This window comes from Helianthus annuus, chromosome 10 (genome assembly GCF_002127325.2).
Source record: "Helianthus annuus cultivar XRQ/B chromosome 10, HanXRQr2.0-SUNRISE, whole genome shotgun sequence".
Lineage (NCBI taxonomy): Eukaryota > Viridiplantae > Streptophyta > Magnoliopsida > Asterales > Asteraceae > Helianthus > Helianthus annuus.
In genome coordinates this window covers 95692051-95764139 of record NC_035442.2, presented here as the reverse complement: position 1 = coordinate 95764139, position 72089 = coordinate 95692051, and the positions used below count along the sequence as shown (strand labels likewise).

At 36.0% G+C, this 72089-nt stretch overlaps 1 protein-coding gene and 1 pseudogene across 3 annotated transcripts; one reads left to right on the top strand and one right to left on the bottom strand.

Annotated features, from left to right (window-relative positions):
- Positions 1-52105: 52105 nt before the first annotated feature.
- On the top strand, positions 52106-52829 carry LOC110882389 (annotated as a pseudogene).
- A 2717-nt stretch (positions 52830-55546) lies between these two features.
- LOC110885573 (pre-mRNA-splicing factor syf2) lies at positions 55547-60746 on the bottom strand. Of its 3 annotated transcripts, none has more exons than XM_022133271.2 (6): positions 60646-60746; positions 60106-60250; positions 59083-59285; positions 58747-58987; positions 56005-56141; positions 55547-55925 (listed from the first exon to the last, which is right to left on the bottom strand). In XM_022133271.2, exons 2-6 carry the CDS (start codon positions 60227-60229, stop codon positions 55698-55700), a joined length of 933 nt encoding a protein of 310 aa, XP_021988963.1. In that variant the 5' UTR covers positions 60230-60250; positions 60646-60746; the 3' UTR covers positions 55547-55697. The 3 variants fall into 3 exon arrangements, with proteins under 3 accessions (XP_021988963.1, XP_021988965.1, XP_021988964.1); XM_022133273.2 differs by having other exon boundaries at positions 60558-60647; XM_022133272.2 differs by lacking the exon at positions 60646-60746 and adding an exon at positions 60352-60574.
- Between the last annotated feature and the right edge of the window lie 11343 nt (positions 60747-72089).

Genomic DNA, 72089 nt, shown 5'->3' with positions numbered 1-72089 from the left:
TCGGGTGTTTGAATCATTGATTGATGATGAAAATTGCACTATAATGTAGTGATTATTGAGATAGAAAGTGAAGAAATGGTTGAAGATGGTGGGTTTTGAAAATGGTGGGTTTTGAAGTTACTGGGGTTTGAAAAGGAAGAAGAAAGGGTTGGATTGACTAAACCATTTTTCTTTATTTTAAATGTTGCCACATGTCCTAATCCAATTGCTTCCTACACTTCCTAGCCAAAATAAACTTCCTATTTGATCTTTTCCCTACGAGTGAATTACAAGTTTTGTCCTTTATCTATATACGAAATTGCAGACAGTGTCCTTTATCTTAAAAATTGACAAGTTTTGTACTTATTGTTTCAAAAATTTTCAGGGTGTCCTTTGGCCCTAACCCAGTTACATTTTTATGTTAAACCAGATCATGTGCAAGACACATAAGGTTATAATTGTCTTTTTACCCTATTATTTAAAAACACATCTTAAAAAATAAGAGTAAATTACAAGTTTTGTCCTTTATGTTTACATCAAATTGCAGGCGCTGTCCTTTAGCGCAAAAGTTGATGAGTTTTGTACTTTATGTTTTAAAATCTTGCACGGTTTGTCCTTTGAGCCTAACTCAGTCAGATTTTTTGGTTAAGTATGGTCATGTGCATTGCACATGAGGGTATACTTGTCATTTCACATTTCTAGGGGTTATTTTGTAAACATTTATTATTGAGGGACTCTATCTACAAAACTAAATTCTAAACTCTCTCTCTCTCTCTCTCTTTCATTCTCTGTAAATCTCAACTCACCACCACAACCTAATCCCTCTGATTCCTTTACTCTCTAACTTATCTTCTCCAACAAAGAACAACAGCACTAACTATCTCTGTCTCTCTCTCTTACAAAACCAATTTCCCTTTTTAATTTCAGTTTCTGCAATCCATCATCTCTTGATCCAAGCCCTAAAAATTCAAATCCACAAATTCAACTTCAGACCAAACCAAACAAACACGTATCACGGGTCATCTCAGCACTTTGATTTGGAACAAGACAATACTAAATCCAATAACAACAACAATCAATCGCATCTCGATCAGCATTTGTAGATCTAAATTCTTTTCATATATCATCGTTTCAAGCTTCGTTAATGGCGACTGAAGAGCCTATTGTGCCGACGGAGGTTACTTAGCCGGTTGTCGCTCCTGCTGATGTCACGCCGGAGGAAAAACCTGAAGTTAAAGCTGAAGAGAAACCGAAGAAGGTGATAGATATGGATAGGTAGCCGGAAACCCGACCCGAATCGCCGGTAGGTTACGGCGGAGATGTGAAAAAGTGTGTGCCGGTGGGTCTGATGAGTATAGTAACGGTGGAGTGGGATTGGGACGAGTATCGTAACTGGTTGAATGGTAGAGGTGGGTCGATTGGGATTAAAGATGCGGTGGTTAACGATTGGATGTTTTTGTTTTTGTTGTTGTGGTGAGGTATTTGACCTTCACACGGTTCTACTTCTTTTGTTTGATCTTCGTGTCCTTCATACGCATTTGGCATATGCTTGGGTGTTCTATAAATTCTTCTTTATTCACTGATGCGGGGTGGGTGGCGATGAAGGCTGAGGTGGGGTTGGTGGCGGCGGTGAAGGTTGTGGGGTGGTGGTGGGTTGACAGAGATTGGTTTGTTGTGGTGGGTTAAGATTACAGAAGAGAGAGAGAGAGAGAGTTTAACTTTCTTTTTTTATTTTTCAGTTTTTTTTATATACAGTCCCTTAATAAAAACTGTTTACAAAATAACCCTAGGAAGGTGAAATGACAAATATGCCATCATGTGCAATGCACATGACCATACTTAACCAAAAAACTTGACTGAGTTAGGCTTAAAGGACAAACCGTGTAAGATTTTGAAACATAAAGTACAAAACTCGTCAACTTTTGTGCTAAAGGAAAGCGCCTGTAATTTGATGTAAACATAAACGACAAAACTTGTAATTTACTCAAAAAATAAAATACTATCAACCAAATCTCTTTCTCTCTCTAAACAAGGAAACTCTCTCTCTACCATCATCACCACCACACTGAGAACAACCGCCGATGTTCCATAAATTGAAATCTAACATATACCAATCACCAAGATCCACAAAATGAACATACACCAATCCATTACTTTCTAGAAAATGAACAAAAAATTAAAAGCATCCATATCTTGGGTAAAACAGTTCAAATAATGAAAGCAGATTCTAATTCCTCCATTAACGTACGCAGGTATCAAAACAAATCACCGGAAACGCCTCTTTAATATCGCGAATCAGGAGCACCAACATCGATATTTTATAATAGAGATCTAGGGTTTGAGTCCGACAAAGATTATTTAAGGAGGAGGAAACCGGTGGTTGAGTCGGTTTCTTAAAGCGAAAAAAACGTGCCGTCTGATCGATATGTTTAGGAGTTCGGTCATTCAGATCTGTTTAGGAGTCCAGTCGCTTAGATATGTTTAGGAGTCTGGTCAGTCAGAGGGTGAACGACCGTGGTTGCTTATGGTGGCGATGGTGTTGACAGTGGTGGAGATTTGTGGTAGATGGGGTCGTTGGTTGTGGCAGTGGTGGTTGGTGGAAGCGGTGCTGGCTGGTGGGAGTGGTGGTGGGGGTGGAGAAAAGGTAGATAGAGAGAGAAGTAGAGGTGGATGACAGCGGTGGATGGTGGTGCGAGGTGTTAGGGGTGGTGGGGTGGATTGTGGTGGTGTAGGTAGGTGTGGATGGAGGTAGTGGTAAGTGAAAGAGTGCAGAGAGAAATGAGAGAGAAAGAGGGTTTCTTAGAGCATTTACATCCTAATCATCAAATTATGTGAGGAGGGGTTTTTATATTATAAAGGGTATAAAAAGTGGTTGTGAGTAGAGGAGAGAGAAAATGTTACTGTTCATCTGTATATTTGGGGGGACACTGTTCACCCGTTATATTTTGAAAGTGGTTGTGAGTGGAAGTGAGAGAAAAAGGTAATGATAATATTATTTAATTGAAAGGAGAGAGAAAAAGTATTTGTTTTTAGTGGAAATATACTGATATAGGAGTTGTTTTTTAGTGGAATGTATGTATAATTTGATGGATTGGATGTGAATGCTCTTAGAGTGAAATACATGTGTATTTTATGTATAGTATAGATTTTTTAAAGTATTTTTTTAAATACTTGTGTATATAAGTTATGTGCACAATTTTGTCTTTGTAAATGTGAAATGACGAAAACACCCTCATGTATCATGCACATGATCTGATTTAACTGAAAAATGTAACTAGGTTAGGCCTAAAGGACAAAAGGTACAGGATTTTAGAACATAAAGTATAAAACTCGTCAATTTTAGACATAAAGGACACCGCTTGAAAAGGGGTATAAAGATAAAGGATAAAATTTGCAATTCACTCAATATATTATTAAGGTGAAGATATAATATAAAGTTTGTTTTACGTTGAAAGGTTAAGGAAAAAATAATCTTATCATCCATCAGGTAATTAAAGCTTAAATTAAATGAGTTAAACTAATTTGAATTAGAGAACTGTGAGTTTTTATTAAGAGTATTCTAGTACATCCAAGAAAATAGTTTCTCACTCATTCAGTTCCTTCTGTTTTTTAAATGTTAATAACTTTTTCATATGATATTATTTTTTTATAAGAATTGCACCATAAAAATGAACGTTTTTTTTATCTTTGAGTAAATTGCCAAAATCGTCCCCTGAGGTTTAGGCATGTTTGTCATTTTCATCCAAAACAACTTCTTTGTACATTATAATCCTTTACTTTTGGGATTTTTTTTTTCATTTTTATCCAGACATCTAATTTGCTTTATTTATTCTATCAAACATCTGGATTAAAATGGCAAAAAATCACAAATCTCATGGACGACTTTGGCAAAAAAAGTCAGAAATTTAGATGAAAATGACAAAAAATCCCAAAAGTGAAGGACTATATGGTACAAAAAATTTGTTTTGGATAAAAATGACAAACATACCCAAACCTCAAGGACGATTTTGGCGATTTACTCTTTATCTTTAAAACGAGTACAGTATTGCTATACTTTTGAAAAAAAAATTGAAAACTCATATGCGGAAAACGCAATTGACTAACAACAAAAAAAATGTGTTTTTTTTCTAAAACGCAATACACTAAAACCACAAAAAATGTATTTTTTTTCTAAAACGCAATAGACTAAAAACACACAATTTTTTTTTCTAAAATACAATGGATTAAAAAAATGTGTTTTTCTAAAACGCAATTGACAAAACAAAATGTTTTTTTAAAGACAATGGATTAAAAACACAAAATTAAATGTGTTTTTCTAAAACACAATGGACTAAAAACATAAAAATGTGTTTCTAAAACGTAATGGACTAAAAACATAAAAAAATTCTAAATCTAAAACCTAATGGACTAAAAATATAAAAAATGTGTTTTTTTTAACGTAATAGTCTAAAAACACAAAAAAAAAAAGTTTATTTTTCTAATACGCAATGGACTAAAATTAAAAAAAATGTGTTTTTTTTTAATAAAACGCGAGGGACAAAAAACACAAAACTGTGTTTTTTAAACGCAATTTAAAAACCCAATTCTTAGAACGCAATGATTGACAAAAGATTTCTTACACAGAACAAAGTTGATTTCTTTAACGATTGACGAAATTTAAATGTTAGAAACACTTATCAACGAACGATTCGAGTGATTCTGTTCAAAGTCACAAGAAAAAAATTGAGAAATTGTATAAAATTAAACTGGGTTTCTTAAAAAAAAGTTGAAGAACACGTTGATTAAGTGTGTTGAATCATTGATTGAAGAGGAAAATCGCAATATGATGTAGTGATTATAGAGAGAGAAACTGAAGAAAAGGTTGAAGACGATGGATTTTGAAAATGGTAGATTTTGAAGATGCATGGAAGAGCAAGGGAGAAGATGAGATAAGATTGACTAAAATGTCCATACCTATGTTTTATTATTTGCCACATGTCCTTTATTTATTGATTCCTACACTTTCTACCTAAACCAAACTCGCTATTTGATCATCTCCCTATATTATTATCATTTTCTATATTCGTCGTTAATTAAGCTAATTGTATGTCGATCAATCCCTTGTAGTAGCACATTTTCAATAATTGTATTGCGTTGCGAGTTTTACATGAATTTCTTAACCCGAAGGCGACCCATATATATTTTTTTATTCGTGTTAGAAACACTAACTCTAACCAACACAAACTTAAAATTGTGTAACCCAAGCAAAACTTATTTAACTCATTTATCTAAATGTGTCAAAACAGGTATGCAATAATGAAGTTGTAAACATGTTAATCAAGCTGGTGGCTTGTAAATATGGGTTGAACGGCTCATAAAATGTTAATGGGTCGATATGTCTAATCAAACACATTGAACACATTAACTTAAGGTTTCACGTTGTTATATTTAGCCCGTTTAATAAACGAGTTTTGTTCTAGTTGACCTGATGAATCAAATGTGTCTCCTAATTAACTAAACGGGTAAACTAGAACACAACTCATTTGTAAACAAGTTAGATATAACTAGGGGTGCTCACAGTTTTGTCCAAAACTGTGAACACCGTTCAGTTAGGCATTGGTTTGGTTGCATGGTTGTTTTATTATTTTTTTTTGTTAAATTTTGGTCGGTAGGTTACAAAAATTTCAGACCCAAATGAACGGTTTGGTTTACAGCTTCAAAAGTTTCAAACTGTATAAACTCATATCGGGCCATAGGATTTGATGTAAGGCCCCAATTAGGCACCTTACAGCTACACATCATTGCACTGTTTTCACATGTATATATTTCAATAGAAAATAAATATGTTTGAGTTGATTGTAAAAATGTATATTTTCAAGTTATTGTAAAAATATATATATTTCCAAGTCGTTGCAAGAATATATATTTTCGAGTCGATTATAAAACCCACTTGAGTTGAGAAAACTCAAAAAACCTTTGTAAAAAACCATGTAACATTTTTATTTTTTTCTAAAAAAAGTAAATGTAACATACATATGTTTGAACATTTTTACAAAAGAAAAACAAAAAAGCTCCGAGTAGTTTATTTTTTAAAAAAATGTTAAAAAATTCATGTTACATAATATATATGTCCAAAAAAATGTAACATACAATTATTGAACATTTTTTTTAAAGAAAACAAGTAGGCGCTTTTTACATTTTTTATAAAAATGTTCAAGAACATTTATATTACATTCCCTGTTTTTTTTAGAAAAAAATAAAAATGTTACATACGGTTTTCTTGAGTTTTCTCAACTCAAGTGAGTTTTCGTTTTATATATATATATATATATATATATATATATATATAGAGAGAGAGAGAGAGAGAGAGAGAGAGACCGTTTATAGTACAAAATGACTTAACGTACGAAGCGTACGAAATTCAGTATCAACATGCGAAAAAAAAGTTTATAACATGCGTGTTTGGTTTTTTGAACCAACATGCGATTTTTTATTAACATGTGAAATTGTTTTTTTTATAAACATGCGATTTGTTTTTTTTTTTTTTTTTTGAACATGCGATCTTCAAATTGTTACAACATGCGACCTTTGTTATAACATGCGAATTTGTCATTGCAACACATCGTACGTTAAGACAAAATGTATGATACACTTTTCTATATACAAATATACATACATTTTCTAGTTGTTGTAAAAGTATATATATTTTCAAGAGGATGTAATATATATTTATATATATATATATCAATTCTTTGAAAAAATATATTTTCAGAATATATTTTCTGGAAAAATCCGTAATTTGTTAAGTATAAAACGTTAAGGAATATATATGGGTGATTATATATCTTAACATGCTTAGCGGATATGGACGAGTATGTAGTATATATATATATATATGTATATATATATATAGGACAAAGATCCGTTATGAACCACCCTTTATTGCGAGAACCGCGAGAGCCAGTGTGAATACAAACAGTAATTCCTAAATAAAATCTAAAAAACACTCAAAGATTTTTTTTTAATTTTTTTACTATTTTTTTGGAAACATCGCTATATTTTATTAATAAAAAAATAAAAAAAAATCGAGTAACAGTTATCCATGCACATGTGCATATGTATCATTTCTTTTGCAAATTCCGTAATTCATTACAGATATTTACACTACCACGTGTAATACACTACTTTTTACGTTAGCAATATTAGAAATGAACATGTGCATCTACATGTATTAGCATGAAATAAGGTGTTTTGGTACACTACTTTGAATACACTTTCTCTTTCATCTATCATTCCATCCATAATAGACAACCATGCACATGTGCATATGTATCATTTCTTTGACAAATTTCGTAACTCATTACAAATATTAGACAATTGCACTTTCATTTACACTACCATATGTAATACACTACTTTCTACATTTCCAACATTAGAAATGCACATGTGCATCTATATGTATCAACATGAAATAAGATGTTTTGGTACACTACTTTGAATACATTTTCCCTTTCATATATCATACCATCCATAATACACTACCATTACCTCCTACCATCCATAATACAATGTCATTACCTCCTACCATCCATAATACAATGTCATTGCCTCCTACCATCTATAATACAATACTATTGCAATATTTTCGCTTTATTACATGTATATCAACATCATTTATACCATCCAATCATCATATTAAATCATAAGGTAACAACTATAGCCAAACCATCAACCACTAGATATAACTAACCAAAAAACATGTATACGGGCCTACTTCTCTATTCAAAATCACAAACTTTTTGTAACAAAAAATGTTATATCATGGTTATACCTAATGATGCACATGTGCATTTTGAATATTGGTAATGTAAAAAGTAGTGTATTACAGATGGTATTATAAATTAAAGTGCAATTGTCTATTACTGATAACGTATTACGGAATTTGTCGAAGTAATGATACATATGCACATATGCATGGATAACTGTTACTCAAAAAAAAAGGTTTTTTTTTTTTTTGGTGACTAAATATAGCGATTTTTGTTAAAAAACTATTTAAAAAAAATAATTTTTTTGAGTGCTTTTTTTATTTTTTTTTTAGATTTTATTTTGTGTTCACATTGGTTCTCGCGGTTCTCGCAATAAGGGTGGTTCTCGCATGAACCTTACCCTATATATATGTGTGTGTGTGTGTGTGTGTGCACGCGCGCGTGTGTGTGTATAGGGGATGGTTCAAATGAAAACCACTTTTAATGCGAAAACTCGAAAACTAACTAAAAAAACCTAAAAAACACACCAAAATTTTTTTTTTTTACAATTTTTTATTAAAAATCTCTAGTTTTTTTATATACATAAAATAGCGAAAATCGGTAGAAAAAAATTGTTAAGTTTTTTAGGTTTTTTAGTTAGTTTTTGAGTTTTCGTGTTAACTAATGGTTTTCATTTAAACCTTTCCCTATATATTATGTGATACATGCTCATTAATTGAAAAGGTGTATACATATGTATACGTACACGCGAAAGATAATAAACGTTCGTGACAATGAAAGGGTTTTCACCAAATAAACGTGAATAATATTAAACATATTATTTTTGGCAACCTATCGAACATGTAAAATATATTTATGATGATTAAAAGATAAATATATTTTTGGTCGTGATCGACTTACCGATTTTGTGGAACGATGCTTCACGAGATAAAAATAATATATTTTTACATAAAAATATATTATTCTTAACCGGATCAATCATGCGCCAACACGGGTTTTATACAAGGGACTAGATCCCGGGAACATTTCAAGTGTTATGTACATGTGTGGTAATATACATGTATGGTCGTTCGGATAATCACCCACCAACATGTCGTACATACAAACGTTTTCGAAATGAAAAATACATTAAGTCTTAACAAAATGGTGAAAGACTTGTAGAGGAAAAATATATTTAGACCTTAGTGTCTTATATGAAATTAGGACACTTGTAGGTTGAAAGTTATCTATATCATTGAGTATTTATAGCATTGCACTGAACACAAATTGTGAGTTTCACGACCACTCTTTTAAAAGTTTTTACTTTAAATACTAGGGGGAGATACATATTTTCTCACTTGGTATGATAGTTAGTGAATGAAATTATTAGATCTATTATGTACACATAAGGATTATCCCAGTTCATTGAGCTCGAGAAGCCTTTGTGGTACCCCATTGAGCTCGGATAGCCCTTGTGGTAATCCAGTTTAAGTCCAGTTTAGAAACCATTAATCTTTATTGACCGCGGAACAAGTGGATAGATCTATCGGTAGATTTGGTGACGAGCTTATGTGAGCGCATACGTTAGTGTTCAAGCTAAACATTAATATGATCAGATTTCATTAAAACTATGCATACCAGTGTTATCAAATGTTTTAAAGATTCATTTGTGTTACTAAAACCTGTGAACTCAGCAACAATATGTTGACATTTCTAAACATGTATATCAGGGAAGTAAGCAGCGTCTCATGGTGTGAAGGTCAAGAATATGATGCATATGATGATACCACTTTTGAGGGTTTGCCTTTATTTCCCGCCTTCGTGCGGGATATAGTGGTCAAAGCCTTGTTTTATAAATTATAATTTGGTCTATTTTTTTGTGATGTCTTTTGAGCAGTGCATGCTAACTCAAATGTATGGTTATGTAAACTTTTTAAATAATATATTTGGTATCGTTGGTTTATTTTTAATCATGTAGACGTTTGCTAATCAGATGCTTGAAAACCTTCTGTGGTCGCACCTCGCATTTCTGCCTTGGGCGGGGTGTGACATAATCCGAAGTTTTTAATTGAAGTAGACACACACATGACGAACAAGAAGGGTGGGAAAATTAGTACCGTGAAGCGATGGGAATTCGTTAGCGGTGCCAATGTGGCACCGTCTAGAGATTCAAACCGATCACACAAACCACAACACGCATTAGAGCTCCATCATCCCAGTGAAATGGTTCGTGGGTGTAACGCTTTGCTTTTTGGAACTTTCCTTATTTAGAAATATTACTGAGTTTCTATTTTTGGAAGCTTGTATTAGTATCATATTCATACTCCACTTTCAGTTTCGTAATTTGAGACCTTAATCATAACAAAATTCACATTTTATACATACTAGTTATTCGTTCAATCGATTGTTTAAATACATGTTTATACGTAAAAACCGACACTTGAAATACTTGAAATTATCAAGTATACGTGCATTATACTCATACATTACTTTAATACACCCGGAATACCTAAAAACATGCTTAATTATGAGTTTCTAGCATAAAATAATGGGAGTATCAAACTCTGGAAGTCAAACTGCAAATTTGAGAAAATTCCACTGGGAAGCATGACCATGCTCACGACTCACACAGTCATGCTCATGACCCACACGACCATGCTCATAACTAGCACGATAGTGCTCATGACCACTCAGTGAAGATTCATGACGCACATGACCATGCTCATGACTCGCACGATAGTGCTCACGACCACTCAGTGAGTATACATGACCCCTTTTTACTTTTATACTTTTGGTTGCAATACATGTATTAATAATAAACACATGCAATCACATACTTTATGCAAACACAAACAATCCAATCGTACATGCTTAAATACGTGATACTTGATTTGTATTCTTGGAACATTCTTATGTTATTTACTTTTCATTAACTTCGTACGAGCCTCCCCTATAGAGCTATAGGAGTAACGTACCGCCCGTGTTATTGAGGTCATGTTAAATCTTTTATTCTTGCGGTAATCAGAGGGTTGACTTGTTAAATTGCATGCCATGTTTACATTAATCTAGTTAATTATTTTTGTCATGTGGATTGTTCAAACTCTTATACTTATATGCTAGTACTCTAAAACTTGTATACTAACAAGGCAAGAACTTTACCTAAACCACTCTTCTAACCCCCTTCCAGGCAGTTAATGTGCTTTATATAGACCGTAAAGAGAGTGAATCAACAAAACATAAAGAAATGATAGAGTAAAGTTCACTTTCAATATAAAAAACTAGATATTAAAGTCAATAATACAAACCCAAATAAAAAGTAGCCAAAGCTTGGAAATTAAAAGTAATACAATAAAGATTTATCTTCACCAAGTGATGTAAGAGATTAGCCAAACATGGCCTTTGATTGATGAGAACTCTTACGATCAATCTTGGATCACAAGACTACCACACACACACTCTAAAGTTAGATAATGGAGGAATGTGGTGGATGGTTGTGTTGGAGGAATGGTGGTAAGCGAGACAATAGTGGCTTGCCAAGGGATGTGAACCAAGCCCCTCTATTTATACCTAAAATCAGTCTCTTCACACGGCCCCGTGCCCATGGGGCACGACCCCGTGTCCTTCTTTCTCTGTCTTCATTTAATGATTGGTGTTAGATCATATGCACACATGGTCCCGTGTGAGAGTAGGCACGGTGATGTGTGCAAAATGCAACATATAAATTACATCAAATGAGGCATAAAACTAACCCTTTTTTAATACTAATGTTGGAAAAAGCACGTTTCTTTCTTCTTTTTGAATTTACAGGACCAAACGAGCTTAAAAGAACAAAAGGAGCAAATGAGCAGCCAAAACCAACATAAATAGAAGAAGAAGGAATAACGTGACATGTCTGACCCCTCGACAACATCTCCCAAAGCAAAAACAAGAAGACAGAAGCTGACCACGGGGCATGCCCAGCTCACCACGGGGCGTGCCCAGCTCACCATAGGGTGTGGCCAGCTCAGCACGGGGCGTGGTCAGACTTGACACAAGACGACAAAGCCTGTAGAAGCTTCTACGCCCACCACGGGGCCGTGCCCAGCTCACCACGGGGCGTGGTCAACGTTAAGATACGCAGAATCTTGATAGTACAGCGAAGAGTTGACCACGGAGCCGTGTCCAGAGGCCACGGGGGCGTGTGGGGCCCTCTACTGACAACTGCAATTAATGAAGGAAGAGAAAGGAGTGACCACGGGGCCGTGCCCAGCAAGTTTTTGCGCCGTTGCCGGGGACACAAGGATTTTAAGAAAGCTTAAAATCGACGGCTTAATCATTTTTCAAAACCTTTTCAAAACTGCGCATACATTTTTTTCATTTTTAGGAATTTTGCATAACAGTAGTCTGAACACGGGGTCGTGCTGTGCTGCACATAACCAATAACATTTTTTTAAACGCCCTGATACAGGATCTGACCACGAGGCCATGGTGAGCCTTTGTTTCAGCTTTTTAATTTTGTTTTCTGGTCCTGAGACTTTATGATCTGCTGAGTGATTCTCATGGATCAATACTCAGGAGGTACACTTACTACTAAGAAGAGGATGATTACGAAGAAGAATATTGTACCATTTGCGGTAATCCTCACTCGGTACAATATTGTGACCTTTTCGAGCCATCCACCTCAGATACATACTATGAGGAAGCAAGGTACGAGCCATCCACCTCATATACATACTATAAGGAACCAAGGTATGAATCGTCTCCCTCGAATACATACTATAAGGAACAATGGTATGAACCTTCCACCTCATATGAGTATTATGAGGAACCAAGGTTTGAACTTCCGTACTCAATCTTTTGGGACACTTATCCCGTTCAATTTCACGAACCACCAACTATCCTCCCCGAAGCCGAGAGAATAGTACAACACCTGAAAGATATCGAACGCTATATAAAAGAATCCCGCAAGAGGTAAGAGGCAATTTGTACTAAAGAGGTAATAATAGACGAGGTAAAAATAGAAAAACAAGTGAAAAACCGACGCATGAACCAAACGATGAAAAAGGTAAGTTTGAAAATGATAATTTTCAAAAAGAGTTAATTGTTCAAGAAATTAATCTCTAAACACCTTCTTTCGAAAACCATTGTTTGGTACCTACCCATGCTAAGTTTTTAAAAGAGTTAAAAACTAACACTAAAATTGACAAAATGGTAAGCGTTAAATTAACAAACGATCAAACTACGCTAATAAAAGATGATCCATTTGAAATTAACATTACACCGGTTCCATGTTTCTTTCAAAACACCTTTATTAGTAATATTAAAATTGATAAAGATCTTTGTGTTAATATAATGCCAAACTACGTTTTCGAAAAAATAAGTATTAGTGATTTTTCTCCCCCATTTTTCTTTCTAATAAAAAAATATTAAAATCAATGGGAGTAGTTGAGGATGTGTTAGTGCAAACAAATCAAACGGTAGTCCCAACCGACTTCGTCATTCTTGATGACGCTCCACTTGTGTTGGGACACCCTTTTGTAAGAACCCATCAAGCATTGATCAATCGGAAGCAAAACAACCTACCCATTCAATTAGGGGCCGACAAAAGGTACGTCAATCCCGATACGAAATATCCAATAAGCAATGGCGACCCCCTAATTGAAGATGAGCCAAAACCACCTGATAAAATGGGTCTAGCCAAGGACCATTATAAACGTGGCGCACCATGGAGGCATTCCATGGACTATCCATTAGTTAAGTAGTTTTAATCTTAGTATGACTTTTAAGCTTTTATTTTTGATTTTTTCTTTTAGTAGGGATAAAATGCACTCAAAGAAGGATTGGAGATGGCAAAGGGACATTGAAAAAAGGGACCCCATGCACGTAAACAGGAGCCTCCCGACAAATTTCCAGCGTTACAGCATGTGCAGCACGGAGCCGTGGCCACCCAACACGCCCCCATGCCCAGGGTTCTACAGAAAAATTTTCTAACAGGTAACTGACCACGGGCCGTATCCACTGGGCACACCCCGTGGTCAACCTTCTATAACTTTCTGTTGCTAGTAGTCTGACCACGGGGTCGTGCTCAGCCCATCACACCACGTGTTTAGCTGCCCAGTAACATAAAATCTTGTTTTTAACCCACTTTTACACATTTTAATCAACCGAAAAACTTATTTTTTTGACACATTGAGGACAATGTGTAATTTAAGTGTGGGAGGATGCTAAAACCTTTAATCTTGCAAGTCCTAATAACTTGCCTTACACAAAACTCTATTGGAACCGCTAATCACCCCAAATTTTTTCAAAATTTTTCATTTTTTCTTACTTGTCTTGGCTTAATTCGGAAATAATAAGTTCTAAAAAGGTTATATTTTTACAAATTTACAACCGATAGCGTCATGATAAAAAGAACCAAATAAGAAAGTTATGAAAAGGCATGACAAAGCTATTTAAAATTTGATTATATATACTTGATCACATTATAAATCCATTCCCACAACAAGTGAGTTTTGAGCCTTTATTGACATACATGCATATATCTTTAAACTAAATGCTCATTTTTCGTTTCTTGTGTGAATAGCCGCTTTGTTCTTACGACTCTAGAACTTGCCAAGACGATACATTCCCGATCCTTACCAACTTGAACCCAAGTAAGTAAATGATGGAGGCATTAGGACTAACCCATTTTTCCTTTCAAAACCATTATTTTTCATCTTTTTATCATCTGCCCAAAATCCCCCTAGTTAACCCCTTTGAGCCTAAACCTTTTCATTTCAAAACCCACAAAATAAACACCCATTACCCACCAAAACCTTTTTCTTTTCAAACCCCTTTGTTTTAGTAAAAAGCTCAGTTATCTTGTGACATGAAAAAAAATGATGAAAGTCTTGCAATAAACAAACAAGTTCCTCAAAGAAATCTTGTTTGAATATGCTTAGTTTGAATAAAAGCTACAAAAACAAAAAGTTTTACGACGACCAACGCTTTTTACGCTTTTCGATATTTTTACTAACCACTAACCAAAAACCACCTACCTTTAGCCCAAGCCTAACCCTTCCCCAAGTCCTCTTGATATTTACGAAGGTTTATAGTTAAAAAGGAGGAGGTTTGATCGCTTGGCAAGCATATGGTAGAAGTAAGTTACACGCCGGTCTCGAGTGTTTCACGAAAATACATCTTCGGACGAGTGTTGTGTGATCTCCCGTGAGGTATGTGAACTAGTATTTAAATGGAATTTTAAAGAGGCATGTTATGCCCAAATATATAATTTTTCTTATAAAATGTTCTAAATAAATCATGACGAATAGTATTGTAAATAAAATATAAATAAAACTCAATAAAGATCTTAGATTCCCGAAACTCAAGATAAGCCCAAAACTTCTTCTCTACCTCTTCCATTTGGGTGTGTAAGCCACATATTAAAGAGTTTTGCTTGAGGACAAGCATAGATTCAAGTGTGGGGGTATTTGATGTGTGCAAAATGCAACATATAAATTACATCAAATGAGGCATAAAACTAACCCCTTTTTAGTACTAATGTTGGAAAAAGCATGTTGCTTTCTTCCTTTTGAATTTATAGGAGCAAACGAGCTTAAAAGAACAAAAGGAGCAAATGAGCAGCCAAAACCAACATAAATACAAGAAGAAGGAATAACGTGACATGACTGACCCCTCGACAACATCTCCCAAAGCAAAAACAAGAAGACAGAAGCTGACCACGGGGCGTGCCCAGCTCACCACGGGGCATGGTCAGCTCATCACGGGGTGTGGCCAGCTCACTACGGGGCATGGTAAGCTCACCACGGGGCGTGGTCAACGCTAAGATACGCAGAATCTTGATAGTACAGCGAAGAGTTGACCACGGGGCCGTGTCCAGAGGCCACGGGGGCGTGTGGGGCCCTCTACTGATAGCTGCAATTAATGAAGGAAGAGAAAGGAGTGACCATGGGGCCGTGCCCAGCGGGCACATGGCGTGGTCAGGGCTCTGATCTTACTATAAATAGGGGTGCTTGGTTCCTTTCAAAGGCATCCCTTGGCAAACCACTACTCTCCCACTTTGCCACCACTCTACCACCACTACAACACCAACACCCACCACCATCATCCATCATCCATCTTTTAGTAGTCTCGGGATCCAAGATTGATTGTAAGGGTTCTTACCAATCAAAGGCCATGTTTGGTTAAGCCTCTTACATCACTTGGTGAAGAAAAATCTTTTATGTACTACTTTTGATTTTTAATCTTTCAGCACTTTTTATTTGGGTTTGTATTAATGACTTTAATAACTAGTTTCTTATGCTGAAGGTGAATTTTCTTTATCATTTTTCCGTGGTGTCTTGAGGTTACTTTACTATCTATATAAAGTAAAAGATTGCATCATTTGTGTCTTTACGGTCTATATAAAGGCACGTTGACTACCTGGTAGGGGGTTAGGGGAATGGTTTGGTAAAGTTCTTGTCTCGTTCAGTGTATAGATCTTGCGAGGACCTGGTTCAAGCTTACTAGGGCCTCCTTCAATACCCACTGGTATTGGATGGCGGGGGTGTGAATAGCTTGAACCCCTCATATGTAAACTACTATTAATACTTTAAACAGGCTTCCTGGGATTGTATCCTTGCTGACTCAAACCACTTAGCCGAGGGTAACGTCACCTTCAAAAGAGAGGCCTACCACTTTTCGCATTAATAACTTACTTAATTATCTTTTAATATTCCGACCCTTTGCGATTGTATCCCTGCTGACTCAAACCACTGGGTTGAGGGTAACGTCAAATTCAAAAGAGGGGCCTACTACTATAACTAAGATAATCTCTTAAAAAGTCCGAAAGTGCAAAAATCATCAAAGGATACATTAAAGACGAGTTGGATCCAAGTGATTCTATCTTGTCTATCTGTTTTATTTTATTTATCTTTTCATTTTTAGTTTTATTTTCATGTTTCAAAACTTTTCTCAAAAATTTAGATTGATTAGACGTTGAGGATAAACCGGTACTAAAAGCTCTTGTGTCCTTGGACGACCTCGGTATCTTACCAACGCTATACTACGCTCACGATGGGTGCACTTGCCCAACTGTGTGTTTAGTATTAGTAGAATATCGTTTTTTATAAATTTAAAACTTGACTAATGCTTAAAATGGGCTCAACATATCAATAAAAATATATCACACCGAACGCACACCACATGGCCCCGTGGTCAACTTTGTGGGGTCCATTGTGAGATTATGCAAATCTAGGAGTTGACTACAGCCTCGCGTCCTGGAGACACGACCCTGTGTCCCTTGTCTACTTTGTTTGTCTTGATCTGCATGGACTCTGATCACATTTAGTGGTGGGGCATGACCCCATGTCTGGATGGTATGGCCCTGTGCTTGTCTTCTAGATTGTTGTTTTGGTCTTGGGGTGTAGCTTGGAGTGTAGGCATGGTGTGTTAGTTCCTCTTTCTTGTATTTGTGTTGGTTTTTGCCGTTAATTTGTTCCTTTTGAACATCTAAGCTCGTTTTTTCCTGAAAATCAAAAGTATACAAAGAAACATATTTTTTCCAACATTAGTACATAAAATGGTTGATTTTATACCTTTTTGATATAATTTATATGTTGTATTTTTCGCATATCAAATACCCCCACACTTAAATCTTTGTTTGTCCTCCAGCAAAACTCTTTAATATTGCTTACACACCCAAATAGAAGAGGTTGAGAAAAAGTTTTTGGGTATTGCTTAGGGTGTCGGGTATCAAAGTTCTTTTTATTTTGTTTTTATTTTATTTACAATCCTATTCGACACGATTTATTTAGAACATTATTTTCAGAAAAACATTTTTAGGCATAACATGTCTCTTAAAATTCCATTAAGCTATATACAATTTCACACACCTCACAAGTGGTCAAGCAACACTCAGCCGAAGATGTATAAGTGAAACGCTCGGTCCTGGTATGGAACTTACTCCTGTCATAGGCTTGACAAGCAATCAAACCTCCTCCTTTTTGACAAAATCTTTGTAAATATCAAGACGACTTTAAAAGGGTAGGTTTCGGCAAGGGTTAGTGATTTTTGTTGGGAAAGTTGCGAAAGGCATAAAAATGTGGTTTTCTTTTGAAAAACTTATTTATTTGTAACTTTGATACAAACAATACAATCTATAAACTTTAAGCAATATTTTTGGGACTTACTTAATTATTTCAAGCAACTAAGGGTTTTTATTTATTAAATTATTTATTTATATATTTTTTTGACAGAGCAACCTTTCACAAAACAACTGAGTGACATTTTACAATTTTCAAAATAACCGAGTTTTTACTAAAATAAGGGTTGTATAAGTAAAAACGGTATATGGGTGATGGGTGGTTTGTTACAAAATGTATTTTTGCGGGTTTTGAAATCAAAAGTTTAGGATCAAAGGGGTTAGGTAGGGGTTTTTTTGGTGGGGAGATAAAAAGAAAAATAAGGTTTAAATGAAAAGGGTTATAGTCATAATGTCTCAATCATTTACTTACTTGGATTAGTCGGTAAGGATCGGGAATGCATTGTTTTGGCAAGTTCTAGATTCGTAAGAACCATACGGGCTATCACACAAGAAATGAAAAGTGAGCACTTAGTAAAGATATGGTATTGTATGCTCGGTAAAGGCTCAAAACTCACTATTTGTGGGAAATTGGTTAAAAGTGTGAAAATGTATATACAATCAAATTTTAAAAGGAGCGTCATGCCTTCTATAAATTTTTCTTATATGGTTCTTTTTATCACGACGCTATGGGTTGTAAATTCGTAAAAACAATATTTTTAGAACTTTGGTTTTCCAACTTAAACTAAGACAAGATAAAGAAAATAAAGAAAATTTTTGAAAAAGATTTAGGGTGTTTAGCAGTTCCAAGTTGAGTTTTGTGTAAGGCTTGTTTAGGACAAAAGATTCAAGGTCCCCCCTAACACTTATATTACACATTGTCCCAATGTGTCCAAAATGGATTGAAAAGGGCTTGTGCCTAATAGGCACGACCCCGTGTGAGAGGTCTAGTGGTGAAAATTTTTGTAGCTGGTTGGAGACACGGGGGCGTGCTAACCACACACGACCCTGTGCTGCACTTACTGAAATGAAAATTTCGAGGTGAGAGACTTCATGTTATATGCACGGGGCTTCCATTCTCCGTTATTTCACCTTGCCAAACTATTCCATAAGTTTAAACACCAAATTTCCAACTACATTTCATTAAAATTCCTCCACCGACCAATTACAAACTAAGAAAATGAAAATTACAAACTAAAGTTAGATTCCAATAGATAGATCCAAGTAGATTCCTACAAGACAAAAGATTTAAACCATGATAGCTCTCCCTAGATATCACAATGAAAGAAAAACAAAAACCTGAAACTAATTTTCGTTTAGCATTTCTCCAATCTCCCTTGGGAGAAAGATGAAGGGCTCATCATCGATGTTCTATTGCGGAGGAGGGGTGACGACCACCGAAACCTCATGGAAGGTATCAATGGGAGGTTCCATTAGGACTTCGTCCCACCCGGTTGGGTTTACGACCTCTTGGGCTAAGTTCCAATCTTTTTGAGGGAAAATCGAATCCTTGGGGGAACTACTAGGATATTCAACCTTTGGTGCAAAAGGTGATCTCCCGGAAGCTACTCTCGAGGGCCAATGTGAGGAAGTTCACACGGTCAATAAGGACTTCCTCCACCGAGGTCATCTCATCAATTGATTCCCATAATGCGCAAACATATCAAACAAGAGTCGCTTCGAGTGAAAATCTCCTCCCTCTCCTGCTGTTTCGGGAGTTGGTTGATGAAGTTTCACTTTGTTGGCTTGACATGCTAAGTAAAACAAGATAAACTATTAAAGTTAGAACATGCAGATAGGTCACACAGCCCCGTGCTTCTTCAACTGATGTGATTTTCAACCCATGAGCTCCTATTTTAAGTTAAAATCTTTAGTTTTTGATAATTCTAAACGTAAATAACATGAAATAGTGTTGTAAAATTTTAGTTTTGCAAGAGTTTGGGTTGAAAGTCATGTGTTTGTTCCATTAAATGAAGCTTTGAAGCTTGAAGCTTCAAGTTTTAATGGAGTTTTGTTGGAGGCTGAAGAAGAAGACCATGACCCAAAGTGGAAAAGACAAGAAGGTTTAAGGAAACATTTTAAAGAACATACCTTTTTGAGTATGTGTGAAAAATCTTAGATAATCCTTGTCTTTGGGGTGAGTCAAAACATTCTACCCATTGCTGACTTTATAGAAAGTGACAATACGTAAGCACGTCCTAGTATTTGGGAGGCACAACCCCATGCCTACTGCAATGAGCCAGAGAATGTTGTCTGTTAGTGAGCACGGGCCATTCCTAAGGAGGCATGACCCCGTGTTTGACTGGAACGTTAAGCATGGCCTGTCTCTAGTCTAACACATCTCATGGGACGGAAGGTAGAAGTGACATGGCCCCGTGCGTAGGAAAAACGACCTCGTGTTCATCCAGGATTATGAAGTATTGTCCGGATTTAAGGAACCTTATTTTATTAGTTTATATCGGGAGGTTCCTTACTAGTTGGGACAATACCGGATTGTCGAATGTACCTTAGGTTCCTGTGAGAAATACGAAAACGCAAGAGGTTTTCGGAAAGGAAGAAACCTAAACTATAATTAGGTGGGTAGAACCAACCTTTATTTGTACTTTTTGGGCTCTTGTTAAAGAAGGTGTGAGTCGACTCGCTCTGGTCTATAGGGCCGTCTGTGTGATATTCACAAGCCGACGGTGTCACACCCCAACCGATGGTGGAATCATCGGGGCGCGGCACTAAGCAAACCAGATTGCTCAAGAGAATCCATAACAACTATTAAATGACAATATTTAAAAGGTTCATTGTCCCATACCAATCAATAAATATTTCAACAAATAGTCATAACGGAGTTCACATCTTTTAAACAAAAACAAGTCCGACAACCTAGATTTTATTTGCGGGTTTTTAGACTTCCTAATCCATTGCAGCAAATAGACCATCAACCTGTCACATACGTTAAAATAAAGTCAATACAAAAGTAAAGACGAGTACACATGTTTGCATAGATATAGTATAAAAGTGTTTACGCATAACCAGCATGTAACACGTAACGGGTGAAAACAAGTAACTATCACAATGATACTAGCTATCCACGTGACTGCGTTGTAGAGTATGCGCGACACAGGTTCACCGAAGCGAACCAGTGAAGTAAAGTAATGTGATCCTTAGCAACCCCTAACAGATCAGGTGCTGAGTCCAAACTACAGTACTATGGTTGCTAAAGGCGGAAGGCAAGTCATCACTGTCTAACATAGCAACAAGTATTCAACTAATCATGTATAGCATGCAGGAATGATTAGCGTTTATAAAGTGTTTGCGTTGTGTGTTGTGGTTTGATAGAGAACGTATGTAACACCCAAAAGTGCGTTAAATGAAAATGGGTTCGAGTATACTCACAGAGTGTGTCCTAATCAAGAAACAAGATCCTCAGTGGATTGAAGGGAGCGCCGGATCAGCCTACGTACAGGAACAGAAGCGTAAGTCCTCCAAAGTGCTGAAACGGTCGAAAATCAGAGTGTCGGTGGGAAACAGAAGCTTCGTACGAAGTTGGTGCCTTCGTACGAAGGTGGGTCTTCACACACATGGGGCTTCCATTGTCCAAAATCGAGTGTCTTCACGTCTGTCTTTGGAAAATCGAGTGTTCATCCCTCCAACCTTAAGATATTGATTAACTTAGAGTCGGAGAGGTCTTTGATTGAGTCACGGGTGAGAATCGGGCTGTGATGTGTAAAACCAGTGCCTTCGTACGAGGCCATGTACCTTCGTACGAAGGCAGTGCCTTCATATGAAGCTGGCTTCGCACAGAACAGTCCAGTTCACAAACGTGGCTGTTTTTTGCATTCGGTGTTCTGTTTTCGCCTGAATCGGATGTGTTTCCGAGTCCTATTCAAGTTGGTTTCGACACTACCTCGTTCCACTATTTAGTAAATGAAATACATGTCGTTTAAGGTCCGTTTTAGGGTGAAAATAAAGTTTAAACAGGTTTTAAAGAGTTTCAACTTAGATTCTAAGATTTGGTGTCACACCCCGACCACGTAGGACAACAAACCGTGGCGGAAACATCGGGGAGTGTTGTGACAGAAGCAATCGTTTCACAACCATGGATACAAAAAGTGTTTCGTTTTATTGATAATATTAAACATTGCATTGTCTTAACATAGAATAAACAAGTTTTATATTGTCTATCATAGTTATTATGTCACTAAGGCCTCGTCCGGATCCTATGTGACGCATGCATCCTAGTAGTCATTCAAGCATCAACACCTGAAACATATGTAAAAACTTAGTCAGCAAAGAAATGCTGGCGAGTACATAGGTTTTATAGGAGTGTCGAATTTCATGGCTAGTTTAAGTGTTGCAATACTTTATTAAGAACTTTGTTTTGAAAAGAGTATAATATTGCAACTTAAATGACCAACTCGAATCAAGTGGGTTATAGTTTATAAAACCTCGTAGCCATGATTCTTAACCCAAAAACCTTTGCTTTAGAACACCAACTTGTAAAACATCTTATAAAAACTCGTTAAAAACTCGCATAGTTTATATCTCTTAGAAAAACATCGTTGTGTGCTATCGTTTCAAAATCGTTTACCCAAGTGAACTAAATAACGCCACGATATGTAATATGATGAAAACACTTATATATAAGAAGTACCATCGGCGTATCTACCATGTTTTCACCACTTTACACCCGTCTCGTTATCCAAACACTTAACCAAAAACCAATCGCTTATCGAAATCGTTTAACATCGTTTCCAAGTCGTTCCCAAATCGTTTACTCGTTTCACCTCGTGTATCTCGTTTCAAATTGTTTAACTCGTCCCAAAATCGTATTCGTTTTAATAGTGAAACTACTTTTGGTCGTCTCGCTAATAACATTCAAACCTGTGTGACTCGATTATTGTTCAACTCGTTTTCGCATTAACAAACCTCCAAAGGGTAAGTTAACAATTATCAGATTCGGTCGTTACCCACAACCCCCACACATAACCATGGGTGCAGTGCAATAACGGGATTTGTCAGATCCTATGGTACCATAACCTAATACTGGTCGGCTTGATCAATGCTAATGAATGTCATTCGTTATGTAATTACAACCAACAAGTCGTGTACACCTTATCGAAATCGTTATTAGTTTAATATAACCCATCTTACTCGTTGTGAAACCATCGTTAAAACATCGAAATCGTCTTGATACATATGAATCACCCCAAAACAATTGAAAACGGTAAAATAGGGGAACTATGTACTCACCTTGGGAGCGTTTTTAAATGTTAACACAATCCCTCAAATTGTTTATGCGTCCTAAATAAAGTAAGGATGATTTTAATAATCAAAATTCACATAAATACCGAAGTTTCTCCGATACTTAGAATTTTCACATAACTTTGAGTTTTATCGAAAAGTTATTATTTTTGATTATTTTGGTGTATTTGTATATATACATATACTCAAGCGTAATATGCATAATCTTTTCAACACTAACACATCATCATACACATATTGTAAAACACATAGCACATTGTGACACATTAAATTTACTTATGAACAACCCATTCTATTTATGTTGAAAAACACTTATTTTAGCGTTTCGGTAACATTTTTGGACGTCGAAAGCCACGTATGACTAAACGAACACCAAGTAAACTTAATATAAGTTAAAATACTTATTTTTTTTACTAAAATATCAGTTCGGTTACTGATCAAAAACAGTTTAATAAAAATCCTCCGAAATGGCGATTTTTAACCGTTTTACCGCATAGTTTTGCATCAAACGTTACCCGAACCATCCCAAATCGAAACGACTTGAAATTTTGACACAACCCATGTTATTTGCTGAATAAAATAATGGTTATACTCACAATAGTGCAGGTCTTAAATAGAGCATATAAATCATGCAAATTTCACATATTTTATCACTTTTTAAGCTATATGTACAACATGCAATGCTACCAAACCTATGTCAAAGTTTTATGCCATTATATTTCACCAAAAATTGTTATTTTTAGTGTTTATAACCTGTTCAAAAATATTTTTGTCATATAACCATTTTTCATCATCTCTTGAGCTTTAAATCAACATATCTTCACATGTACAAGTGTCTAAAGCATATCAACATTTTATATGAGTTTAGATGCATCAAATATGTGCTATATTCATGCTTATTTGCTGATATACTTGAACACTTAACATATCATATATAGATCATCAATCACTTGCATTTTACTATTATTCAAGAACAAGCAACAACATAAACAAGTACTTAACAAGAAATCAAACATCAAGACTCATATACATACATATATATGTACGGTTATACATACATATATATCACCACCATTTTCATTTGTTTCAAGACCCATTTCTTTTAGATTTCAAGTTTAGTGAAAAAATTCCAAGATTTCAAGAGAAACTTCCAACCATCAAGAACAAAGTATATGATTTAAACATAAACTTTATACCTTCTAGGTTCAAGTGAGTTTTTGATGAGATGGAGCTTGAAATCACTTGAAATCACCTTGGAAAGTCCTTTAGATCTTCACGCCAACTTGAAGGTTGCTAGAAATGAGCTTGAATATGAAGAACAAGACTTGAAGGTGGTGAAGATAGAGAGAGAGAGAGAGGACGGTCATGGGAGGAGAGAGAGGAAGAAAGATGTGTTTTGATTTTTGTGAAGTGGAATGATGGAGTATAAATAGAACAAGATCTCATAATATCTAAGGAAAATCAAGATATAGTCCAAGAAAGATCAACATAGATATGGAGAATCTTGGCAAATTTTGGTGGGGCCACCCAATATTTGCAACCGTAAAATGGAAGGGGGTTACGGTTTTGGGAGAGAGGAGAGGAGGAGAGTGTAGTGTTGAGTGAGGTGGAGTGTGAAGTATGGTGTATTTATAGGACAAGATCACAAAAGAAAATCTATAGAGATCTTGTAGAATCCAAGTGCCATACTTATAATCTTCCACCAATATTTTGGCAACCAAATCAAGCAAAGATCTAAATAATATAAGAAATAAAATCTAGGGAAGATATGGTGTATCTTGGTATGATTTTGTTGTGATATTAAAAGATTTTGGAAGATATCCATAAGAGATTACATGAATCTCTACTTGTCCATAAAATCAAGCAAAATCCTAATATAATAAAAATCAAATCTCCAAGATCACCAAAATCTCCAAGTGTATCCAAGAAAGATCTAATAAGATATTGCAAGATCTAATAAAAATAGAAATCAAATCTTATAATATCTAAAAGGATCAAAGGTAGATCAAGTTAGATCATGTAGGATATTGGAAAAGTTTGGTGGGGGCCACATCAATGTGATCGTGAATTTGAATGGGGGGGGGGGGGGGGGTAAAGTGTAAGTTTTGATGGTATATTAGTTAAAAACAGGTGTTTAACTGGATACCGGGTATTTTATCTAGCGTTTAAATCTCGGTTTATGGCGCTCTAAATTATTTTTATTATTCTATAAAAATAAACTCGCCAAAATATTATTGAAATAAATTTCAGTTGCCAAGACTGGCTGCGTTGTCCGCGTTTCGCAGTAAAAGCACTGTGTCGCGCAGAAACACGCAGTACGTGCTTAAACTTGGAAAATAACGTTTTTAAGCGTTTTAATTTATTTTTCAACACGAGCCTGATTAAAATAAGATTTTAATCATAACAAAATATTTGTGGGATTTAAATATTATCCGGGCGGTCACCAACGTTCGTTTCGCAGTTTTGTCGTAATTAGTTCTTTAGTTCAAATAAACATGTTTTCGCCATACCGAATCCTTCGAAACTTATTTCTAAGTAATGTAAGGGATATTTAGGGTATGTTTGGCTTACGTCACAGTTCCGGAATGTAGGTCGCGTTAAACTGATTGCGTTTAAGCACCAGTTTGCGTATAACCTTCCAGAAAGTGATTTAAAGTTTGAAGTCGAAATTGAATCAAATTGTAAAATTGTCAAACACAAATACACATATATTAACACTAAAGCACATTGTTTTATTGATAATCACCATTGTTTTACATCGTACAGAGATTACAGAACACAGTTGTCACAGTCTCCCCTACTTTAGGAAATTTCGTCCCGAAATTTTATTGAGAGGAAACTTGTGAAAGCTTGAAACATGAAGTCGAAAAGATAAAACAACACCGGTTAGGGTTCCGAACTTCTAGTAACTTTAAATAACATTATGCTTGCAAGGCAAGAGGGACACTTATATACAAGTATATGAAGCGTCATTGGTGCGTCCACCGTACCTTCATTACATTGTTCACATTTCGTTATTGTTGTCACTATTGGTTCTTACACATGATAAATCTTACTGTGGTTTCCATGCACTGAATTTTTATAATTATGTACGCGTCCATAATTACATAATTCCTTGCATAGTCCACACAGTGCATTTAATAATGTGTAGGGGAAAAACCAAATGAATGAACCTGTGATGAGTGTGACTGGGCCACCATAGGGTCCTTTCAGCTGTATCATCACATGCCACTCTTAACCAGATTCTGAATCAATCTTTAACTAGACCACTCAAGGGTCTATTTTCGGATCATGGAATTGTACTATATAATCCAAGGGTCTTAACTACCACCTAGAAACCCATTAAGGATTTAAGATAGTACCTTTTTGATATCCTATTATGAATCCCTCATATGAGGATATGGAAGATTCTATGAGGATTTGGATAACAAAAATCGGATCTCATAATAAAAGAGAACACCTAAACACATAATCGCATTAATCGTTTAACTTGACCTTTAATTTGTTATCTTTGGACACGGGTATTTAAAGCATTCCAGGGATCTAATCAGGGCTCCGATTTGAAATTCCATGGGCTTGCGTCCCAAATCTGCATAACTCTTTTGACGGCTTCTAGCGGTCACAAGATTATCGCGGATTTTCTTGATTTTGTCTGTTGTTACCAGAATAAGCTCAGGTTCAGTAAGTTGAGCTTCACCGTTCTCATTCCAACAGATAGGTGAACGACGTTTTCGACCGTAGAGAGCTTCTAATGGTGCCATCTTAATGCTAGTATGATAACTATTGTTGTAAGAGAACTCGATCATTGGCAGATGAGAATCCCAATTACCACCAAAGTCTATCACGCATGCTCTAAGCATATCCTCCAAAGTTTGAATTGTCCTCTCGGATTGACCATCTGTTTGGGGATGATAAGCAGTGTTTAGATTTAGTTGGGTTCCCATAGCAGATTGCATGGTTTTCCAGAAATGAGATGAAAGTCGAGCATCACGATCAGAAATGATATCCAAAGGAACACCATGTCGTGAAACAATCTCATCAACATAAATCTTTGAAAGTTTATCAGCAGATAGGTCCTCGCGAATCGGGAGAAAATGAGCTGACTTCGTTAATCGATCGATAACAACCCAGATAGCATCATGACCTTTAGAAGTACGCGGTAGCTTAGTGATGAGATCCATCGCAATGCTCTCCCACTTCCAAACCGGTATCTCTGGTTGTACAAGCAAACCAGAAGGTCGTTGATGTTCAGCCTTGACTTTAAGACAAGTTAGGCATTTCGATACGTACAATGCAACATCTTTCTTCATACCAGGCCACCAGAACTTAGTACGAAGATCCTTGTACATTTTATCAGCACTAGGATGGATAGAATATCGAGACTTGTGAGATTCGTCCATCACTAGGGTGCGGAGATCGTCTTGTTTCGGGACCCACAAACGATCCTTGAAATAAAGCAAACCATCGCTTTTTGCCTCGAGTTTAAGCTCAAGCTGATGTGGTAATTCCATAACCATCAACTTTTGTGAAACACAAAATTGCTGAGCTTGAAGAACACGAGATTGAAGATCAGATAGTGTTTGAACGGAATGAAGCTTGACTCGCTCTTTTCGACTAAGCGCATCGGCCACGACATTCGCCTTACCAGGATGGTAGCGAATTTCGCAATCGTAATCGTTCAAGAGTTCAACCCAACGTCGTTGCCTCATGTTCAGCTCTTTCTGATTAAGAATATGCTAAAGACTTTTGTAGTCTGTGAAAACCACACACTTCGTTCCATAGAGGTAGTGTCTCCAGATCTTAAGCACGAAAACCACAGCTCCTAACTCGAGATCATGAGTCGTATAGTTCTTCTCGTGGATTTTCAGCTGTCGAGATGCATATGCAATAACTTTACCTCGTTGCATGAGGACGCAACCAAGGCCTAAGTTGGATGCATCGCAATAGACAACGAAATCATCGTTTCCCTCGGGCAGAGATAGAACAGGAGTATTACATAATTTCTGCTTCAGTGTTTGGAACGCTTCTTCTTGCTTGGGTCCCCACTCAAAAGGTTTATTCTTTTGAGTCAAAGCTGTGAGTGGAACCGCAATCTTCGAGAAATTAGAAATGAATCGACGATAATAACCAGCAAGACCAAGAAAAGATCGAATCTCTGTAGGTGTCGTTGGCGTACTCCAATCCTTAATAGCAGCAATCTTGGATGGATCCACATGAATACCCTGCTCGTTGACTATATGACCTAGAAACTGAACTTCTTTAAGCCAGAATTCACACTTGGAGAATTTAGCGAAAAGTTGTTCCTTCTTAAGGAGTTCAAACGTTAAGCGAAGGTGTTGTTCGTGATCGGCTCGAGTCTTCGAATAAATGAGGATATCGTCGATGAACACAATAATGAACTTATCTAAATAAGGTTTACAGACCCTATTCATTAAGTCCATAAAGATAGCTGGAGCATTCGTCAAGCCAAAAGGCATGACTGTGAACTCGTAATGCCCACATCTTGTGCGGAAAGCAGTTTTGGGAATATCTTCTTCGAGAACACGAAGTTGATGATACCCAGAACACAGATCGATCTTAGAAAAACATGAAGCACCTTGCAGCTGGTCAAAGAGATCATCAATTCGAGGTAGGGGATATCGATTCTTGATGGTAAGTTTATTAAGCTTACGATAATCGATACACATTCGAAAAGATCCATCTTTCTTTTTGACAAAGAGGACAGGAGCTCCCCAAGGCGAAAAGCTCGGACGGATGAATCCTTTATCAGACAAATCTTGAAGCTGTTTCGATAACTCTTGCATTTCCGACGGTGCAAGACGATAAGGCGTCTTCACAACCGGGTTGGCATTGGGTACAAGGTCAATATGAAACTCGACTTGACGAACTAGAGGTAAACCAGGCAGTTCATCGGGAAACACCTCTGGATAATCCCGAACAATCGGAATATCCTGAATACTCTTGCTCTCGCCTTTCTCCTCGGTGATATGTGCCAAGAAAGCGACATATCCTTTTCGCAAATAACTTTGAGCCTTCGTACACGACATAAGCTTCAAACCACCTGATGGCTTCTCTCCACGAACTTCCAGAATATCACTAGACGGAAGAGGAATACGAACAATCTTATCGAAACAAACCACCTCAGTGTGATGTTTGGTTAGCCAATCCATCCCCACGATAATATCGAAACTCCCAATTTGCATCGGTGTGAGGTCGATGGGAAAAAGATGGTTATCAAGGTTTAATTGACAATCACGAATAACATAATCGAGCACAAGGGGTTTACCAGTAGTAACTTCGACAGATAAGGGTTTCCTCAATTTAGTTCTAGGTATCGCAAGCAAAGGTTCAAAAGATAACGAAACAAAACTACGATCGGCACCAGAATCAAAAAGAATAGATGCGGGTTGATTATTAACAAGAAACGTACCATTGACAACGAAGGTACCATTAACAACGAGGTTGTCAACTCTAGCCTCGTTTGTATTCAGATTGAATGCTCGTCCATGAGCGGGATCGATCATTGGAAAAACAAAAGAGGCATCGACAAAACGCAAGAGAGGCGATCATTTTGTTCGTTACCTCGAACAAACAAACGACACGCAAAGATTAATCAAAGTAAATGAATCAAAGTAATGCATCGCGAAGACATGCTCGCCTATAAGTGAACACTCACCCCAAGAGTTCCCAGGTAAGAGTGACTGGTCCGATTATGTGGATTTGTACGAACACTCTAGCCTTAGACAGAAAACTCAGGGTACAGGCATTCACTCTTCCAGTTTGCACGTGTTCACATTATTTTAACCCAAACTTTGACGAGATTTTGAAAATTCAAAAGGCACTAAGCCAAAAATGAATCAAACTGGAAGGGTTCAAAACCATATAACAGAGGGTTCAAAACCTAGTAATCAATCATCCTCGAATGGATGATTAATTTTCGAAGCAGATTCGGATTTGTGTTCTCGTTGTGGTTATCACCTAAGGATAGGTGACGGTTTTGTTTTAAAATCTAAACACAAGTAAACTTATGTTAGGGTCCTAAAGTTATAGTCTAGGTCAAAGCATTACTAATAACCTAATTCCCTATAACCATTGGCTCTGATACCAACTTTTCTGTCACACCCCGACCACGTAGGACAACAAACCGTGGCGGAAACATCGGGGAGTGTTGTGACAGAAGCAATCGTTTCACAACCATGGATACAAAAAGTGTTTCGTTTTATTGATAATATTAAACATTGCATTGTCTTAACATAGAATAAACAAGTTTTATATTGTCTATCATAGTTATTATGTCACTAAGGCCTCGTCCGGATCCTATGTGACGCATGCATCCTAGTAGTCATTCAAGCATCAACACCTGAAACATATGTAAAAACTTAGTCAGCAAAGAAATGCTGGCGAGTACATAGGTTTTATAGGAGTGTCGAATTTCATGGCTAGTTTAAGTGTTGCAATACTTTATTAAAAACTTTGTTTTGAAAAGAGTATAATATTGCAACTTAAATGACCAACTCGAATCAAGTGGGTTATAGTTTATAAAACCTCGTAGCCATGATTCTTAACCCAAAAACCTTTGCTTTAGAACACCAACTTGTAAAACATCTTATAAAAACTCGTTAAAAACTCGCATAGTTTATATCTCTTAGAAAAACATCGTTGTGTGCTATCGTTTCAAAATCGTTTACCCAAGTGAACTAAATAACGCCACGATATGTAATATGATGAAAACACTTATATATAAGAAGTACCATCGGCGTATCTACCATGTTTTCACCACTTTACACCCGTCTCGTTATCCAAACACTTAACCAAAAACCAATCGCTTATCGAAATCGTTTAACATCGTTTCCAAGTCGTTCCCAAATCGTTTACTCGTTTCACCTCGTGTATCTCGTTTCAAATTGTTTAACTCGTCCCAAAATCGTATTCGTTTTAATAGTGAAACTACTTTTGGTCGTCTCGCTAATAACATTCAACCTGTGTGACTCGATTATTGTTCAACTCGTTTTCGCATTAACAAACCTCCAAAGGGTAAGTTAACAATTATCAGATTCGGTCGTTACCCACAACCCCACACATAACCATGGGTGCAGTGCAATAACGGGATTTGTCAGATCCTATGGTACCATAACCTAATACTGGTCGGCTTGATCAATGCTAATGAATGTCATTCGTTATGTAATTACAACCAACAAGTCGTGTACACCTTATCGAAATCGTTATTAGTTTAATATAACCCATCTTACTCGTTGTGAAACCATCGTTAAAACATCGAAATCGTCTTGATACATATGAATCACCCCAAAACAATTGAAAACGGTAAAATAGGGGAACTATGTACTCACCTTGGGAGCGTTTTTAAATGTTAACACAATCCCTCAAATTGTTTATGCGTCCTAAATAAAGTAAGGATGATTTTAATAATCAAAATTCACATAAATACCGAAGTTTCTCCGATACTTAGAATTTTCACATAACTTTGAGTTTTATCGAAAAGTTATTATTTTTGATTATTTTGGTGTATTTGTATATATACATATACTCAAGCGTAATATGCATAATCTTTTCAACACTAACACATCATCATACACATATTGTAAAACACATAGCACATTGTGACACATTAAATTTACTTATGAACAACCCATTCTATTTATGTTGAAAAACACTTATTTTAGCGTTTCGGTAACATTTTTGGACGTCGAAAGCCACGTATGACTAAACGAACACCAAGTAAACTTAATATAAGTTAAAATACTTATTTTTTTACTAAAATATCAGTTCGGTTACTGATCAAAAACAGTTTAATAAAAATCCTCCGAAATGGCGATTTTTAACCGTTTTACCGCATAGTTTTGCATCAAACGTTACCCGAACCATCCCAAATCGAAACGACTTGAAATTTTGACACAACCCATGTTATTTGCTGAATAAAATAATGGTTATACTCACAATAGTGCAGGTCTTAAATAGAGCATATAAATCATGCAAATTTCACATATTTTATCACTTTTTAAGCTATATGTACAACATGCAATGCTACCAAACCTATGTCAAAGTTTTATGCCATTATATTTCACCAAAAATTGTTATTTTTAGTGTTTATAACCTGTTCAAAAATATTTTTGTCATATAACCATTTTTCATCATCTCTTGAGCTTTAAATCAACATATCTTCACATGTACAAGTGTCTAAAGCATATCAACATTTTATATGAGTTTAGATGCATCAAATATGTGCTATATTCATGCTTATTTGCTGATATACTTGAACACTTAACATATCATATATAGATCATCAATCACTTGCATTTTACTATTATTCAAGAACAAGCAACAACATAAACAAGTACTTAACAAGAAATCAAACATCAAGACTCATATACATACATATATATGTACGGTTATACATACATATATATCACCACCATTTTCATTTGTTTCAAGACCCATTTCTTTTAGATTTCAAGTTTAGTGAAAAATTCCAAGATTTCAAGAGAAACTTCCAACCATCAAGAACAAAGTATATGATTTAAACATAAACTTTATACCTTCTAGGTTCAAGTGAGTTTTTGATGAGATGGAGCTTGAAATCACTTGAAATCACCTTGGAAAGTCCTTTAGATCTTCACGCCAACTTGAAGGTTGCTAGAAATGAGCTTGAATATGAAGAACAAGACTTGAAGGTGGTGAAGATAGAGAGAGAGAGAGAGGACGGTCATGGGAGGAGAGAGAGGAAGAAAGATGTGTTTTGATTTTTGTGAAGTGGAATGATGGAGTATAAATAGAACAAGATCTCATAATATCTAAGGAAAATCAAGATATAGTCCAAGAAAGATCAACATAGATATGGAGAATCTTGGCAAATTTTGGTGGGGCCACCCAATATTTGCAACCGTAAAATGGAAGGGGGTTACGGTTTTGGGAGAGAGGAGAGGAGGAGAGTGTAGTGTTGAGTGAGGTGGAGTGTGAAGTATGGTGTATTTATAGGACAAGATCACAAAAGAAAATCTATAGAGATCTTGTAGAATCCAAGTGCCATACTTATAATCTTCCACCAATATTTTGGCAACCAAATCAAGCAAAGATCTAAATAATATAAGAAATAAAATCTAGGGAAGATATGGTGTATCTTGGTATGATTTTGTTGTGATATTAAAAGATTTTGGAAGATATCCATAAGAGATTACATGAATCTCTACTTGTCCATAAAATCAAGCAAAATCCTAATATAATAAAAATCAAATCTCCAAGATCACCAAAATCTCCAAGTGTATCCAAGAAAGATCTAATAAGATATTGCAAGATCTAATAAAAATAGAAATCAAATCTTATAATATCTAAAAGGATCAAAGGTAGATCAAGTTAGATCATGTAGGATATTGGAAAAGTTTGGTGGGGGCCACATCAATGTGATCGTGAATTTGAATGGGGGGGGGGGGTAAAGTGTAAGTTTTGATGGTATATTAGTTAAAAACAGGTGTTTAACTGGATACCGGGTATTTTATCTAGCGTTTAAATCTCGGTTTATGGCGCTCTAAATTATTTTTATTATTCTATAAAAATAAACTCGCCAAAATATTATTGAAATAAATTTCAGTTGCCAAGACTGGCTGCGTTGTCCGCGTTTCGCAGTAAAAGCACTGTGTCGCGCAGAAACACGCAGTACGTGCTTAAACTTGGAAAATAACGTTTTTAAGCGTTTTAATTTATTTTTCAACACGAGCCTGATTAAAATAAGATTTTAATCATAACAAAATATTTGTGGGATTTAAATATTATCCGGGCGGTCACCAACGTTCGTTTCGCAGTTTTGTCGTAATTAGTTCTTTAGTTCAAATAAACATGTTTTCGCCATACCGAATCCTTCGAAACTTATTTCTAAGTAATGTAAGGGATATTTAGGGTATGTTTGGCTTACGTCACAGTTCCGGAATGTAGGTCGCGTTAAACTGATTGCGTTTAAGCACCAGTTTGCGTATAACCTTCCAGAAAGTGATTTAAAGTTTGAAGTCGAAATTGAATCAAATTGTAAAATTGTCAAACACAAATACACATATATTAACACTAAAGCACATTGTTTTATTGATAATCACCATTGTTTTACATCGTACAGAGATTACAGAACACAGTTGTCACATTTGGTGAGTGTGAAATCAACTGATTTCTAACTTAGGAAGCCGTGGCTAGTCCCAATATACTTGGTTAAGTGTAAATCCGTGGTAAAGAAGAAGATTTGATGAAAAAGATGAAGAGTTTTTTGTAAAAACAGGAAGTTATGAAGAAAAGATGAAGTTTAAGTGAAGAAGATGAAGTTTTTGGTGAAAACTCTAAAGTTTGGATGAAATCAAAGTGATTCTTGTGGAAAATTGTAGTGGAAAACATTGTGTGATAGCATAAAACTGTTAAATCTTACTTGAAAATGGTCGGATAGCAATTCGGCAGGGTTTCGGTATGAAATCAGCAAGTGAGAATGAATGAGGAGGGGTTGGGTGTTTATAAAGGAGCTGGGTTCAAACAAGAAGCCTTCGTTCGAAGCAGCTGCCTTCGTACGAGGCCGGTTAGCTTCGTTCGAAGGTGCTATTCCATGCCACCTTTTCCTCGTTTGCGTGTAAGGTGCTCGTTTAATGCGTTTTTTTTGCGTTAGTTAGTATTGGTATTTTAAGTATTTTAGTGTAACATCTTGTTTCGGGTCGCGTTGCATTTTAGAGTGATAAATCGAGTTGTGCGAGTAGCGTTGACTTTGCGTTGCGATAGCGTTTGTGAGTAAACACTACACATAATAAGAACACACGCACAAGTAAAACATATAAAACACACAGCATAACATTACTACTACTAATAACAGCGTTTGCACTTTAGCGTGTTAGTCATGATAAGCGAATGCGAAGGCGTGAGTGGTTACCGAACAAACAAACACACTCGGTAATTTAAATAGCATAATTATCAATAATTCATGTTGCGTAAGCGTTTGCGAATATAAAGCGTCTAAACGTGTAGCGGTGCGGTGTGATGAAAATGTATTTAGCATAACGTAACCCTTTATTTATATCGAATCTCAGAATACAAGATGGTTATAAATCGAAGCAAAAGAAAATGGATAACAATTCGAAAAGTCGAGTTGTTACAGACGAGATGTCCTACACTACATAGTTGATACAGGGACGGGTATCACCTTCATCTTCACAAGAGGTTGAGGTACTCGTGATGACCTCGGTATTGTCTTTTCCTGAATGTGGTTCCATCGAATCGTTCTTTGATTCTTCTCCACCTTGACTATCCTTTGATGAATATCTTACATTCATCATGGATTTTATTTCTTTTGTTTTTGGAAATTTATCTTTTCTATCTCACACAACTCATCCGTAGTTATGTCTTTCTAGGAAAGAGGGTTGATGGCATTCAGGTAGATGATAGTTGGCATTCAGGCGGATGATAGTTATAATTTTTACTCCCGCCCATCTTAAGGTGATCGTCACAGGAAAACGATGGGTCTATTAAGTAGTGAGGGTCAAAATTTAGGATGTGACATTCTAAATCTTGATGGGTCCCACCACATAATTGGCACCATTTACCGTAAGAGTGACGGGGGTAAAAATAATCATTAATATCCATATTTGTTAGATGAGGTTTTAACCATCAGGATTAGATGGTTCTGTTTTCAAGATACTGGTGAGAGGCACGACCCTTGTGGGTGAAAACCGTCCCCATGCTGCAGCTTCTGTCTGGCAGAAAACAGAGTTTTATGTTACTGGAGTGAGGCACAGCTCCGAGTTTGATCAGGCACGACCCATGCTAAACCTACAAAAAGTGAACGAAATGCAGAAAAAAGAAGAAAGCCCTAAAAAGAATAAATAAAGAAGATTAAAAATGATTAGGCCGCTGATTCTAAACTTTCTTAAAATGCTTGTGTCCCCGGTAATAGCGCCAAAAACTTGACGTGAGTCGAGTGTGGTAGAATTTTCAGCACTTTTACTCGTTATCAAGCTTTAAATTTATAGAACACGATACAATACAATCACTCTCTACAACACGTTTGGGCAAGTGCACCCATCGTTTGCGTAGTATAGTGATGGTAAGATACCGAGGTCGTCCAAGGACACAAGAGCTTTTAATACCGGAATATCATCAACGTCTAATCTAACAAAAAAATTGAGAAAAGATTTTAGTTACTTTAATAAAAAGATAGAAAATAAATAAAAATGAAATGTTAGTAAAAACAATAAAATGGATAAAATCACTTGGTTCCAACTCCTCTTTTATCTATCATTTGATGACATCCGCACTTTAGGCTTTTTAAGAGATTATCTAGTTAGTGTGGCATGTCCTCTTTGGAGGCAACGCTACCCTCAGCCATATTGGTCTGAGTCAGCAGGGATACAGTCCCGCAAGGCCGGATTATTGAAAGATAATTAAGTAAGTTATTAATGCAATATGTGGCATGTCCCTCTTCTGGAGGCAACGCTACCCTCGACCATATTGGTCTGAGTCAGCAGGGTCCCGCAAGACCGGGTGAAAGTTTTAGTAGTAGTTTTTTTATAAAGGATTCAAGTCATTCTTACTTCCCCCGATTTGATGCTATCTGCCTCAAGAGAAGTCCTAATAAGCTTGAATAAAGTCCTCGCGGGATCTATACACTGAATGAGGCAAGAACTTTACCCAAACCACCCTTCTAACCCCTTCCTTGAAGTTAACGCGCTTTATATAGACAGTAAAGACATGAATGAGTGAATCAACAAAACATGAAGAAACGATAGAGTAAAGTTCACTTTCAATATAAAAACTAGTAATTAAAGTCATTAATACAAACACAAATAAAAAGTAGACAAAGCTTGGAAATCAAAAGTAATACAATAAAGATTTGTCTTCACCAAGTGAATAAGAGATTAGCCAAACATGGCCTTTGATTAACAAGAACTCTTATGATCAATCTTTGATCCTGAGACTACTACAGACACTCTAAAGGTGGATAATGGATGAATATGGTGGATGATTGTGTTGGAGTAGTGGTGGAATGGTGGTAAGCGAGAGAGAAGTGGTTTGCCAAGGGTGTGACAACCGGTAATTTACGGCTCTTAATTACGTGATTAACAGGTGATTAACGCGATAATAAATAGTGTTTAAGACATGGATTAACTTAATTAGGCCTTTGGAGTGCCTAGAAACGTCTATCCGACCTTACAGTGCGCGAACGGTGGTTTACGGAGAAACATGTTAAACGTAAAACGACAACGAAATGAAACCGAACAAAACACTGACAATGCCGACTAATATTAAATTTTTATGATATATTTTTGATTCGTAATTAAATTTTTATATCCGTAGTCGAAACCGAATCGAAAAACATATTAAAACGAACAAACGACGTGTTTTACGCACTTGTTATGCAAACGGCGTTCAGACGCGATGACAACGACTACCGACACTATTTTAATTATTTTGAATCTAAAACTTTATTTTACGACACGTATGGAGTTCGGGTTTGGAAACGGGTCTCGTAGGAATTACGGACCACTTAATCACGAGATTGGGCTTGTGGGCCTTGGGCCCAAGCCCAAGCCCATTAGGGAAACCTAAGTATTTAAGAGTGAACAACCCTAATACTCCTCATTTCACTACAGCCGCATATGAAGTTTTGTCCTCCAGATCCTTTTGTGTTTTCTGCTAATCAAAGAACACCCACACATACAACACATTCTTATCTTCACAAATTACTTATACACAACACACACTCAAATGAAGATCAAAGCTTCTATCACCACAACACCTTCATCTTCACTTACATCTCCCTCTCGATCTACTGGGCACGAGAACCGGAGCCGAAGCCGGCACTGACGCCGGTGGCTTTTCAGGCGAAATACCCCCCCCCCCTTTCCGATCTACGCGACTCCTCAGGCGGCGAACGGCGATTAACGGTGGTGGCACTCGGCGACGGCGACAAAGAAAGAAGGAGGGAGATGACTGATCTAGAAAGAGAGAGAGAGCTGATCAGCGGAGACACTGTTTTTCCGGCAACGGGTTACCGGCGACGGAGCTGTGACGGCAACAGTGGCAGCATCCGCGATTCGAGCTATTTTCTTCGGTGAGTTTTTGGATTTTTATTCTTCTTTCCTTGTTCGATTAGATCCGACTCGATCCACGTTGTTTCAGCCGATCTGGTTGTCGTTTCAGGCGATAATTGATGTAAATGATGGCGGTATTATGTTGGTGAAGTCTGGTGACCAGATTAGCGGTCGTGGTGCTGTTGTTTTGTTCGGGTGTTGGGTTCTTGGTTCGAGTCGGGTTATAATGTTCCAGATCCATGATACGGCTCGGTTTACACTGCCCGTTTAGTTTGGGTCTCAGCCTCGTTTCGGTCAACCCGGGTCAGACCCGGTCAACTCAGTGAGTCAACTCAGTCAACAGGTCAACCGAGTCAACGCAGCGAGTTGACTGGTCAAACCAGGTCAACTCTGTTCGGGTTCGAGTCAAACCAGTCAACACAGCAGGTTGACTGGTCAATGTTGGTCAACTCGGGTCAACGAACGGTCAACGGCAGTCAACTCTCGGGTCAATCGCGGTCAACTCAGGACCCGGTAAAGTTTAGACGTAGCAAATATTTACTTCGTTAGCTTAGATAGTTAGTTTACGCGACCGAGCTCGACCCGACTCGATTATTTACTAGTTTAGGTTTTGATATTTTGGCGAAAGTCACATTTTGATTACATTGCGTGGATTATTGTTGTGTTTTGACAAAATACGACGATTTTTATTGTCGGTTTATTCGAAAAACAGAGGAAACTCTGTCCGTTTTCCTAAAAACCCGTAACATGAGACGTAATTACATTCTAAAAAAGACACTTTTCAACAATTCGAGTTTTTCTTATAAGATATAATATAGAGATATATTTATTTGACGATGTTTTTCGAACTATAAAACGAAGTTGTAAAACGACGACAAATTAAATAACTTCATGTACTTTCGTAAAATAAATATAATTGGTATATTTATTTCAAATGACTATTATTCGACGATTATTTATTTCCACGTTTAGAGACATCGAAACCCGATACACTTTGACAAATAAATATAATTATTTATTTTATTTCAAACACCAATATTTCCGAATACTTTTATAAAATAAATATGAGGTTTATATTTATTTCGAATGTCAAAATTTCCGAACACTTTTATACAATAAATATAATGTTTATATTTATTCGAACGACTATTATTCGGCGATTATTTAATATAAATATAATTGTGTGTATTTATTTCACCGTCGATACTTCGTGTAATTTTATTAAATAAATATAATGTATTATATTTATTCCAAGCGTCAACGATAAATTGCCATACCATATATGTTTATATCTTTTTGTTTCCATCATATGAAAACTACACGCTATATTACCACATCACATACGACATATCGAATACGTATCATCTTATCTACGTATTTCTATTCACGACGACCAACACGACATCGAAAGTATATATTTATATTTGAATATATATAAATATATATATCTTAATCACTCGAAAACTAAGTCGATCTCGAAACTTAGTTTTATCCTGATTATAAACAGGATCAATTAGCCATAGAATGGTTATTCTAAATCAAGATAACACCTTAACTGAATCGTTTAGCTAATGATTCGGCAGAGCTCGGACACGTAGCTTAACTACGTTGTTTTATTAGAAAACTTATAATTATTCCTTGATTAGGAATGCTTTAGTTGCACGCTAGCGAGGTCACATTCTTGGAATGACATCATGGAATCACTTTTAGCTAGCTTTGCACAAGGATGTCGAGGTGAGTTCATAACCCCCACTTTTTACTGTTTTACATTTTTATAAATGTATTCGGGGGTGGAAAGACATGCAAGTTTTGCAAAAATAAACAACTTTTCGTTGAACGAAAACTCATATTTCTAAACCATATTGCGAATGGATTTCAAGGAACTCAAATGGTTTACGAACGGTTTATACTAAACATACTGGTCTTACAAAACAAACGCGTATTTCACAAACGTGCATGATTTTCATGACTAGTGACAGGAATGTCCTAGTTACTACAACGGGACTGGGTTGTTCTGCGTACGAACAACGAGACAACCCAATGGGTTTATGTCCCCCTTTTTCTTTTGAAATACATATTAACTATGGTATGATTAAGCTATGGAATGAACTCTTGGATCACGTGCGAATAGGCGCTAACTTAGGCACCATTAATCCTTTTAAGGACCACGGAACAGGGGGTAGATCTATCGGGTACGGGCGAGCCCCACTCACGGTCCTTGTGCGGCCACTTAGAGTGCTTTTGTGTCCCTGTCGAAGTGAATCGACACTTAAATCGTCTACCGGGTTGAGTGCTTCCTATGTCGGCACACATATTAATGTCTTAGCTACACATTAATGATCAACATGTTCATAGACGCATTACATACCTACTTATAAACTGAACTTTCAAATGTTTTTAAGATTCATTTGATGTAAACTTACAAATACATGGATTTACAAACTTTGGTAACGTTTTCAAATTATACCTAAGTAAGAGGACGCGCTGATCCTGCTTATAAAGGTTCGTTTGGGCTCGGCTCATTCTCTCTCGTGCAATGCACAAAGACTCTTGTGGGCTAGACTCACAATTTTTCATATATCATGCCAAGAAAATAATTTTACTATATTTTCTCAACAACTTTGAAACCGGTTATCAAAAAGATTTCTTTTAAATCTTTTTAAAACAAACTATGAACTCGCTCAACTTTATGTTGACTTTTTCGCATGTTCTTTCTCAGGTTGCATTTTCAAAACTATGGAACGGTTGGAATAGGAGAACCCATGGGAATTCGAGTACTTAGCGGCGTTCAAAATTCTAGAAGTCTTAGCTTAATTGCTTCCGCTGTGCAATGAAGATACCGGTCCAGTCACGCCAGCTCTGATATTTCGGGGTGTGACAGATTGGTATCAGAGCTATAGGTTTCAGCGAATTAGGTTTCTGTAGAGATACCTAGGCTTTAACCTCACTATCCTCTGGGAACTTAGACTTTTAAGACTTTGAATACATACAGAACGCCTAAGACTCGAATATGGGTTCCAACCGTTGCCGAATATAATGAGTCAACAATTTTGGTTTTAAAAATACACAAGTGTTGCGTTTGATACACGGTACACGAATCGATAACACACAGTAAGCAAAACCTGGAGGGTTTTGATAACACGCATATAGGACCTTTGGGAAAACTCTTGATAAGAAACTTATGTCGAAATTCATTAAAGGTCCTCAAGTAGGAGCCGAGAGTGTTAACTCCGGCACACGCCATCATATTATGTACATTGTCTATGCTATTTTAATTACCCTAGCAGGTAATCTACGTGGAACGAAACGCTAGTGCGCGAGTGCACATGAAACTTAAACTACACGTCAGCGGACGTCGAAGTATATCACACACGACTTTCGAGGCAAGGCCTCGGGGAAAACACAAAGGGACACGACAACAACGATGCTAATCTCGTCAGCGGGAGAAGATTTCACAGTAGTCGATACTTAGTCTGAAGAGACTCACAATTGTTGGCGCTGCAAAAGAAGTCACACGTCTTCGCATTCCCCCTATTTCATTTATGGCGATCACGCTATGTTCGACATTCCATGGTAATGTCAACTAACAAACGATTATCAAGCAAAATTCCAGGTAAAGTCCTTAAATTTCTTTTGTTGAAATTTCGACTTTTTGCATATAGTGAGTAGATTTTTGCATCTCTACTCCACCTAAGGGTCATTGCATCGTGAAAATTTTATTTCATGATAGCGAACACTCATTTGTTTCATTTATTGACAAATTCATATGTACGCATGCATTGTTTGTCGCGCATGTGGCTCGTTGATTCGTGAAGACCATTGGAGGGCTTCACTCCAAATTGTTGTTTTATCAAAGCTCAAATATCATTTCGCTATACCTGATCTTTGCATTATTATTTGAACGGATACATTATTGCAAAGCGTTGACTCCTTGATATCCAGTCAACGAACCCGTTGAAACTCATTTCTTTTGAATACATTACATGGTTTGTTCATTGTAACCATGTCAAAATTCTCTTGTCAACACATGCATTCATTGTTGGAATGTGACTAAACCAAGTTCAATTGTTTGAACTTGTACGTATTACATATTCAATTCAAAGTTCCATATGATGGATTGAGGCCATCATATTCGAAAATATTCCTAACAAGCACTTCATTTGCTTTGAACTATAATAGGCTTGTTTGGTCTTCGACTTCATTGAATCGTTTCTTTGATCACGATCACCTTGTGGTGTCGGAATGAACTTGTAGCTTGGGCTAATCATGATCGAGCCTTTCATGCAAAATATGGTGATGCTTGTTTGGTCACCGCTATTGTTGAATTATTTTATTCACTACGACACCTTGTGGCGTCAGTATAAACTTGTAGCTTGTGCTAATCATGAACAACCATTTCATGCGAAACCATGTATGCTTCTCGTTTGACAAATCATTTAAATAGTCTTAATACAACTATGTATTAAGACAATGATACACCAGGTTCGGTTGTATTTCAGTTCGGTGTATCCTTGCAATTCGATAATGTCAACACATTGATTTTATTCATTTAACGGTTCGATTGATGAACATTTTCATGTCTATGTTAAACGAATTTGTTGAATTCGAGTTTCATTCATACAACAACCAACGCAAGATTCCGTTGGTAGTGAATTCTATTGTTTCAAAAATTTATTTGCATGCTGTGAACATTCATTTGGAATTCAATTGGTCAAAATTCCTTTTTTGATGAACCCCGTAGACTTGGTCGCATTGGTGATACTATCACTACGCTTCGTTCACTTGACATCAATTTCTTGAACAAACTCAGTTGAATCGTTGGATTTTTATCGATGCAAAATGTCCTTACCTTCACGTAATCTAAATAGATATTGATTCAATTACATGCTCATTCACTTTGCTATTCTTCGGACTTACCTAGGAATGAGGCAACTCTGAGGAAATAACATAGACTAAATTTCGAGGACGAAATTTCTGCAACAGGGGGAGAATGTGACAACCGGTAATTTACGGCTCTTAATTACGTGATTAACAGGTGATTAACGCGATAATAAATAGTGTTTAAGACATGGATTAACTTAATTAGGCCTTTGGAGTGCCTAGAAACGTCTATCCGACCTTACAGTGCGCGAACGGTGGTTTTACAGAGAAACATGTTAAACGTAAAACGACAACGAAATGAAACCGAACAAAACACTGACAATGCCGACTAATATTAAATTTTATGATATATTTTTGATTCGTAATTAAATTTTTATATCCGTAGTCGAAACCGAATCGAAAAACATATTAAAACGAACAAACGACGTGTTTTACGCACTTGTTATGCAAACGGCGTTCAGACGCGATGACAACGACTACCGACACTATTTTAATTATTTTGAATCTAAAACTTTATTTTACGACACGTATGGAGTTCGGGTTTGGAAACGGGTCTCGTAGGAATTACGGACCACTTAATCACGAGATTGGGCTTGTGGGCCTTGGGCCCAAGCCCAAGCCCATTAGGGAAACCTAAGTATTTAAGAGTGAACAACCCTAATACTCCTCATTTCACTACAGCCGCATATGAAGTTTTGTCCTCCTGATCCTTTTGTGTTTTCTGCTAATCAAAGAACACCCACACATACAACACATTCTTATCTTCGCAAATTACTTATACACAACACACACTCAAATGAAGATCAAAGCTTCTATCACCACAACACCTTCATCTTCACTTACATCTCCCTCTCGATCTACTGGGCACGAGAACCGGAGCCGAAGCCGGCACTGACGCCGGTGGCTTTCAGGCGAAATACCCCCCCCCCTTTCCGATCTACGCGACTCCTCAGGCGGCGAACGGCGATTAACGGTGGTGGCACTCGGCGACGGCGACAAAGAAAGAAGGAGGGAGATGACTGATCTAGAAAGAGAGAGAGAGCTGATCAGCGGAGACACTGTTTTTCCGGCAACGGGTTGCCGGCGACGGAGCCGTGACGGCAACAGTGGCAGCATCCGCGATTCGAGCTATTTTCTTCGGTGAGTTTTTGGATTTTTATTCTTCTTTCCTTGTTCGATTAGATCCGACTCGATCCACGTTGTTTCAGCCGATCTGGTTGTCGTTTCAGGCGATAATTGATGTAAATGATGGCGGTATTATGTTGGTGAAGTCTGGTGACCAGATTAGCGGTCGTGGTGCTGTTGTTTTGTTCGGGTGTTGGGTTCTTGGTTCGAGTCGGGTTATAATGTTCCAGATCCATGATACGGCTCGGTTTACACTGCCCGTTTAGTTTGGGTCTCAGCCTCGTTTCGGTCAACCCGGGTCAGACCCGGTCAACTCAGTGAGTCAACTCAGTCAACAGGTCAACCGAGTCAACGCAGCGAGTTGACTGGTCAAACCAGGTCAACTCTGTTCGGGTTCGAGTCAAACCAGTCAACACAGCAGGTTGACTGGTCAATGTTGGTCAACTCGGGTCAACGAACGGTCAACGGCAGTCAACTCTCGGGTCAATCGCGGTCAACTCAGGACCCGGTAAAGTTTAGACGTAGCAAATATTTACTTCGTTAGCTTAGATAGTTAGTTTACGCGACTGAGCTCGACCCGACTCGATTATTTACTAGTTTAGGTTTTGATATTTTGGCGAAAGTCACATTTTGATTACATTGCGTGGATTATTGTTGTGTTTTGACAAAATACGACGATTTTTATTGTCGGTTTATTCAAAAAACAGAGGAAACTCTGTCCGTTTTCCTAAAAACCCGTAACATGAGACGTAATTACATTCTAAAAAAGACACTTTTCAACAATTCGAGTTTTCTTATAAGATATAACATAGAGATATATTTATTTGACGATGTTTTTCGAACTATAAAACGAAGTTGTAAAACGACGACAAATTAAATAACTTCGTGTACTTTCGTAAAATAAATATAATTGGTATATTTATTTCAAATGACTATTATTCGACGATTATTTATTTCCACGTTTAGAGACATCGAAACCCGATACACTTTTACAAATAAATATAATTATTTATTTTATTTCAAACACCAATATTTCCGAATACTTTTATAAAATAAATATGAGGTTTATATTTATTTCGAATGTCAAAATTTCCGAACACTTTTATACAATAAATATAATGTTTATATTTATTTCGAACGACTATTATTCGGCGATTATTTAATATAAATATAATTGTGTGTATTTATTTCACCGTCGATACTTCGTGTAATTTTATTAAATAAATATAATGTATTATATTTATTCCAAGCGTCAACGATAAATTGCCATACCATATATGTTTATATCTATTTGTTTCCATCATATGAAAACTACACGCTATATTACCACATCACATACGACATATCGAATATGTATCATCTTATCTACGTATTTCTATTCACGACGACCAACACGACATCGAAAGTATATATTTATATTTGAATATATATAAATATATATATCTTAATCACTCGAAAACTAAGTCGATCTCGAAACTTAGTTTTATCCTGATTATAAACAGGATCAATTAGCCATAGAATGGTTATTCTAAATCAAGATAACACCTTAACTGAATCGTTTAGCTAATGATTCGGTAAAGCTCGGACACGTAGCTTAACTACGTTGTTTTATTAGAAAACTTATAATTATTCCTTGATTAGGAATGCTTTAGTTGCACGCTAGCGAGGTCACATTCTTGGAATGACATCATGGAATCACTTTTAGCTAGCTTTGCACAAGGATGTCGAGGTGAGTTCATAACCCCCACTTTTTACTGTTTTACATTTTTATAAATGTTTTCGGGGGTGGAAAGACATGCAAGTTTTGCAAAAATAAACAACTTTTCGTTGAACGAAAACTCATATTTCTAAACCATATTGCGAATGGATTTCAAGGAACTCAAATGGTTTACGAACGGTTTATACTAAACATACTGGTCTTACAAAACAAACGCGTATTTCATAAACGTGCATGATTTTCATGACTAGTGACAGGAATGTCCTAGTTACTACAACGGGACTGGGTTGTTCTGCGTACGAACAACGAGACAACCCAATGGGTTTATGTCCCCCTTTTTCTTTTGAAATACATATTAACTATGGTATGATTAAGCTATGGAATGAACTCTTGGATCACGTGCGAATAGGCGCTAACTTAGGCACCATTAATCCTTTTAAGGACCACGGAACAGGGGGTAGATCTATCGGGTACGGGCGAGCCCCACTCACGGTCCTTGTGCGGCCACTTAGAGTGCTTTTGTGTCCCTGTCGAAGTGAATCGACACTTAAATCGTCTACCGGGTTGAGTGCTTCCTATGTCGGCACACATATTAATGTCTTAGCTACACATTAATGATCAACATGTTCATAGACGCATTACATACCTACTTATAAACTGAACTTTCAAATGTTTTTAAGATTCATTTGATGTAAACTTACAAATACATGGAGTTACAAACTTTGGTAACGTTTTTCAAATTATACCTAAGTAAGAGGACGCGCTGATCCTGCTTATAAAGGTTCGTTTGGGCTCGGCTCATTCTCTCTCGTGCAATGCACAAAGACTCTTGTGGGCTAGACTCACAATTTTTCATATATCATGCCAAGAAAATAATTTTACTATATTTTCTCAACAACTTTGAAACTGGTTATCAAAAAGATTTCTTTTAAATCTTTTTAAAACAAACTATGAACTCGCTCAACTTTATGTTGACTTTTTCGCATGTTCTTTCTCAGGTTGCATTTTCAAAACTATGGAACGGTTGGAATAGGAGAACCCATGGGAATTCGAGTACTTAGCGGCGTTCAAATTCTAGAACTCTTAGCTTAATTGCTTCCGCTGTGCAATGAAGATACCGGTCCAGTCACGCCAGCTCTGATATTTCGGGGTGTGACAAAGGGATGGGTTGAAAGTGAACCAAGCCCTTCTATTTATACCAAACCAGTCTCTTCACATGGCCTCGTGCCCATGGGGCACAACCCCGTATCCTTTCTACTTTGTCTTCATTTAATGATCAATGTCAGACTGTATGCACACACAGTCATGTGTGACAGTAGGCACGACTGTGTGGTCAACTTTGTGGCATCCATTTTGAGATTATGCATATCTAGGAGTTAACTACGGTCCCGTGTCCTGGAGACACGACTCCGTGTCCCTTGTCTGCTTTGTTTGTCTTGATCTGCACGGACTCTGATCTGATTCAGTGATGGGGCACGACCCCGTGTCTGGATGGCATGACCCCGTGCTTGTCTTCTGGATTGTTGTTTTGGTCTTGAGGTGTAGCTTCGGGGGTAGGCATGGTGTGTTAATTCCTCTTTCTTGTATTTGTGTTGGTATATGCTGTTCTTTTGTTCCTTTTGAACGTCTAAGCTCATTTAATTCTGAAAATCAAAAGTATACAAAGAAATGCACTTTTTCCAACATTAGTACATAAAAAGAGTTGATTTTATCCATAAAAATTAATATGGGTAAATAATGTTCCCTCAAATATACAAATGAACAATAACATAATCTCTCTTCTCCACTCACAACCACTCAAAATCATCTTTTATATTATGCAGAACTCAGTCACATAGATATATAGAGAATGGGAACATATTATATAGAGTAAAGTGTCATTTTGGTGCCTGAGGTTTGGTCACTTTTGTCATTTTAGTCCAAAACTCAAATCTTTTAAATCTGGGTCCCTATGGTTTCACTTTTATTGCCATTTTGGTCCAAAAATCAAAACAGTTGTTATTTGGCTAATAAAATCTAATTATTTTGTTTTTTTCTTCTGGGGCAAAATGGTCCATTTAAATTTACTATAACATATTATTAATTAAATTAATTATATTAAATAACCCTTTAACCTCATAAATGTTCAGATTATGTAATCCTCCCCAAAATGTATCATCTTCCACCAAAATCGTCCCAAACCCTCCCAACCACCATCACTTGTGCTATTGTGATTCGAGTACTAGGCTTTGTATCAAGCATTTTCGTAATTAATCATCGTGCGTCTGTTGAAAACCACGGCGGATACTTGAAATCACCTCGGTAAATCTTCTTATACATCGCGATGATGTTATCGTCCAGAAAAGGTAAGAATCCGGCGAGAAGAATGTACAAAATTACTCCACACGGCCAGGTATCCGCTTTTGCTCAGTCGTAACCTTTTTTGCCAATCACTTCCGGTGTGACGTACGCTGGAGTACCAAATGTCGTGTGTAGCAATCTGTCCTGACGTATATGATCTGAAAAAGCACTTAGACCAAAACCCGTCACTTTCAAATTAAAAGAGTAGGCACACCAGAATTTCATACTGTTCTGGTTTTCTGAAATACCCTCAAAATCACACAAAATCCCAAAAAAAAATATCTCTCTCACCACCGCTCAGGAATGCAGAGATATAAGAGATCTGCGGCTCTTCAACCGTGTGCGTGCTAAAAAATCCACCGGCGGCAGAACTTGCCACCGTAAACACGTGGAAGACAGGTGAACTTGCTGCAGCTATAGTGTCAAATTACTCATTTATTACATACAATTTTTGTATACTAGATCAATTTAAGAAACAACGGTGTACCACTCGGAAAATACGAGTAGTTGGGAGGGTTAGTGGCGTGATCGTAGTTGGGAGGGTTTGGGATGATTTTGGGGGAAGATGAAATATTTTGGGGAAGATGACATAATCTGAACATTTATGAGGATAAAGGGATATTTAATATAATTAATTTAATTAATTACAATAAATTCAGATGGACCATTTTGCCCCTGAAGAAAAAGACAAAATAACTAGATTTTATTAGCCAAATAACAAGTGATTTGATTTTTGGACCAAAATGTAATGCCCTGCTTCTTCGTACTTTCCATAATTAGAAAGTCTTGTTTGTATTTCTATTTTTTGGAAGTCTTGTGTTCTTATAGTCGTTCTTTCGTTGTTAACGTTGTAACATCCGAGACTTGAATCATAAATAAATTCGTATTTCTTCAAATTCGTGTTATACGTACTTTATACGTTTAAATTCGTGAAACATTTGATACATATTCGTAATTCTTGGAAACTATGTGTTAATCTTGCAAATACGTAAAACTTACGAATAATATGTATTTTGAATGCATATGATACTTAAATACGACGTACATACGCTTAAACATACTTCATTATAATTTTTTTATGTTAATGTTACATGTTTGATCCTTATAATATGCTTTTATATCATATACGACCCTTAAAACATCTTAAAAACCTAAATAAGAAACAAGAGGGGATAATTATGTCACAAACTAAAACACAAACCACACCAGGCCAAGGCCTGGCGGGCCACGACTCGCCCCACAAGAACCCACGCGGGCCGCGAGCTAAGTGAATCCGGAAACAGCCTAATCAGCTCATCCATTGGTCGATTTTTGATGGGTTTTGATTGGTTTAAATTGTGCTTCTTGCATTTAAACCTCACCAACCCAATCCTAATCCATCCCCTATATAACCCAAGCTTCCTCCAAGCATTTTCAACTTTCTCAACACTCTCTAAGCACTCCCAAATACTCTAAAAAACGCAGCTGATTACGAGTGCAAGACAGATTCATAACATCTTACAAAAGTGTGCATATCTCACTCTTTTCTTAACCTTTTTCCTTGATTCATTTTCCTACTTTCTTGGAACAACCTTAGGAACATTTCCACAGGTTTTCCATGGAAAACCAAGGTCTGGAATGTCACCAAAAAGGCTCCAAAGTGGACTAAACTTTCTATTTTTGATTTAAACTTTGTTAAACTTAGTTAAACTTAGTTAAAATTGAGTTATCTCATCTCATTCCTATGTCCTTATGCTCATAATCAATCGAATGGTTAGTTGGGCTTAAAAAAAGGTTGAGACATATAAAATCAGAGGTTAAAGCCTCATAATCTTTCTGTTTTGGTTAGGGTTTTACCCACAAGTAGTGTTCAAGCTTGAAGCTTGATGTTGTGTGATTATAGGACAAGCTTGGGCTATCCTACTTGAAAATCCACACACTACTTGATGTTTTCCATAGATTAGTTGTTCTTATTCATTTCATACTTGTAAGTTCATGACCCTCCTTGTTGTTTATAACAAGTGTAGTGGTGAACCAAAGAGGTACCTAAATGGAAGACTTGTTCTTCCTACCTCCTACATGACATATATGATAAACGAAGAGGTTCCTAAATGGAGGATTCATCCTCCTACCTGATGCTTGACCTATATGACTATATGAACATTATATAATACTTATATATTAACCAAATAATCGAACCTTTGATGATGAATTAGTGTTCATATGTCAAAGTACTAGATTACATCATCTAAGCCTTAATAACTTGTTATGATTCTAATGGGTATTTTACCCATGAAAACATTCTAACCCTTGGGGTTTCATAGTGTCAAACAAGTATTATACGACTAGATGATTACTTTCCATATGTTATTTTCTTGTAATTTAAAATCACCGAATCTATAATCTTTCATTAAAATCTCCATACTCATCCACCTATGTATCTTCGTGTAGAAGGACAAGGTGCTCCAAACTAAACTACCAACAACTCTCGCGGGATTAACAAGTGGAAAGCTTGCAAAACCGTGAGTATACTAGAACCCCTTCTTTACGTTTACCACTTTTTGGGGTGTAACATGTTACTTATTAAACTTACACATGAACTTTATTCGTAAATGCACAAACGTTCCTATTACATGCTTGCTTACTTGATTACTTAATACATGGAACTTGGGGTTATTCGTTTTGTGTTACACTTATCATTAGCTTCGATCGAGCCTATCCTTGACATATAAGCGCTGTAGGATTAACGCACCACCCGTCGACTTGAGGTTATGTCATGAGCTTATTGTGTTTCATCATTGGTTTGATTTGTTAGACACATACCAATTTTAATGTTTATCTTGTATCATTAGCTTGCCATGAGGAATCGCTTAAACTTATCTTTTTATGCTATGTATGTACCAAACTTGTATAATCGCCTTTGCTATTGCATTGAACTTTATTTTAAACATGTTACAGGTTGAGGATGACGATGCTATGAAATGAAGTAACGTTGATGCTTAGATACACATATAGACGCTTTAGGTTTAATATGTTGTATCAATTTTGTTTATGTTGTTATGTATTTTCATTGAACTTGTTGTTATTTGAATTTCCTTGTAATGTTTGACAATTCGATTTATGAAATGAAAACGGTTGATTTAAATATTGTCACAAATAGTGTTATGAAGTCTCTTGCAATCTCGTTTTCGTCTCACTCCGGTGTTTTTGCCATCGGTTGGGGTGTGACACAAAAAGGCAGCAACACGTCACCACCCTTTGAACATCCCAAAAACCAAAACTAGCATCCTTATCTATCTATCTATCTATCTATCTATCTATCTATCTATCTATCTATCTATCTATCTATCTATCTATCTATCTATCTATCTATCTATCTATCTATCTATCTATCTATCTATCTATCTATCTATCTATCTATCTATCTATCTATCTATCTATCTATCTATCTATCTATCTATCTATCTATCTATCTATCTATCTATCTATCTATCTATCTATCTATCTATCTATCTATCTATCTATCTATCTATCTATCTATCTATCTATCTATCTATCTATCTATCTATCTATCTATCTATCTATCTATCTATCTATCTATCTATCTATCTATCTATCTATCTATCTATCTATCTATCTATCTATCTATCTATCTATCTATCTATCTATCTATCTATCTATCTATCTATCTATCTATCTATCTATCTATCTATCTATCTATCTATCTATCTATCTATCTATCTATCTATCTATCTATCTATCTATCTATCTATCTATCTATCTATCTATCTATCTATCTATCTATCTATCTATCTATCTATCTATCTATCTATCTATCTATCTATCTATCTATCTATCTATCTATCTATCTATCTATCTATCTATCTATCTATCTATCTATCTATCTATCTATCTATCTATCTATCTATCTATCTATCTATCTATCTATCTATCTATCTATCTATCTATCTATCTATCTATCTAGGATTAGTGTACCCTCCAGCATGTCATCATCATCATCAAAGATGATCATTCTGAAAAGCTCCGATGGAGAAACCTTCGAGGTGGAAGAATCGGTGACGTTGGAGTCACAAACAATCAAGCACATGATCGAAGACGACTATGCCGACACCACCATCCCCCTCCCCAACGTCACCAGCAACATTCTTTCCAAGGTCATTGAGTATTGCAAGAAGCACGTCAACTCACCCAACAACCCGCCTCCTGAAGATGATCTCAAAGCCTTTGATGCCGACTTTGTTAAAGTCAATCAGAGAGCACTTTGTTTGAACTAATTCTGGTTCGCTTCTTTCTATTATTGTTTTCTGATTAATATTTATTTTATCTTGTTGTTTCCAACAACTGCAATAGCATTTCATTTCATTTGGGGCACTAACTAGTGGTTGCCGGTATTATTTGGGTGCTAACTAATAGTAATTGTTTGATTCAGGATGCTAATTATCTAAACATCAAGAGCTTGCTGGATCTAACTTGCCAAACAGTGGCAGACATGATCAAGGGAAAGACACCTGCGCAAAACGTTCAACATCAAGAATGATTTCACATCGGAGGAAGAAGAGGAGGTTCACAGGGAGAATGCATGGGCGTTCGAGTAAAATTAAATCAAGTTTGCTAAACTAAATTTATTTTATAATGCAAGTGGTGGTGGTGGTGGTGGTGGTGTAATGTGGATTCTTTTGTGTTTTTCCTAGAAACTTCAAACATCCTTAATTTGGTCTCTGTTTGAATTCTGCTGTTTTTATTTTTTTGGTCTTAATTTTTTAACAAATTGTTTGGTCTTTGTTCGAAATCAGATTCTATTTGAAGGAATCGTTTGGATTTTTGGATCATCCTTTTGGTTGACTGGTTCTGCGAAATCATGTTTGGTTTCAGTGTTGTGCTCTCATGATTTTTGTTTTGGTCAATGTTGTAGAAATCATTTTTAGGCGGCGATTAGTCGGTCATCGGAGGCCTGTCGCCTGGATTTGGCCAAATCGGCAAATCTAGGCGGTCAAAGTCAAAATTGGCCCAAAATCGCCCAAAATTAGGTCAAATTGAACCAAATCAATCATGTGGAACGCATTCTTACCTTATTTCGAACAAAGATCAATGCAATGAACGGTCAAAATTGGGGCTAGGGTTTGTATTTTACTGTGCGTCTGGTGAGTGAAGGAGGGAGAGACCGCGTATGAGATGAACGGATGGGAATTAGGGTTTATTATGTTTAAATATTTAACATTTAACCCCCTACATCTTTACTAGGTTATATTTAGTCCCCAAACTTATAAATTTATACATAAAAAACATAAACTAATGTTATATATATAAATTTGAAAAATTATACATTAAAAGTTCATCCCTATTAATACCTGTTAATACCGACTAATCCCTAGGCGGTGACTAACGCCTTCTACAACATTGGTTTTGGTTCATTTCTTGTGGTTTTGATGAAATGTTTTGGCCAAGCTGCCAACGGCAGTTCGTTTAGTTTTGCTGAAAATTTGGTTTACAAGGACGACCTGGATTGTTGAAACTGCCAAAACCAAAGCTTATAAATTTAAAAACCAAACGATTTTCTTTGGTTTGGTGTTTGGCCGGGTCTAGCGGTTTATGAAACTGCTACCGGGTTGTGTAAGGAACTTTTACAGTTTTATCTGTGTGAAACAATATTTATTTACTTGAACAATGCCAGCTTTAACTGGGTTATATTTAGTTATTGTTTTTTTTCTCTATTCTTTTCAATTTTTGTTTTCATTTTACTTTTAGATTTCTTGAATACAAAACAAATCAAAGACTTGGCAAAAAATTCATGATCGGGTTTTTTTGCCAAACCGGATCAAGTTAAAACACGGTTTTGGTTTGATCAACATGGGTCAGAACCGTGTTTTGGTAAGCCCAGGTTGGGTTAGAACCCAGTTTTTTAAAAGAAAAACCCTAACCTATGTTCCTATCCAAACTGATTCATCTAGGGTTGATAGCATAGTTGTTTAAAAAATATGTAAAATCGTAAAAAAAATGTTTTTTTAACTGTTATGTAGTTGTTTTATGACGGTTGTTTTTTTAAAAACAGAGCGGGTCAAGTTTAACCAGGTTTTAACAAAAAAAAAAAAAAAATCCAAACTCTGTTTCAAGTCTATGGGTTAGGTTGGGTTCAAATTGTTTCGACACAACATCATCAGCATCATCATCGTATTCAGTAAATCCCACCAATAGCAAACTCGAACTAGGAGTGTTCTGTATTTGATTCGGATTCGAAATTCGATCGAATCAATTTAAATTTGATTATCTAGCTTTGAAATCGGTTTTCAATTATCCGAGTTCGAACAAAATACAAATTTATATTTCCAACTTCGAATTCAAATATACACATGGAAATAAAACCTTCTAAATTTGGAACACTAAAAGCCCTTATAGTTGGTTTGTAGTAGTTTTGAAGTTAAAAGTACAAATAATTTATTTGTGTGAATTTGAATTAAATCGAAATTTGAATTCGAGTTTCTTTTGAACTAGGCATAATATTCGAGTAAATCAAATTTTAGTCGAATACGAATTCAAATGAAAAATAAATATTTGAAAAATTCGATTCGATTAATTCAAAACATCATTATTCGATTTGTAGAATACCCTTCACCCAAACTGGTAAAACACCTTTTTCATAAGCAAACGAAGACCAAAAATTGTGACCCAGTTAAAAACAATTAGGTGTCCACCATGCGATGATTGGAAGTGCCGAACACCATCAAAAAATAAGAGCCCATTGACAACAATCGACATAAGAACCAGAACAATGGCAGTGTTGTGGAAGTATGGAAGGCTGGAACACCTCAACACCTGCTCAAGCCGAGTTACCAGGTCAACCATAAAACATAAAAACCCGAGAAGTCCAATGCAAAACGATCCATATATCCTGATTTAAACTGCCATTGTGTCATCAGTTCTGATGACATTGGTTACTAGCTAAAACCCGACATGAAGCTTTTTAAAGACCAAACACTTAAAAGGTCATGAAAAGCTCATTGTGAGATGTTCAGTGTTCACAGTCCAGTCCGATTTGAGTTACAAAAACTCTAGATTGGACCACTCGCTACAGTTTTAAAAAATAACAAACCTAACAGGCCAGGTTGGTTGGTTGCCAAAGTTGGGCGGTTTGAACCCCTTTTTTCGGAAAAATTCAAAACAGCAAGTTTGTGTTGCACTTTTGAAACTGTTACAAGATGTTTTATGTATATTATAAATATATATATGTATAACGGCATATCCAAAAAATGAAAAAAAAAAAAAAAAGATTAAAAAATAAAGGCATATGACCAGTTTGGTTTAAATGCTCGGTTTCCATATTTCAAGCAGTATAAATCTCAAACTAATCAAACCAGCTAATTTGCTTATGTATAGGCGTTTCAACGGTTTATGACCACCCCAGTTGCCAAAAGTACCCAAAACGTAGCAAGGCAGTGTCTTAAATTAATACCAAAATACACAAGTTGCTATCATTGCTTAAGACTTACAATATCTGCTTACAATCCAGTAACGAAAGCGCACATTCAACTATTGTTACACATGAAAAGTATGCAAGAAACGCAAATACCTTCGAATCAATCAGGCAAAGCAGTTCCTCTCTCGAGATTGTTCTTGATCTCGAGCGTGTATCTGCCAAACGCGCGTTCAATCTTCTTATTGAAATGCTCGTTACGGTCATTAATGGAGTCGATGTCCTTCTCTTCATGAAATCTTCTTCTCCTACTAAACGCATTCCTCTTCTCATCTTTGTCCCTTAGCTCCTTCACCATCCTTTCAATCTTATCCTCTGAAACTTTAGGTGCCTATTGATGTACAAACATGTTTATTTTTTTATCAAAATAATAATAACAAAAACACGAGAAATTTGATTTCCTGATTTACCTTTCCATATTGCAGACTTGAAGCTTCTCTGTAAAACTCAGGATCTGCTTCCTTCATTCTGTTGTATTCTTCAAGATCAACGTCAATCTTCTTTGTCCTTTTCTTGTGCGCATCATACAAGGTTTTCTGATTAAACACTGTTCAAAATTGTAGGTTAGCAGGGTACTGGTGAGTTCTCTAATCACAGGTAATGAAAAAAAAGAAAATAAACAGCCGAAGGTCCAGATTTGTGGCCTGTATTTAAACATGTCCGGCCGGATTCATACGCACTTCAACTCTTTCAAAATTCTAAATTTGAATATAACCAACTAGGTTAGTTCCCCGTGTGTTACACGGGTTGAACAATTTAAACTATATAGCATAGATATTTCCTGTAAATGCAAAACAAAGACAGAGACATTTACATACCATATTGACATAAATGAGTTAATATAAATGTAACCCATCAACCCGTACATATTAATTAATGTCGTAGAGTTCGATAAGACGGCTCTAATATATTTTATATATATATATCAATAATATATTTAGTCTAACATATTAATATTATTATGAATTTCGAAACTTGTTTAGCTAGGATTTAAGATTCTATTGAAGTTTTAGTTTAACAATAGGTTATTGAATTAATAATAAGAATTTGTATTAGATTAGATTAAATATTATTATTATTTGTATTAGATTAGATTAATTATTATTATTATTATTATTATTATTATTATTATTAGTATTATTAATAATTTTAATCAATTAAATGAGAGAATGAAAAGTATCTCAAAACAGGTTTCTTTTATTATACAGTATAGAAGATATAGATGTATGTATTGAATATGTTCACAATATCTTTAAGTTCCTAAGTTCACCTATTTATTTATATATTATATTAATGACCGGTTAAAGTTATCCATAAATAATCATATTCAAATTCATAATCTATGTTACTATTCCTAAGCTTCTCTAATCTATACTATATATAATATATAATATAATTTTAGTTACAACAGGTTATTGAATTAATAATAAGAATTTGTATTAGATTAGATTAAATATTATTATTATTTGTATTAGATTAGATTAAATATTATTATTATTATTAGTATTATTAATAATTTTAATCAATTAAATGAGAGAATGACAACATATTAATTAATGTCGTAGAGTTCGATAAGACGGCTCTAATATATTTTATATATATATATATCAATAATATATTTAGTCTAACATATTAATATTATTATGAATTTCGAAACTTGTTTAGCTAGGATTTAAGATTCTATTGAAGTTTTAGTTTAACAATAGGTTATTGAATTAATAATAAGAATTTGTATTAGATTAGATTAAATATTATTATTATTTGTATTAGATTAGATTAAATATTATTATTATTATTATTATTAGTAGTATTATTAATAATTTTAATCAATTAAATGAGAGAATGAAAAGTATCTCAAAACAGGTTTCTTTTATTATACAGTATAGAAGATATAGATGTATGTATTGAATATGTTCACAATATCTTTAAGTTCCTAAGTTCACCTATTTATTTATATATTATATTAATGACCGGTTAAAGTTATCCATAAATAATCATATTCAAATTCATAATCTATGTTACTATTCCTAAGCTTCTCTAATCTATACTATATATAATATATAATATAATTTTAGTTACAACAGGTTATTGAATTAATAATAAGAATTTGTATTAGATTAGATTAAATATTATTATTATTTGTATTAGATTAGATTAAATATTATTATTATTATTAGTATTATTAATAATTTTAATCAATTAAATGAGAGAATGACAAGTGTCCCAAAACAGGTTTCTTTTATTATATAGTATAGATATGTTTCTATTAGTGCAAAATGAGTAAAATGTCATTTTCGTCCCCAAGGCATAGTTGTTAATAGCGAATAGCGACAAGGGACCTATATGCTACATTGCGAATAGCGACCGCTATTTTATAAATAGCGACACACTAGAAAAAGAATTTTGAAATTTTTTATATGTATATTATATCAGAATACCTAGGTATATATGCTACTTTACATGTATATTTAACAAAAACCTATAAATCCAGCTATATCTAATTGCTATTTACATCAAAAAAAAACCTAACTGTCGCTATTCACGCTATGACCCAGATAGCGACACTTGGTTGCCTCGCTACATAGCGCGCTATAGCGGCCGCTATTGACAACTATGCCCTAAGGTTGGCCAGTTTTGTGACTTTCGTCCAAAGGTTTGTTTTTCTGCATCTGGCTCCAAAAGGTTTGAAATCTTGCCATTTTCATCTGGCTCGTTAACTCCATTCATTTTTCTCCGTTGAGTTGGGGGAATTTTCGTCTTTTTGCTAACTTAAAGAGCAATGCGGTTTTTCACTTTTGGTAAAAAGACCGAATACCCCTGAAAAAGACCGAATTGCCCTTTAAGTTTACAAAAAAAGAAGAAAATTCTCCTGACTTAACGGAGAAAAATGGATGGAGCTAACGAGCCAGATGAAAATGGCAAGATTTTAAACCTTTTGGATCCGGATGTGAAAAAACAAACCTTTGGACGAAAATCGCAAAACTGGCCAAACCTCAAGGACGAAAATGTCATTTTACTCTTCCAAAAATTCTAACTTGATGCTAAACCAAATGTAATGATCAAGGCCAGCGTATATTTCACTGAAACAAAATTCATACTAGACATATTTAATGAATTGTTGATAGCAGATAAATGAATATGAAAACACATACCATCCCAACCAGCTGGAGCAGGTTCCTTCTCCCATTTTTTGTACTTTGTTTCTGCCACCTGCTGCGTATCTAACATATATGCTTCTTTCATATCCAACCCGTTTGCATCTAGAAGTTTCCCGATCTTCTTCTTCCTCTCATCCAACCACTTCTGTTTTGAAATTCCCCTCGACTCTTGTGGACCATCCTTTCTTTTCTTTTCTGCCACCATGGCACTTTGATTGGCTTTCCTTGCCTCGTTCTGCACATATACGATCAAACATACATATATGATTATACTCTTGACACATAAAAAATGTCGTAAAACATTACTACAAGTAGAAAAAAAGCAGTTACCATCTTCAGCCTCAACTCAAATAGCTTCTTTTGTTTCCCTGTAAGCTTAGTGAAGTCCACTTGTGGTTGATCCTCAGTGGTGGTGTTGTCATCGCCACTTGGAAGATCATCAGGTTCACTTTTTTCATTATCTGGGAGCTCAGTTTGAACAGATGTTGTAATTGAAGTCGGTTGAGAGCTTCTGGTTTCAGCTTTCAAGCCAGCTAAGATTATAACAAGAAGTCAAACTCATGGTTGTTAATGGCGAATAGCGATAAGGTACCTATATGCTACATAGGTATAGATAAATGGCGCGCAACTATTTTATAAATAGCGATACACTAGAAAAAAATTATATGTATGTTATATCAAAATACGCTGGTATATATGCTATCATACATGTATATTTAACAAAAACCTAAAATCCAGCTAATTTATAGCTATATTTAATTGCTATTTCTATTAAAAAAAATAAATAAATAAATTGCTACAACCCTAATAGCGAGCCTAGACATATACGCTACGTAGCGCGCTATAGCGATCGCTACGCTCCCTATTGACAACAATGGTCAAACTTTTAATCAATCATCTCCATATCCCTTAATTTCTTCATCTTAACATAAGTTTTTTACTTTGTGTACCAAATTCATGTTCCCCCAAATTGATAAAGCAACATGCATTAATCACTCAAATGTGAATTGTAATTTAAGAACGTGTCTAACTTCAGATTCCCCTTGATAACAACTAAGCGGAGAGATAGAGAGCACTAAATAGAAGTTCAAAATATTTTCTAACTGACCAAAAACAAAGCCATCTCTCAGACTCTCACATGACTTGACTCGTTTCAGTATTTTAAATTTGAAAAAGAACACATGTTGCACATCTTCATACGAAACAAGCATTTGGTAAAGATAGTTAAACAGTACAAACTATGAGCAAACTGAAGTGTAACGGGAACACAAAGCAATAAGCTACAGAGAATGCCACTAGTTAGAAACCAAACCACACGAAACAAAACGTGTACATTTAACTAATTACACTTACCTGGTTCATTTTTAGCAGCCAATTTCTTGGCCTCAGCAATAAACTTGAAGCAAAATTCAGAACATTCATGGTACGGATTTGACGAATTTCTGCAATCCGGATGTACTCCGGTTTTACCAGTCATCTTTTTCGGCTGTGTATATTCCTGCAGACGGCGAAAAAGAAGATAAATTTTCACAAATCACTCCAAAAGCTATATCTATAAATCAATAGTAACAGAATCAAATCAAACAAAGAAAAACATACACATCACAAACCACCCTGTGCAACTAACTACATAGGGCTCAAAAAATTAATCAGTAATTAGGGCAAAACGATACGAACACATCCGAACGTAACTAGACTCGAGATTTAACCAATCAAAAACCCTAAGATGCTAGTTTTGTAGAAACCCTAGATCTAATAACAACTTGTTAGAACACAAATTCAAAATCAACACAGGCTGCGATTACATGTAGATATTGGTGCAACGTAGAAGATATATACAGCGATTTATATGTATCTACATCATCACAGTTCGGTAATCGAATAGGGAAATACCTTGGAATATCGGAAGAAGAGTGCCGGAAACCCTCGCGATTAGATATTTAACACCGTTTGTGTATTAGCTTCTGAGCCTATAAAAATTAATTAATAAGTTTTTTTATATTGCGTTGCAGCGAAACCGAGCAAATGATAACGTAAAACAAACGTGATTTGAAAATAAAACATGTTGTTTAGAAAGTGAAACCATTAGAACGATTTAGTTTATTAACGTACCGTTTTATGATACCAAATAAATACTTTATTTTGAGTATAACCTTGTTTTTAACAAAACCTATAACGGAATGTCAGGGAAAGAAATCAAGCACAACTACGTACTTAAATTTTTAGAAAAAAGTTACAAACGTAACTTATTAAAGAAGTATCAAATTAATCGATAAATTAATATATGTTCAAAAAAAGAAAAAAAATAATTATTAAAAAGGTAAAGGAAATATATGTTTTAAAAAAAAGGAAAATATGTTATTAAAAGTAAATATAATAATAAACTTTTATAATATATTAAATAACCAAATAATAAAATAATAAAAAACTATATATTATTATAAAAATAAACTTACTATTCATCATCTCTCGAAAACAATATATAATATATAATATATAATATATAATAGATCTCTAAAGTAAACGAGGGTAATTTGGTCTTTTAAACATTATTTATTTTTTAGTTCTTAAACTTATTACACTTAAATCCTTAAGTTTTAATATAATTATTAGACTATCTCCAATGCTAAATGCGCCCTTAGGCGTCCTTAGCTGCTGTTGTGGGTGGTTTTCTGAACTCATATCCTGGATTATATCCTGACTTTGTTGTTTTTTATTATGACCAGGATACCGGATCAGGATATTTGTAACATCCTGATGCAGTATTCTGATAGCTACTAATTAATCACGTGCAGGTTGCGGCTGCAAGCTTATAACGTTCACAAGGCTCGGTCTTCCTGAAGACTCGGTCATGGCAGTTCGAAGAAAGACGTTGGAAGCCTGAGGAAGAGGACTATAACGGTCAAAAGGGAATATTCGAAGTTCCCCAAGATTATAGGATAGATTGTTATTTCTGTTTACTATAAATAGGAGTGTACGGATCGATAGAAACACACAACTTCACTTACTTTTTTCACTCTCTTAACAGCTACAATCACTCGCAATCACACTCACCAAACACTTATACTCGAAATTCATTGTAACACTTAGCTGATCTGTACAATATCCTGCACTGTATCCTGAATTTTGAAGTAATAAGAAGAACAAGGCAGCCGACGATTGTCAGCTCCCGAGGTTTTATGCCGGAGATCTAGATTGATCAAGGGCGTTCCTCGTATATCTCGTGTCAACCTTTACATTTCTGCTCATTGTTTGATTGTTGATATAGCTTGATATCCTGGGCTATATCTTGAAACTATTTTTGCAAATTAATAAACCAACACATTTTCTTCAAAGTATTACTAGCACACTACCTCACAAAACTAATTTAATCACTAAATTGCTTCGGTAATTTTTGACCAAAACAATTTGGCGCCCACCGTGGGGCAAGTGGTGCTATTTCTACTAAAAGCTTTCCTAAAATCACTACTTGGTTTTCTATTTTCAAAGTTTTTTGCACAACTATTTTCAATGGCCAAAGTTTTTTGCACAGCCTCTGCCACAAGTGGTCCGGTGCTTCCACCACCTCCAAGGACGCAAGCTTCTTCGCAGTCTCAAGCTCCTCCAAGGAGGATTGAAACTCACACATCTCGAGATATTGTTTCTGCTCAAAATGTCCAAGGATCTGCTGCCTCAGGGAGAACTCCTATTATAGCTTCTAATGATGAAATTCTGACTTTGTTTGGTAGTATACAGGATCAGATGAAGCAACAGCAGGAGACCAATCAGATGTTAATAAGAGAAATACAACTCTTGAAGTCTAACTCTAATAGGACTGCTGAGGATACTGTCACTCCCTTGCAGCCTAGAGTGTTGAACTTCAGTTCGGCAGTATACACTGAGGATAATCAGGGCAATGTTGTACATAGCCACTCCCAGGGTCATACTCCTGAGATACCCTCGACAGTCAGGGTATCAACTGTGAGAGGCTCGGGATATGCTCTAGGATATGGCCAGAATCCTCAAACTGGTAACGTGTCTAATAATATCAATACTCCTGCTACTAACAGTTTTGGATCTTTACAGGATACAGGTGTGACATTGGCACTCTCTGGAGAGCTTCAAAAGCTAAAGGATATGATATCCAGCGTACCTGGGGTTGTTCAGCCCATTCCGAAAGTATCCCAGGATAGCCACAGGATATCCCGGTTTGCATATCATATATGTGATGGTGAAATTCCAAAAAGATTTCAAACTCACAATATGAAGCTTTATAACGGAACCACGGATCCCGGGGAACATATTGCTCAGTATAGGGAGAGGAAGGAGATTAACCCTATTCCTCCAGATCTCAAGGAAGCATGCCTCTGCAAGGGCTTCGGCTCTACTCTAACAGGATCAGCCTTAAAAAGGCTCTTAAACGTTCCACCTCATTCAATTACATTGTTGCTCATTTGGTTAACTTGTTTAATAGTCAATTTTCTTGCAGTAGAAGTTTCGAGAAACTAACCAGTGATCTCTACAGGATAACTCAGGGTCCTCAAGAATCCTTAAGGGATTATGTGAACAAGTTTAGCAGGGAATCCTTGGATATCCCACACCTTGATGTTGCGACAGATGTACAAGCATTTAAAATGGGGTTGCAAAAGTATTCCCAATTTTATCAGGATCTTGTGATGAATCCTTGCAGGAACCTGGATGAAACTCGAAACAGGGCTTTGAGATATATCAAACTTGAAGACGACAAGAAAATGCAAGAGAGGATGAATTCATCCTCAACATACGAATCAACTAACAGGAAGTCAGAATCCTCATACAAGCCATATCGCTTGTTGGTACATTCATCTGTCGACTTCGTCTTATATCGAGTCTTGGATTAGTTGCGGATCTAAACAAGAATGATGTCATCATCAAGTTGACATCATGTCACATCACAATGATGACATCACAATTTGACATCATAAAATGGCAACTTCACACAAAACAAGATGTTGACATGAAACAGATTTTAATTTCGTATGAAAGATATGATGTAATTTCGTTTGAATGCATGTATGGTAATTTCACATGAACAGTCATGGGTAATTCCATGCGGAATTACTTTCCTATAAATAGGTGGTTCATGCTTCTCATTAGACACGGAATTAGATTGTGATACCAAGGTGCTGCCGGTTTGTCTACTGATTGTAAACAGTGTAATATCAATATACAAGACGTTTAAAGTGATAATCAAGCTGTTTCTAAGTCTATACGTCTGTTTCCGCCTTTCGTATAGATAAGAACTCTTCTGAACGACTCATTCAGGTCACGAAACGATCCTACAAGTGGTATCAGAGCTCAGGAGGAGGAGTTCTGCAGTTTTCAGCATGATTTCATTTCATTTTCTTACTTCTACACCTTCTTTTCTCATCTGAACAAGATTTCACGGTTAAAATGATCTGAATTTCACATATATCAAGCAAAACAGTGTTTTAACAAAGCCTTGAGAAAATTGGACCTAAATTTGTTCTAAAACTGATAAAATCTTTAATTCAGCATGAAAATGTATTCGAAATGATGACATCAGCATACTAATTCCACACGAAATTAAACATAATTTCGTTTGAATGTGCTAATTTCGTTTGAAAAAATCTTAATTCCGCTTGAAAACATATAATTTCGTTTGAAAACACATAATTCCGTTTAAAAAAAACTTAATTCCGTTTGAAAGCCATATTCCGTGTGAATCTGGTAATTTGTGTGAAACGTAAATCGAGGTTGTCGGTCTGTCCTGAGTTAAACCGGTCATAAAATTTTTGTCAATCCATTAATTGAATGTGCAGAAATGTCGGCCTAGTGAATATGTTGGTCCAATCAGTTTCAAGTTTGGTTTCGAGAATTATAATACAAGTCACATGCAAACAGATTAAAACTGAAGTGAGGTAATTTCAAGTGTTGGCCCAATCATATTCATTTAAAAATTGATGTTGTCGGACTAGTGGTTCACTAAGCATTTTCGGCCAAATCAGATTTAATGCACACTTAAAATTGTCGGCTGCATGTGATACATATTAAAGGCCCATGTGACTTTGATTTTAGCGGCCCAATCAGATTTGGTATATCAGATAAGTTGAACCGACACATTAATTGCTTTTATACAGAACATATTAAAGTGCACGACCCAAATCATTCTAAGGCCCAATTGAATCCATTTCGTTCCGATTAAGCCCATTTATTCAGTGATTTCACCCGAACAACATTGGAACGAATCCGCAAATCTTCAACACGAGTCTTAGATTGATTTCATCAACACACACTTTTACGTATTTAGTTCGTTTAAACTGATCGTTTGTTTGTTTGTTTGCAGGAGTTTTACGAGGTGATCCAGCTCGTTTGAGACCAGTATTTTTAAAACAAGAAAGTTTGTGTTTGTGAAGCTTTAACTTTGAATCATGTCTGAAGAATTTTACAATGCTTTTGCGACACCTGTTGCTCCAGTTACTGCTGCTGAAACACTGTACAGTGAAAATGAGATGGGAACTTACTAAAATCCGCCTAAGTTGATGTATATTGAAGATTTTAAAGGGTGGCAGAGTCGGTTTGAAAACTGGGTGCAGGCATACAAGTTTGATGCATGGTGTGCACTAGAAAAAGATTACGAAGAACCGAAAAACAAACGTGGGCTTGAAAAGGCATTTAGTGATTTTTCAGAAACTGACAAATTGAAATACACAAGTGAAAAAATGATGATCAGCATTCTCCAGCAAGCAGTTAAAGAAGATATCTTTGTGTTACTTCAACATTCGGGTACTGCAAGATTAATTTGGAATGCATTGATTCAAAAGTTCAAAGGAAGTGCTGATATGATAAAAAACAAGAAGGCTTTGTTGAAGAAACCATTTGATATGTTTACAGCCTTCGAAGGTGAACCAACAAAAACAACCATCGACAGATATTGTCATCTTGTGTTAGAAATGGGAAGATTGGAGATAACGAAAGATGATGATGAGTGGGTGGATAAACTTGCTGATGCATTACCACAGAACAAGTGGGGAACGTATTTGTTGATCTTAAAACACACAAGGAAATCTGAAAATATGAATCTGGCACAATTTATTCAGAAGGTTGAAGAGCACGAGTTGGATATTTAGAAAACAGCAATCATGAAGAATCCAAATGCTCAACAAGATGTCAGTTTGTACTACCGAGGAAACAAATTTGAGGCTACTCCCAGCCCAAAGATTCAAACTGGTTTCAGTGCTGATAGTTCTTCTGGAACAAAGGGAAGTACCGTGACTCAGAGTGGTGGACATTTATCCTCGTATTCAAGCTCCAAATCATACCACACCAAGTTCTCAACAGCATAATTCTACAAATCTGCAATGTAATGTTACTTTGAACATTCAAAATGGTCAAAATTTGTCTCTAGAAATAGCCAAACAACACATGGCATCTCTCGTTGCTATGTTGGAATCATATGAAAGTTTGATTGCTGGCAAAATTGGAAATCCGATGCTTACAAAAGAAGATTATGACCAAATTGATGCGGAAGAACTTGAGTTGATGGATGTGAAATTGTGTATGGCTAGTGTTGTTAGACGTGTAGAAAAATTTCAACAAATCACAGGAACAGATGAGTTTCGGGGATTAGTTAATTCTCCATTAGGATTTGACAAGTCAAAAGTAACTTGTTTTCGTTGCAAAGGAAAAGGACATTTTAAATGAGAGTGTAAAAATCAAGAAAAGAACAATTATTATCAGAAATCAATTTTCCATCAGATTGCTCAACAACCGCAAAATGCACATGCTCATGCTATTGAAGACGAAAAGAAGAAAGCTTTACTTATTCATCAAGATGATGAAAAAGTTGCAGAGGGATTTAGTTGGGACAAATATATACATGGTTCAGCTCTAGTTGCCCGAGTTCTGGAAGATGAAGCTAGTCAGAAAAGAATCCCATTTTTCGAGATTTAGGAAATGATGTTGATACTGATGATGAGGAAGAATATCTTAACAAAGCTAGAAAAGGTATAGATCCTGATAGTTTTAATTTGTTCTTTGCAGATAAAATGGAGATGCTGAATCAGAAGAAGATTGCCAGATTGAAGAGAGAGCTGGAAGCAGCAAAAATACTGGCTGATGGAAAGGCAAAGACAGAAGCTGGAAAAGAAAAAGTTGAAGCAGTGACTGAGAAAGTAGTAGAAAGAATCGTTGAAGTGGAGAAAGTGGTGGAGAAAATAGTTGAAGTTGACAAAATAGTCGAAGTAGAGAAAATCGTCGAAGTAGAAAAAATTGTTGAAGTTGAGAAACTCGTTGAAGTTGAAAAGATTGTCGAGGTTGAAAAGATAATTGAAAAGGTGGTTGAAGTTGAAAAACCGTGTTTAACATGCTTAGAATCTTGCAAACATTGTGAGGAGAAAGACAAGAAGATTACTAAGCTGGAAGAGATGAAAGAGAATTTATTGTCTGATTTGAAGTATGTGAAAGAGTCGTACGATGTGTTGAATAGAACAGTCGATGGTTTGAAAAAAGACAAACTCAGAAATTGATGTTGCTATGTCAAAAATGAGCTCAACATTAATGATGAAACAGAAGATCATCAATGAGTATATTGAAGATTGTGCTAACTGAAGCAGGAATTGGAACTCGAGAAGATAGAAAGTGAAAGAATCAAATGCTTGTTGTTGAGTTATACAACTTGTGATTATTTGATTGATAGAGTTTATCCTATTGTTGCAGGTCTGAAAGCTTTCAAGGAGGAAAATACTGAAGTTACTGATACTGGTAAGAAACAAAGTGTCAAGTATAACAGATGTCTGCCTCCGATGTATGAAAGTTATTTTCCCAGAAAGCCAAATGAGGAACATTTAACTAAGGCTCTAAACATCAAGTTAGAGTCTGAAACCATTGATGAGTTACCAGATAACATTGATGTTACATTCACAGTGTCTGACACTGATCATGAGTCTGAGTTGATAAAGAAAGTTGTTGATCAGGTGTTGGATAGAGTCAAAGTCGGAGTCTAAATCTGAGAGTTCGAGTTCGTCAGAAAAGAGTCCGAGTTCGTCAGTTAAAAGGGTTTACAACAAAGAATTTCTATTATCAAAAAATAATTTGAATGATGAAACATTTAAGGTTGCATATACTTTGAATGATTCAGACAAATTATTTTCTGATGAAGAATTTCCGATAGGAAGTGTCAAAACTGAACAGATCAAACAGGTTTTCAAATTAACAGAAATTAATATTTCTGAAATAAAAGATTTAAATCTTTCTAAAAAACCTAAAAAATACACTTCAAGAGTTCAACAGAGAATGAACAAGAAAAAAGGTTACGGTTCTGGTTATGGTTTTCAACAAAGACCAAACCATAACAGTAATTTCAAAAAGAAAGGTTTAGGGTTTACACCACCAGAAAATTTTAAAAATCAGAAAACTTATAAACCAAATACTAAATTTGTTGCAGGAGGAAGTGCTGAAGAGGAACAGAAGAAACCATTCTGGAAACAATCAAATCAAGAGTTTCTTGCTGAAAGGAGGAAGAAGTTTGTGTCAAGAGTTGATAGAAGAACTTGTTTCAAGTGTCAAGAAGTTGGGCATATAGATTGGAATTGTCCAAAGCCCTACAATACAAAACAGGGAGTTTCTTCACACTCAAAACTGAAAACTTGTGTTGATGAAAATAAACAACCAACTGAGAAAATTAAAATGAATTCAACTTCTGAAGACAGTGAAAACTCAAAACATTTTTACAAAAGAAGAGTTGATTTAAGTAAACAAAAATGGGTTGTTAAAAGTTCAGAGAGTAGTTCTGACAATGAATCTGATTCCACAAAATCAGAGGAGTCATTTTGAGAAGAATGAAAATTCCGTTTCAGAGATGAATGATGAAAATTTTCCACCATTATCAAATGAAAATTTGAAGTTGAAAGTGGGTAAGGTTGAAATCTCAGATCAATTCTTTGCTGGTAAGAAAGAATTTGATGCTGAAAAAGCTTTTAATGGAAAAGTTAAACATATTTTTGGAAAAATGGTTGACAGGAAGGTTAAAGGTGCAGAAGAATTCTATCAATCGAAAAGATGGTGGGATAGATGTGTATCACCCGAGGCTGGTCAGGCTTGGGTGACAGCTTTTTCTAACTAAAAACCTGACTTGCCGGAGCTCCCAGGTTGGTAAGAGTGGAGCAGGAATCGGCATCATTCTTCATATTAGTTTTGATTGTGCCTATTTACAAAGTGGTACAGAGGTTTGTTCTGACAAAGTGATTAATCAAGGTCATTAATTTGAACTTGATGTAATCCTCATGCAAGTGTTTGAAAACAATGTGATGAAATGATCCCCGTTTCCTACAAGTGGTAAAATGAACAAAACTTATTTTCCGGAAAAATTATTTTGACTAAAACAAACTTAAGTGTTTTGAAATCAAAATGAGAAAAGGGTTTGTTGTACGGGGGAGTTCTGATTGTTTATGCCAAATGGATGGCGAATTAAAGCGATCCACATCATGTTGTCGTTTTTCTTGTACATTTTGTTTTCAAGTTTTCTTTAAATGTGTTTGCATTTTAGGGGGAGTAAAAATTTCAGAAAATCCAAAAACATTAGAAAATTTGAAAAAGACAAAAACATGATAAAATCAAAAACGAGTTTTGTTGTGAAAAGAGGAAATGATAGTACATCAGTGGACTATCACAACATGCTAAAGAAATGGAAAGTTAAAAATGTGATAAACAATCTCACTGTGGATGTGCCAGTAGGTTTTTACACATTCAGTAGATTGTATTCGAGATATAAACCTAAATTTCAAAATTGCTTATATCGTGGGTAACATTTCTTGGATATATGGGTAACCCCCGAAATCTTGTTTGAAAGGTCCCTCTTTCTGAGATACTAGGTCTTTATACTCAGTGATATCTGGGGTATTATCCCGGGACATCTGATTTTGCGGAAGCAATGGCCTAGTCCCCGTATAATACTTTGCAAATTGCTTGAAATATAGCATCACCCTCAGTACAAAAAATGATGAAACATTGCAAAATGCTAATCATGTGTTGTTGAAGAAAAGATTCTCTAAAGGGAACACACTGAAAGTCGATCCGTCATCTCTTTGCTGAACGGAAGTTCTGACCTAAGCTCTCACGGTTTCGCATTTAACCCTTTAACAGATATCATCTAGGTATACTCACCTGTAAGACTGAATATTGGGATCTGGATACGGGAGTATATTCAAGAGGTGGGACACGCGGATAAGTTTAAGTCATTAAAACATTAATATCATATCTCGAAACAGTTAAACTTTGTGTGAAAATTTAAGTGGATCAGTATACTGACAATCTAAGTGAATTGTTTAGAACTTAAAATGTTTAAAGCTTAACGGTGTTGGTGATTTGTCTCATAAACTGATATGATCCTCTTACACAAACTCACAAAAATATTGCTTGTAAATATTTCGTTACTGTATTTCTTTCAAAACAAAATTCCAAAAAGATTTTCAGTGTGTTTTAGCAAAAATTTTGAAAAATCCAAAAAGATTTTCGACAACTGATATTGAAGAACTGATTTTCAAAATTTCGAGTGCTGAACATGATGAACAGGTTTGGGAGAGTGTGATTGAAAAGTTTTAAAAATGAAAAGGAGTCTATTGAAAGTAAATTGTTCTGAAAATGAATGATGTTTTTACAAGTGGTAATCAAAGATTAAATTTTGTTATATTTGTAAATCTTATTTTGAGGTTAAGAATGTGCAGGATAGCCTGGTTTCTGACCCTGAGCAGACAGAGAATCAGATCACGATCCTGATCTTGTGAAAGCCAGACTACGATCCCAGTACAAGTTGAGGGGGAGTCTGTTAAAGAAAGAAAGTCGGAAGTTGCTAGAGGCAGCTGCTGATCCTGAAAAATACAAGAGCGAGTTACATCATCCGAGGAGGAGATTAGTTGAAGAATGTTAGAGTGAAGCTAGAGTCAGATTGAGATTCTGGAAGCCCGAAGACTGATAAAGACTGAAGATTGTGAAGACTCGACACTTAAGACTCGTCAACATCTGAGGGGGAGTCTGTTGGTACATTCATCTGTCGACTTCGTCTTATATCGAGTCTTGGATTAGTTGCGGATCTAAACAAGAATGATGTCATCATCAAGTTGACATCATGTGACATCACAATGATGACATCACAATTTGACATCATAAAATGGCAACTTCACACAAAACAAGATGTTGACATGAAACAAATTTTAATTTCGTATGAAAGATATGATGTAATTTCGTTTGAATGCATGTATGGTAATTTCGCATGAACAGTCATGGGTAATTCCATGCGGAATTACTTTCCTATAAATAGGTGGTTCATGCTTCTCATTAGACACGGAATTAGATTGTGATACCGAGGTGCTGCCGGTTTGTCTACTGATTGTAAACAGTGTAATATCAACATACAAGACGTTTAAAGTGATAATCAAGCTGTTTCTAAGTCTATACGTCTGTTTCCGCCTTTCGTATAGATAAGAACTCTTCTGAACGACTCATTCAGGTCACGAAACGATCCTACATCGCTCTAAGCCATATGGCAGGAATGACAGCAAGAAAGTGAATGTTGTCGAGGATTAGGATCCTGAAGAATATCCTGAATTGTTAGAATATTGTTTTTCTGTTAATATACCCGAACTAATGTATGCTATGTAGGGTTTGGGAGATAAAGCGAGGTGGCCAAGAAAGAACCAGCAAAAGGCTGATTGGAAGGATAAATCCAAATGGTGTGCTTTCCATGATGATTTTGGACATGTGATGGAAGATTGCATAGCCCTGAGAAAGGAAATAAGCTATTTGCTAAGCAAGGGATACCTGAAGGATCTTCTGGGCAGAAAAAAGAATAAGGGTCAGGATACTGAGAAGGATCCTAAACAAGCAACATCACCTCCTCCAGACGCCAAGATAATTAACTTAATTTCAGGAGGATCCGACATTTGTGGAACCTCTTACTCTGTAGCAAAGAGACATACAAAGGAGGCTAAGGCAGAACGGGGGGATAAACCGACCAGGATAACAACTCTTACAACTGATAAAGTGATAACGTTTGATAGTGATGACCGGGATAGCGTCCAGGATCCTCATCACAATGGTTTGGTAATTACTTTATACATTGCTAATAATTTTATGCGCAGGATACTAGTGGACAACAGCAGCTCTGTCAACATTATCCAGCTGGAAACACTAAAAAGAAAGAACATCCCCCAGATGGAGATCACTTCAAAATCCACTGTGCTTGTAGGGTTCAGTGGAGAGGCAAAAAATATTGTGGGAGAAATAAAGCTGCCAGTATATGTTGAAGGAGTAAATTCAATGCAACGATTCTTAGTACGGCCTTTCATCCTCAGACGGATGGA

Bases quoted from the DNA above. Each gene is read 5' to 3' on its own strand.
- LOC110885573 (XM_022133271.2), bottom strand. From the start codon at position 60,229: ATGACTGGTAAAACCGGAGTACATCCGGATTGCAGAAATTCGTCAAAT. The intron at 58,988-59,082 runs GTAACTGCTTTT...GTATATGTGCAG, and splicing joins TTGAGTTGAGGCTGAAGATG to AACGAGGCAAGGAAAGCCAA. The intron at 55,926-56,004 runs GTAAATCAGGAA...GTACATCAATAG, and splicing joins CAAGTCTGCAATATGGAAAG to GCACCTAAAGTTTCAGAGGA.